Genomic DNA, 60,667 nt, shown 5'->3' on the forward strand with positions numbered 1-60,667 from the left:
CAGGGCAGCGTAATGGTTGTGGTTCAAATTCCAGCCCACTCTTTTAGGGTGAGTTGTTGACTACCTTTGGTTAATAGTACAGTGGGCTTTTTTTTTTCTCTCTGCAAAACATTATTTCATGCTTTGTTAGACACCTCAGCTTAACAGGAAACCTGCTGCTGCCGCCCGCGTCCACCAGGGGGCAGCACGCCTTCCCTGCGACTGTTACTCCCCCGCAGCCGCCGCCCGACCTCAGCTATTTCCGCCCCCCCCGCCCGCATCCAGCCGCTACGAGGCGGTGCCGCGAGGTTTTTCTCTTCGATGGGCGAGTTTGAGTCTATCTGGGCAAAACCAGTCTTAGGAGCAAAGTCTGCTTCTCTTTTCAAGCATTTCTTCACCCTTCTGAGGGTTCTCTTGTGTAACTCGACCCTGCGGTCCCAAGAGTTTTCTCTGTTTGCAAGCGACCTCATTACAGTGAGCTGAATGAAACAAGTCCAGTCGGTGGCTTGAGCACTGTTCCGAAGTGCAGTGCGCCAGCAGTTCTGTCTGAGCTCAGTTACGTGGCCCGAGGAACTTTACTGCTTTCTGAGGAAAACAAAAAGTAATTATCTTCGTATGTGGAAGATGTCAAGCAAATTATGCATCTGTTCTTTGGTTTGAATGTTTATGCTATCATTTATTATTTTAGAAAGTAAACAAGAAAGAGCTATACGTAAACAATAACAACGTGCCTGAATTTTCATCTAATTTCTCAGTAGGAACTAGAAATAGGGTCATGAATATGTCCTGAGAATGTGAGGGCTGCCAAAATACACTGGAGAAGCTTTTCAGAGAAAAACAGTAGATATCAAATAACTGTTGAGTCATAAAACCCAGATGTTGGTTACAGCTCACATTGGTGAGAAGTATATAATCACCAGCACTATAGCTGCCCAATGCCCATTTCTGCTTCGAGAACTTCCCCGAAAGCCTGTTTCTAATTTTGTGGAAACCCTTCGAAATTTGGCTCAGTTTGCTAAAGTATGTAGGAAAAAAAAAAAAAGTCTGCCAGAGGTTTGGCCTCTAACTGTGAAAACAGACACTGCCTTTTCCAACTCCTCTGCTAGATCCGCTGACCGGCTCACAGAAAAAAAGAGTTTGTGTTCTTTAGGAAGACTGCAGAAAAATGAAGGTCTGTATGTTGCTGAATTCAGCTTTCAATAATATTTGCATCTGTTGTTTTAAGCTGTCTGTTGTTGTACAAGGCTGGGCTCTGTTGCGAGCATATTTGCTTTAAAGAAAAAGGAAAGGGAAGTCTTTTCAAATACACTGTGGGGATATTTTTTGCTTTTTGTTTTTGGGTTTGTATTTTTTTTTTTCTAGATGGTTTCAGCAGTTAAAAGGGATGAGAGGATTTAATTAGATACCAGCCATAACAGTTCACCTCAGAAAATAATAGAAGTGTAATTATTGTTTGTTTCTGTTCTGCAGACCCGGCTAAAAGTACTATTTGGCGTGGTTGTATGTGTTTTACTTTCCTTATTACTTATGTGTATTTTACTGCTTCCATCCAAAGGTAAGGCATTTTTATCTAATGTAGCAGAAAACACAATGTTTCTAGCTTCTATGGCTTCTAAAGTTCATAAAAGTTTGTCAGATCATCTCTAGGATTGTCGTGCCTGTACTGTTATGGCTTTATCACTTCACAGAAATGTACTGACAGCTGAAATGTCCTGGAGGTATGATCGAAATGCCAGCAGATGCTGAAACAATGAACTCTTTGAAGTGAAAAGCACCTCAGTTAACTTTATTCATGACGTATAACGTTCTCAGACAAGACTGCAAAAGTAATTCTCAGATCTCAAGTTATATATATATTAGGAGCTATAACAATCTCACAATCTGTTAATAGTTTCTTTCAGCTTTGTGGACCTGTATTTTAATCATTATTAAATATCTCTAGGCAATTGCAAGTTAAATATTTCTCTGGTGGAAGGATGTGGTGAATTGTTTGTGAACATGTTTAAGATTTCATTTGAAAATTAAGGCCAGCATTGGATAAAATAGGAGTGCATAGTTTCTTCTAGTTTCATGCTATCTGTGAGTAAGTGCTGATGCACAGAGTGATCTGCTGAGTCCACTGGTAAAGCTTGACGTTTGTGTGATTTGATACATAGAGTTTGAGTGGCATGGGCTTTAATGGGCATTTTTTTATACGAGAAATCCAGTAAGAGAGATATAAGTATTTATATATCTCTTTCACTGCAGTGGATTAATTGAATGCCTCTGAAATATTTAAATCAGTAAGAATTGTGTATATTCCAGTAGCATCAGTAACTTTTTTCACCCCTATAATTATTCTTCGCCACTATGTTGTCAAATCAGCTTTAGCTTTACCTTTACTCTTGTTGCTAATATGCAACTTTAGTGAAAGATCAAATCTCCCTTTTTTACCTGATATTTCTCTGTAATATATTTAGCATGAGTACCTCTGATTGGGGAGGAGTTGGAGGTTTATGAGGTAGGGTTAATTCTGTTGTGCATCATGTGAATATGAGGATATATTACATCACAGCTGGAGGTAGAGCTGCAAAGAGATACCAACCATATAGAATAGAAATGTAGAACCATTAAGGTTGGAAAAGGCCTCTAAGGTCCAACAGTCTACCTAACACCAATATTACCCTCTAAACCATGTCCCAGAGTACTATATCTGCATGTTTCTTGAAGACCTTCAGGGATGATGACTCCACCACCTCACTGGGCAGACTGTTCCAGTGTCTGACCACTGTTTTGAAGAACTTTTTCCTAATATCCAATCGGAACCTCCCCTGGTGCAACTTGAGGCTATTTCCTCTTGTCATATCACAGTTACCCAGGAGAAGAAGCCAGCACCTGCCTTATAATAACCTCTTTTCAGGGAGATAAGGTCCCCCTTCAATCTCCTCTAGACGAAATAATCCCAGTTCCACTAGCCACTCCTCATAAGACTTGTGCTCCAGACCCATCACAGCTTCATTGTCCTTTTTTTCTCTGGACACACCCCAGTGCCTCAGTGCATGGCCTTGTACCAAATTAACCACAAGATTTTCAAAAGCACTCAGGGGATATTGGGCTGTATCTCTTAAAGGGTCATAGAAACCAAATTTGTTGTCTAAAATAAGTTCAAAAATTTTTCCCTAAATATGTAACTAGAATGTAATTGTTTTCTTGAGTTGCAATATGTTACAAGGTAGAAGGAAGGAAGGAAGGAAGGAAGGAAGGAAGGAAGGAAGGAAGGAAGGAAGGAAGGAAGGAAGGAAGGAAGGAAGGAAGGAAGGAAGGAAGGAAGGAAGGAAGGAAGGAAGGAAGGAAGGAAGGAAGGAAGGAAGGAAGGAAGGAAGGAAGGAAGGAAGGAAGGAAGGAAGGAAGGAAGGAAGGAAGGAAGGAAGGAAGGAAGGAAGGAAGGAAGGAAGGAAGGAAGGAAGGAAGGAGGGAAGGAGGGAAGGAGGGAAGGAGGGAGGGAGGGAGGGGAGGGAGGGAGGGAAGGAGGGAAGGAGGGAAGGAGGGAAGGAGGGAAGGAGGGAAGGAGGGAAGGAGGGAAGGAGGGAAGGAGGGAAGGAGGGAAGGAGGGAAGGAAGGAAGGAAGGAAGGAAGGAAGGAAGGAAGGAAGGAAGGAAGGAAGGAAGGAAGGAAGGAAGGAAGGAAGGAAGGAAGGAAGGAAGGAAGGAAGGAAGGAAGGAAGGAAGGAAGGAAGGAAGGAAGGAAGGAAGGAAGGAGGAAGGAGGGAAGGAGGAGGGGAAGGAGGGAAGGAGGGAGGAGGAGGGAAGGAGGGAAGGAGGGAAGGAGGGAAGGAGGGAAGGAGGGAAGGAGGGAAGGAGGGAAGGAGGGAAGGAGGGAAGGAGGGAAGGAGGGAAGGAGGGAAGGAAGGAAGGGAGGGAAGGAAGGAAGGAAGGAAGGAAGGAAGGAAGGAAGAAGGAAGGAAGGAAGGAAGGAAGGAAGGAAGGAAGGAAGGAAGGAAGGAAGGAAGGAAGGAAGGAAGGAAGGAAGGAAGGAGGGAAGGAGGAAGGAAGGAAGGAAGGAGGGAAGGAGGGAAGGAGGGAAGGAGGGAAGGAGGGAAGGAGGGAAGGAGGGAAGGAGGGAAGGAGGAGGAGGGAAGGAGGGAAGGAGGAGGAGGGAAGGAGGGAAGGAGGGAAGGAGGGAAGGAGGGAAGGAGGGAAGGAGGAAGGAGGGAAGGAGGGAAGGAGGGAAGGAGGAAGGAGGAAGGAAGGAAGGAAGGAAGGAAGGAAGGAAGGGAAGGAAGGAAGGAAGGAAGGAAGGAAGGAAGGAAGGAGGAAGGAAGGAAGGAAGGAAGGAAGGAAGGAAGGAAGGAAGGAAGGAAGGAAGGAAGGAAGGAAGGAAGGAAGGAGGGAAGGAGGGAAGGAGGGAAGGAGGGAAGGAGGGAAGGAGGGAAGGAGGAGGGAGGGAAGGAGGGAGGGAAGGAGGGAGGGAAGGAGGGAGAGGAAGGAGGAGGGAAGGAGGGAAGGAGGAAGGAGGGAAGGGAAGGAGAGGAAGGAGGGAAGGAGGGAAGGAGGGAAGGAAGGAAGGAGGGAAGGAAGGAAGGAAGGAAGGAAGGAAGGAAGGAAGGAAGGAAGGAAGGAAGGAAGGAAGGAAGGAAGGAAGGAAGGAAGGAAGGAAGGAAGGAAGGAAGGAAGGAAGGAAGGAAGGAAGGAAGGAAGGAAGGAAGGAAGGAAGGAAGGAAGGAAGGAAGGAAGGAAGGAAGGAAGGAAGGAAGGAAGGAGGAAGGAGGAGGGAAGGAGGGAAGGAGGGAAGGAGGGAAGGAGGGAAGGAGGGAAGGAGGGAAAGGAGGAGGAAGGAAGGAAAGGGAAGGAGGGAAGGAGGGAAGGAGGGAAGGAGGGAAGGAGGGAAGGAGGGAAGGAAGGAAAATGAAATATAATCAACCCTAGCTGTTTTTCTGGAATACCCTAAACTTTTCAAACAGCCTTTCTTTGTGTCCCAGGATCCAATCATGCCTTAAAATGGAGTTCTTCACTAAGCTCTTCCCCATTTGGCCTTTGTTTACATCAGGCTTCTGGTTACCAGAATCTCTACAGAAAGGTCCTGCAGTAATCGCGGCTGTTGGGTTGTGAAAGAGAACTTTGCGACTACCTTAAACTGATACCAAATATATCTTGAATTTATCTCCTTATATGAACTAGATTTTATAGTGAAAATTTGCTTGTGTATTCAGTGAAAGAATTCAAATACAATTAGATACACAACTAGATTTCCCACTTTCTCAGCTCCTACTTCCATTTGGAGTTCAAGAGAATATCAAAACAAAAATTTCTTAGAAAAAAAAAAAGGTGAAAATTAAAATTTGATATAACTATTTATTCTCTATCAGTCCTCACGGTCATAAGTTTAGTTGTGACTTTCATAGTCCATGATAGGGTACCAGCCTTTTAGCTGGATTAAGTATGGTCAAATCTGAGCTTTCATAGTTAGATAAAGGTAGTTTCAATGCTAAGAAAGGACAAAATATTTGGATGAAATTTCAGTTTAAAAAGCTGTGAGGAAACAAAGAAAGTGGAGCATGAGGATTGGATTAGCAGCCTGAAGAAGATGCTAAATATCCTGGAAGGTACTGTAGGAGGAAATGAGTGTATTTTTCCGTTCTGGAGTTACCACATGCCAGCTGACTGGTCTCAGTCTGAGCTTCTTCAGCCATTACTACAAAGCATTAATGTAATCAGTAGTCTCTTTTAAGAGTGACTTAATAACTAATCACATCAAACATCACATTTATATCCAGGGGGATGAAATAGAATTTGTCTTCTTTACAGAATACTCCTGAAAGAGGATTTCAGATAACTGTAGAATACACAGTTAGGTCAAACATGTCTGACTGTTGCTTCCTATTCTCTGGTGGAACTGCAAATACTGCAGTCATCTGTTTAAATACATAAATATTTCTGGATTCCTAATAGTCTGGAGGAACTATAAATTTATTTTGTGGTTATAAATTTTGCAAGTGAAACAGGAAGTAACTACAGGGATGGAATTTTGTTTGTACATTCCACCTTGACTACGGCTTAACTGAAAGGATGTGGTGATCTGGAAAGATTAATTGTTAAATGTTATATAGACACAGACTAAATCTCTGCATAAGAATTCAGCAAAGGAAAATGTCATTTATAATACTGAGGAAACCGGAAGATATAATTTAGTTCTGACTTTTCCACATTTCTAGTAATTTTATGTTCATGAAACTTTGAAAAAGATGGTGTCTGGTTTTGTTTTACACATGGAAGCATACAGAAGTGTGAAAACCTCTCAAAAGTTATACTGGATTTTTGTTTGTTTATTTATTTGGTCTTGTAGGGGACAGTATGGGGGAAGTACTTAGCTGTAGTGATTGCACAATTTCTGTGAGTCTGAGAAGAGCAATATGGGCAATGTCAGTATTAGAAATTGCAGATGACTGCAAAAGTGGTGACATATTTTTTGACGTTTCTCCGAGTTGGGAACATGCTTTGTGACTTACCTTGATGTGATAACCCAACTCAAAACTATTCAGAAACGTTCTTTTCACTTATAGATGGGTGTAACTGGTCCTGTTCTTTAGCAGCTTTAGCAAGGAATAAAATACTTCTTTGTGCCTGAAAAGCAGTAACACAACCACAAGAAGCATTATTTTTTTTCTTGTGTTGTTATTCTAAATGAACATCCAGAACTCTGACTCATCAATGTTCCTGTTCCTGTTATACTCTCAGAACACCAAGCATTAAAATGAGATGGTGAGGCAATGAAGGGAAGACAGTAAAGTTAAAATTTGGTCATTTTCAAAACCTGCCATTTCTGTGGTTGGCTTCCTTGTTGTCTCTGGCTATCTTTTGTCATCTTTGCGAATTCACAGAGAAAAGAAGCACAGCAGGAGCATACCGACAAGGATCCAAATGGCTGTTTATATACTGCTGCAAATGTGTGAAGTACTTTTCTAGTCGGGATCTACTCTGTGAATAGAGATTTCAAGTACTATTATTGAACTAGTCTTTAGTTACAGAGAGAATCGGTGACAATTACAGCAAACAATTAAAGCTGCTGCGCCCAATTAAAGCAGTGAAATGTATCTTCAGTTGCTTAGAAACAAGCATTCAAAACCAAAGTTAAGCAAATGAAAGTCCTGTTCGTTTTTAGTGTTTTATTGTTTTGGTTTGGTTTTTGGGGTGTTTTTCTTTTTTGATTTGTTTTGGTTTTTTTTCTTTCAGTCCATTGGTAGGAATTCAGATAGGAGTGTACATATTTTGAAAATCATTAACAGTCATAATAAATTATCACAGAATATTAAGTAAGCAAGGGTGAGATGGTGAGCAGAGTAAAGGTTTAAATTAGAGCTGTAAAAATTAGAGCACAGATGAGATATTTGTGATATTGCTTTTCTAGAAATTCTTCAAATTTCATCTGGTAAAATTTCCTTGTTCCTTCTCTCATCTTAATAAATTTTACCAGATGAAGCTATCAAACACGATTGTAAATTTAAGCCTCATTTACACACAGCTTCAGAAATACATTTTTATCAAGGATTTCTTTAGCTGATAGACATTCATTTAGAGAATTTAAGCTGGGAGCTGATAATAAGTAGTCATCACTTGGTAAAAATGTAAGTAGATTTGTATCCTCTTAAATTTGCTGGGCACTTTTAAAGGTTTTGCCATCCTGTGTGCTTGTCATTGACGTATCAAGGATCTGTAACATACTGTCATAGAACTAACAGGACGAATTAACTTCTTATTGAACTTTTGGGGATATTTTCTGGACACATTGCTACCTCAGACTTTATACTGATAGGATTTTACACACAGACTGGCATTTGGTTTTATTTCTCATGACAGTTTTCTTCTGCATTAGTGCAGACAAGGCTAGTGTTAGAAGTCAACCTGACATGTGTATTCTACGGTAAATAATAGTCACATATCTGAAAAAAAAAAGAATAAAAAAAAAAAAAAAAGAAAGAAAAAGAAAAAAAGGAATTCTCATTAGAAAGTACCAAAGGAGAGAATATGAAGAAACATTTCCCAGGAAGTGAGTGTAATCTTAGCTGAGAGGGTGGCTGTAATGAGGAAGTGATGGAGCATATGAAACCTGAGGGCAGTGAGTCATTTTGATTATCTGGTTGTGTTCTGAGAGCTCTGAAGGAACAAACAGGAGAAGTGGCAGAAATCTAGGAGGCAACTTGTGACATCTCCTTTACCTCTCATAACCAGGGCAAAATTTGCCTTAACTTCAAAGGAGATAAATTATCAAGCCTTGAAAGCAGCTGCCAAATTTTAAAAATGCCTTTCTTTTTCTGTGTCTTTTGGAGATTAAATGTCTTGAATAATCTTGACTTGAGAGGTTTGTGCTATTTATTCTTGTTGTCATTGCATAAATTTTATTACATTTTTATAATGCTTTTTTTTTTTTTTTTTTTTTTTTTTTCCCTTCCACATTTCTGTGCATTTAGGAAGCTAGCAATTCAGCATTACCCTCTTCTTTTCAGGGGTGATTGCCCTTTTTGTTTGGAACCCTTGCTCTAGTTTAAGGTGCTTGCATTTTTAAAAGAAACAGTCAAAGAAAAGTCACAAAACCAGCTGCATTTTTGTTCATTTTTAAGTAGCTGTCTGATGGAAATTAAATATGAGAGCACCTGTTTTCTCTGGGGAATCGTTGCCAATTTGCCTTTAAAGCACTGAATAAGAAGATGAAGCTTGGGCTCAGTCATTCAATACTTTTCAACACTGTTTGTACCTTTGTAGCCTTGTCTGTTTATTTCATATCTACTAAGAATTATATATGGATGATGATCCTTTTGCAAATCTCATATCCATCTTCTACCATGAACTGATGAAGCTTTTTTTGGAATTTGGCAGTAAAGATTTGTATGCACACACTGTTTGAATTTCTGCTGAATAGACATAGATCTTTATTAAAATAGTTTTCTCTGTTCACAAGTTCCAACAAGTTCAAACAAGTCCAAGAATCCTATGCTTTAAGAAAACTTCGATTTAAACTTTGTAGGTAAGAAGCTTTCCTTGTAGTCACAAGGTATACAAGTAAATATATATCTCTCAGCAAATAAATTTCTGTGTGAAATTAATTAGTCCAACTAGTTCCTAATTTTGTCCTTCTAAAGGTGAATCCTTCGGATGGTGAAGAATCTTACTAGAGCAGTAACACAGTTTTTCTCTCTTATGTGCTGTTTGCATGGTTCCAGGACTATGCTATTCTCACTCATCTTTGGTACTTAAATATACTCAGTTGTCTTTGTTTCAGCTGGGATGGAACTGTTTTCTTCAGAGCATCTGGTATGATGTTGTTTTGGGTTTGGGAGAAAAACAAAGTTGATAACACACTAATGTTCATAGTAGCCTTCAAAGCAGTGTTGTGTAGAGCCAAAGTCATTCTTAGCAAAGGTCCCTAGGAGCTGGGAGGGAACGGGATGAGGACAGTAGACTTTAACACACTAAAGGGATATCCCAAACCATATGACATCATGTGGAAAGAGTTCTGAAGGAGATGGGAGTGCTGTCTGCTGCTGCTTAATGGGCTAGCTGGACATTGGCTGGAGGCTGATGAGCAATTCCTTGTGCATCAAATGTTGTATATGTGTATATATATGTCTTATGCATACATATATTTTCATGACTATTTTCCTTTTATCTATCTCAGCAACTAATTTTCTCTAAATATGTGAGTTCTGCTATGGTTTGGTTTTTTTTGTTTGCTTGTTTTTTGTTTTTTTTTCATTCTCTCCCTCATCTCACAGAGAAGAGGGGGGAGTGAGCAAACGAATCCATGGTGCTGAGCGACCTATTGGGTTAAACCACAATGGTACGTTGGTCAAAAAGTAATGCCTCCTATTTATTTCCATGGAAACTACAACAGATAAAAAAAAGAGCATAATACCACTATCTGACAAAGCAAATTCTCAGCTACAAAAGACTATTTTCCAATATAGTCACCGCCATTAGCTGTGCATTTTCACAACTGATGAACCAGGGCATGTATTATGACTTGTAAAAATCTGCACCAGCAGAAATGAACCATTGTTACTGTCAACTACCACTGCTGTAATACATCACCCACCTCTCACTGTGCTCATGTCCACTGTGGGGTCTCTATAAGTGTTCAGTGAGTGTTGATGAATGTCAGTGGGTACTATTTTTTCTGCATGGAGAAATGCGGTTCCACCCCTTTGCTTCATCCACACTTCCATGTTAGCACCATTGTGTCAGATTGCTCCTAAAACCATCTGTTGCACTGCAACAACATGCAATTGAATACTGGTGTGAAGGTTCAATCTCTTCTGCCATCCCACCAACATTCCCTTCTGACACCAACATAATAAAAGAGGAGGTATTGCTTTCAGAGGAAATATTTAACTAAGTAATGATGATTTTTTTTTCTCTAAATTTCACTTATCAGCATTGCTTTAACAGAAGGTTTTTATCTTATTCTAAGTTGTCACCACAGCTGATGGTCCTAGAGCTCTTACACTGGACGATTACTTGAATGGAAATTTTCAATATAAAACATATTTTCCATACTGGGTGTCAGGTAGGTAATTTTTTTTCTCCGAGGTACATAAGCATTTTTAATATGCTTCTTCTGATGCATACTAAGAATTATACTTTTCTTCCAGCTTTTCTCTGAATAAATGCTAACTATAAAATTAAACAATTTGCTAGTCAAAACTCAAGATGAAATTTATACTTCTGTCAGGGATTCTAGAAATTCCTGGTATTCAATACTGCAACAAAAATGTTTGAGTGAAGCATAAACTATCACTTTACAGAGGCTTTTGTTACTGTATTTCTTTTACTGTCATGCCTAATACAGCATGGTAAAGAAATCCTTCAATGTGTCAGTTACGTTTTAAGGGATCTCACTTTTTTGTGTTTATCATGGTATTTCTTAACTTACCATTAATTATGATTGAGGTTACTTGTACTACAGGCCCTGTTTTTGGTGCTGCAGTAAGCCAACCTGTTCTTATCTCTTATATACGGAAACACAAACACTGATAAAATTTTAAGTTCCAAGGCAGTGCATAGGAAGTAAGGATGAGTTTCTTAGCAAGTTCCTTAACACAGGAGATAGGTTATTAAATAACAAAGTTAATTGCTGCTGATGTATGTGTCAATGTGTGTCCAAAATACTACTCTTGTTATCACTGAACTGCAGCAGCACCAGAAGGTTTAAGCTACATTGGATTATATTCTAGTACTTGCAGTACTACCACTCATATCTGCATTGCCTCAAGCAGTTATTATTTTATCAGTAGAGGCAAAAAACAAAATTCCCATTCACATGGAGTCTTATCAAGTTAGTTTAAACCCACAATTTTAGAACTGAACTGAAGCCCTCCAGGACGTTGCTAGCAGCAGCTCTAGTTTCACAGTTAGCAATTTCAAGTATGTAGACATGACTTATGTGATTTAAAAATTAGGTCACCATTTGTTAAATTTCCGTATGAACGTCTGTAGTATGTAGGCAGCATATCACCTAAACCTGATATTCGCATTCTCTCTTTATAACTTCCTAACTTTGACTTATCTTTCGTCTTAACAGTCACAAAACTCACACAAAAGTCATGCCATAGATTCCATAGATAGTCATGCCTACAGCATTCCATATGCCTACTTTTCTTCTGAAGCAGGAAGCTGAGATTGAATAACTTTTTATAAGAGGGCCTGAGATCAATGCAAATGCTTTTACACAAATCGTGTAACAGTTTTCTAAATGTCCTAGAGTCGTCTAGTTTCCTCTCTAATGAAAACCTTATACAATGTTTCAGGCTGCTTTTAAACTGTTAAAGTCTCTCCCTCCTCTCTCTACACCAAGCAAGCAGTTCCTTATCACTATTTATAGCAATGAAAATTATGACGTGAAACTAAAATTCTTATCTTCATATCCTACCAAACTTTGTCTCATGCCTTGAACACAGGCAGGATTAAATTCAGTTCTCATTGGAGGCCACTCACGTTCATTTTGTAGGATCATTGCATGTGAATAAGGGCAGAGTTATTTACATGCTGACAGTTACATGGTACTACTGTTACATCTACAGTCTGTAAAAATGATAATATTCTGGTTAAATTATAAGCAAGGGTGTTGGATGTTTTCATAATAGCTTTTATATTGTGGTACTGGTAAATAATGGGTCTGTCCCACTTATTCTTGATCATGTACTATTGAGATATTAAATCTGACTTTTAATAATGAAGCTAACTGGCTGATTCTGCATGCACAATATGATCCTGAGAATATAATTAAGAAACCTTCTGACTGTTACAGCTTGTCATCATTAGAAGAAAAACTTTCTGTGTGTGTGTGTTTGTAGATGCTTAAAGAGACTTGCTCAAAATCTGTTTACTGACAAAGGTAATGAACACTTTGGTAAACAGATCTCTGTTATCTTCTTTGCAAGGTAACAGCCCATTTATCTTGTTTTTTAAGATAACGAATATCTTCACCGGAATCCAGAAGATGATATTATTCTTTTCAATGTTGAGTTGAACTACCTAACTACCATCATGACCAACAGCACAATGGTATGTATCTTTTCAACCAATAAAGAGGCAGCAAAATGCAGTTGTGCTTCAAGTATCTCTTTAGAAGTAATCAAATTAAAATTTGACTAATTAATTCCTTATAGTGTTTATTTGAATCTAATATATATCTTAACCTTTCAGAAACAAGTTAATGCTTCGAATTATGTGATGTCATCAGACAAATACTTCATAGCTCTAGAGAGCAATTATTCAAAGGTAATTTTTTTATATGTTGCTCAATGAAATGTTTGTTTTCAGTCAGTATTTGTTGTTACTATGCATAATTTTTTTTTCAGTCTTTTCTTGGGAAAAGTGAAAGGCTATGAATCCTTCTGATGATTTTTACTTGCATCATTTTTTATTTTTTTTCAATTTAGTATTTTTTCTTGCTTAATTTTTGCAGCTGTGGAGATATTCTTATACTGCATCATACCACATTTATGATCTCATATATGGGTAAGGCCTCTTATTTTTTACAAAGAGCAATGGTGATAGTCTGTAGAAATGTGCTTGCGAGCATTTCACTGAAAAATTCCCTATCAGTGTGACCGTCTGCTGTTTGGCTTTTACTTCAAACTGTCACTTGTTTACTTGATAATTGTTATCTATTATTTCTGAAAAAAACAAAAGATTTCTTGCCTCTGAGAAAATTTTACAATCCTTTCATCTACTCACCCAAATATCTGGATTGCTCTACACCTCATACCCTAAAACTTTGACTGTTCAAGATTCTTGCCTTCTTTTCTCTTCATTGCATAATTTCCTCCCACCCTTTTTGGCTGCTTTATCCCACTTCAGTCTCACACCAAATATATCCTTTCTTTTCTTTTTTCTAATTCATCAATTTTCTGATTAATTTAATCTTCAGCTTTCCTAAAAATCTCACATGCCCTTCAGTGATCTTGTAAAAGTCCATCTTGGGTTCCCCAAAAACTTACAGCTCCTCCCATGGCATTTGGTCTCTTTCCCAAGATCTTCCCCACACCATTCCTCTTTTGCTTTCCACTGAAATCTGTCTTCCCAGAACAACTAAAGGCTTCTTAGTTCTGAGCAGGGGCTGCTGCACTAAGCTACATTCTTGGAAAACTCTAGGCTCAAGGTGACAGGATTACTACTAGCCTAAGTAAGTAGAGAGGTACTGCATATGGCAGTGTGGATGCTTAACAGATGTTCTAACTGCTGCTGTTAAACTTGCTTCCGCATATTATAACCTGGGAAATACAATGTGATCACTGAGTTCTTGTTTCCTTGATTTTTTTGAGGCTTGCTGAGAATACAATGCAAATAGCAGATTGAGGAAGTGCCTGCAGATTCTCATGCAGTAGAAATAGATAAGACTGCCTTCTTAGTATGCTGAATATATTTTCAAAGGCTTGAGCAGCAAGCCTTTATCAGCATTGGTGCACACAATTTCATTGTTGCATGCCTCACTAATTTTGCATGCCTGCATTAATTTTGTTTTGTTTATGAAACAAAAATATAGTCCTTCAAGAGTTTTATGAGTGTACAGTATAATGATACATTTGTACTGTCAACATAAAGCCATTTCAACCTCTTTCCTTTTTTTAGTGGTTTTGTAACAGAAAATCAGCTTCCACATAAAATTCAATATATATCCTGGTCACCCGTTGGACACAAATTGGTCAGTAAAGATAATAAGGCTAAGAAGACTTTTATTTGCCTTTGATTATTGTTTCATTAGGCCATATTTCTGACAAGCCTGTTTGTATCAACCTTGGTTATGAGCAAGAATGATTAAAAAAAAAAACAACAAACAAGCATGCTTTAATTTGTCAGATTTTACATCCACTTTTTTCAATGTATGAATCTGCATTCTTAACTGTAGTATGTATCTCACTTAGCTAGTCAGTCCTGTATAAGCATTGACCAAGTAACTGTATACAGGACTAAATAACAGGACTAAATACGGTTTTCAGGGCCTGAAAAACAGTGAGTTTCTCTTTGACACTATATAACATATGAGTTTAATATGGAGATTTAAAGATCCCATATTTAAAATCTGGTCTCAAATTTTATTAAAAAATCTTTTTTTTTTTTTTTAATTAATATATCAAATTGTTTTATTTCTCACTAATTCTTTTGAACCTATTGACTATAGTAAGAAGATTATAAATGTCAGTTCTTGGAATATTCATGCAAGAAAATATACTTTAAGCATCATACTAATTTTAGAAAACACAAGAAATGAAAATTAAATGGAAAAAAAAATATTTTTTATGTTGGATAGTCCTATATTTCATTGGAGAGGCATAGTTGAGTATAGAATTTGTTCTATAAGATAAATTTTATTTACAGAAGTACTTGTTATTACAGAATTTGCTAAGGTTCTAATACAGAGTTATTAAAATAATATTTCTTGTTTTGTATTCATTGACTGCAACAAATCTGACAGTCCCTCTTTTTGATGTGCATACTTATAAATATATTTCCTTATCTTTAGGCATATGTTTACCAAAATAATATCTATTTGAAACAAAGCCCAAGAGAGGCACCAATTAAACTAACTAGTGATGGAAAAGAAAATGAAATATTTAATGGGATACCAGATTGGGTCTATGAAGGTAAGTAAATCTTGAAGGGCAACAACATGTGAAACCTATACTACGGAGTTCTCATAATCCATTCTAAAGCATCTGTGATAATGAAATGGTTTTAGAGCCCTAAGAACTATGTTATTTAATTTGTTTTCTGCCATATTAGGATCTTTTGGAACCACCAAGTACTTCTTATTCTGGGGAGAGAGAGGATGAAAAAGGAGACACAGTTATTGAATCTGTTTTAAATAGATGTGTACTAATAAGTACATACTTTTTAATGTCTCTTAGAAAGGAGCAAGGGGGGATTCAAATGTGAGGGTGACAAATTCAAATTGGAATATTTTTTTCTTTCACATCATATAGCCAGCCCCTTTCTGTATCTCGTTTTGTTGTTTACTGTGCCCTCTTTGTATGTCTGAGCACTGCTTATGGGCTCCCAAGGCAAATCTGAAATTTGAAAATTTGAAACGTATAGCAATATGTTTGGTGCATATCTTATTTATCTAATATAACTCTTTTAATTTCTAGGTGGTAAGAGTAAAATGATAAAATAGATTAGAAGATAGATTAATTACAGTAAGAAAGTATTGTGAATTATTTCTTTTTCTCAGAGGAAATGCTAGCAACAAAATATGCATTGTGGTGGTCTCCAAGTGGAAAATACTTAGCATATGTACAATTTAATGATTCTGACATACCAGTAATTGAATATTCGTATTTTGGTGAGGACCAGTACCCAAGAAAAATAATTATCCCATACCCCAAGGTATGTTTATCATTTTTTTTACTTACTTTCTCTTGTGAAATATGTTAACTATAAAATTAGTTGAGCTTAAAAAATGTTTGTATTACAGTGCTAAAATCCATTGTAGCCTAAATTAATCAATGAAAGCAAATGTAGGCCAAGTCTGAAAAATATATAGACCCACTCAAAACTGTAGATATAGAATAGTACTAGTGAAATAAATGGAATTCCTCATGTAAGTAAAAAGTGTGTGCAAAAGTGCACATTTTCATGGTCAAGCCTTCCTGTTTTTGCAATTCAGTTTACTTTCTGTGATGTATCAACTGTGCAGTTGTTATTTTCCAATACTGTATGTCAATTATGAGACCTTTTTAAAATGTTGTTGTGAAATAAAAGCTATGACAGCTTCAGATTATTTGCATGCTTCATAGTGTGCTTTGTTTTCAAGGAGTTTTGGATTCCACCAGTTTTCTAGTGCCATACTTAAGGCAAGAACCTCTTAGTTTTGCCTTTTTCAGCATGTACAAACTCTATGACTCATCCTCTTTGTATGAATACAAGTGATGGTGCTAATGTGTCTTAACGAGGTCTTATTTGTCAGCTAAGTTTGGTTGCAAAGTATAGGATGTAGTGCAGAGCTCCACACTGCAAATACAACTCTGGTTCACATCAAGCATTACATTTTCAGTATAGAAAGGCAGAGAATTGGACTGTTCAAAAGGTTTTCTTCTTTATTTGTAAAATGAGGCAAAGTTAAACAACAAACTACTTCTGTAGGGTCACTTACATGATCTTATAAGATCACATTTGCAGTGTTGTAGTCAACTGAATAAATATTTTGTATCCTATTTCCTATCCCACATAAAGTAAACATTTTCCTAGATCTGGATTTTTTTATCTACATTTGAATAAACTCAAGCCCTTTTTTTTTTTTTTTTTTTAAGGCAGGTGCTAAAAATCCTACAGTTAAAGTGTTTATTGTAGACACTACTAACACTGAAGCATTTGGTCCCAAAGAGGTGCCTGTACCTGCAGTGATCGCATCAAGGTACTGTACTGTCAAAATATGGCATCAGAGTTCTTGAAAAAAACACAACTTTTTGCTTGTTTTAAATGCTTGAAACTCTAAATTGTATTGTTAACAGTGGAGTGCCATATTAATCTCACAGATGCATCAGAAGATAAATAGAAAAATACATTAATTATGTGTGTCTATACAATATATTGTTACAAAAAGACAAAAAAAAATATTCCTAATATAATAGAAGATGTATTGTTCTGTTCCTCAGAACAAAATGAGGTTATATTCTGCAGCATTTTTTTGTATTTCTTCTCTTTAATAGCCATTCTTTCTCTTTCATTTATTTTCTAGTGATCATTATTTTACTTGGCTTACTTGGGTAACAGATAATCGAGTTGGTGTGCAATGGCTAAAGAGAATCCAGAATTTTTCAGTCTTAGCTATTTGTGACTTCAATGAAAATTCAAATACTTGGGACTGTCCAGAGGTAAATATATGAAATATACATTGCTGGAATTAGCATGTGCTACTTTCTGTTGAATCATCCTATTTTAACACCTACTCATCGTGCATAAGTTGCTCTGATTTACTCAGAAAGTGTATTTAATGTTTCCATGATTTTCAGAAAGTAATTTTGGTTTTAAGTGTTTGATCAATAACAATCAATAAGCTAACAATAACTTCTTCAGTATTTTAAGAGCTGATTGAAAGAGGATGAAAAATTCTAATGGCAATAGCACAAAAATAAAATATAATTTTAGGGAGGATCAAGTAATAATCAAAGCAATAAAAATAATGAGTGCTATTGACTAGCTTTCAAAATTGTTGCTGAGTTCCTTCTTGCTTCTTCATTTTCAAAAGTGGAATCGTATAGCATACTTATTATAATCTACTGTATAACTTGTATGTTAAAAACTTATGGTTTATTGAAATAGCCTTTAGAAGTTGAAAATACTTATGCCTCTGTAGTAAGACAATTTTTGAAAATTTGAAAGGAAGCTGAGCTCCTGTTTTTTCAAAAGTTTCATCGATTCCACAGACAGATAACTAGAGTTTATTAGGACAAAACATATATTTATGGCAGTATTTGATGTCTTTCCTAAGTCATTGCTCCTGTGTACAAGTACGTTAACACTGAATCTGTATCTCACCTCAAAATCATGTGCATTTTAATAATTGTTAAAACATATACTAAAATTATAAATAATAAATAAAGGAATCTAGAGTACTACCACAATTCACCAAACAACTTAAAGCAAGTAAGCAGTTTAATTTATGTCAGTAGGATTATCTGTGTGTTTAAAATTTAGCATGTGCTTAATTGCTTTGCTGGAACCAGACCAGGACAATTAATATCTTGCAGGACTGTGTTCATGATCCTTGTTTAATTGCATTTCTCCATGAAACCTTATTTATGGAATCACTACCGACGTTTCTATAATTCTATATTTATACAGTGATACAATGCTTTTATCACATTAAAGTTTGCACAAATGGCCAATTGGAGGAGTGTGAACAGATGGGAGTGCTGCATTAGCTCTATTTGCTGTTAGGAAGTGTATCTCTGTGCGTTTATGTCAGCAAAAGTAGCTTTCTTGTTGATTTCAGATTAAATTGAGTCTTATGTACAATAAATGTACTAGGCTTTATGTACTTGAAATTAATAACAAAATATAATCCACAAGATGATACTAAAGTGTTGATTCATCAAAAATGTTCATGTGTTCAAGTCTTTCTCTTGTGAATAAACCAGAGAAGCCACCATGACATTGGTGGAATTATTTCTGTGAGTTAAATCTAGGCATGTAAATGTGTGATTGTAAAACTAGGGTTTACTATAAATATGCCAAGTCTCTAAATTCTGCAGATGCCTTAATAAAAGAAAAATCCCACAGAGGTCACAGAACTACTCATATGAGGGAAGTTAAATATATTCTTAACGTATTATGTAATCAGGATGTGAACCTTAATTTGAAGATAAATAACTCTATAGTACAGGTATAAAACAGTATTTCTCTTAGTCCATCTACTAAACTAATGGCTTATTGGAGCCCTTGCAAAGTGCTAAACAGAATTCTAAGGGGCAAGCAACTTTAGCTTGAATAAGTGAGTTTGCAGGTTGTAGAGCTGGAAGGGAAAAAGCATAATTCTGAATGTTAATAAGGTTTCATTGTGAATAACACATAAAACATATTCTTTAGAAAGCAAAGTTGCTGAACTTTATTTGGCCTATGAAGAAATATTTTATTAAATGAAAACAATATAAAAAAACTTGCAAGAACAAGAAAGAAATGCATTTATAGAATGCAAGCATTAAATTACTTGCTCCATCCAACAAGGACTCTTAAATGAAAAAATCATAAGAAATCACTGAATATGTTTTTTGTAACTTTGTAACTAAAACATATATATATATATATATAAAAGCACCTCTAAGAAGGAGGGACTGATCCATTTATGCACAGCATAACACATTATAAAAATCATATTCAAGAATGTTACAGGGAGTTAAAACCAGCTTAATTTATATTCATCATCTCAGAATGTTATAATATGGGTGGTTTTTGCTAACTGTGTTATTTTTGTCAGTCTTCAGTTCTTCTTCAGTTCATCTTTTTGTGAGATTTTAAGAAGTGATGAAAAATGGGCATTTCAATGCCTGTTAGACAGAGTAACAAAAGTGGAGAGCCTCAGATTTCTCTGTACCCATACTAGTTCAAGTTATCTTACACTATGTAGATATGAAATAGCTTCAAATATAAATACTTGTGTTATCTGACTTCAGTGGGAATGCTGATGCAGCTGTAAGAGTAAGAGAAGAACTTCTGGTAGTTAAAACCAGAATTCTCTTGCGAGATTGCATCAAATTCTAGTATCTTTTATTTTGATACAAAATCAGAATTACTTATTAGATAAAAGAAATATCATGGATCAATAAAGGTGTTAAAACAATTGAATTCATAACTTGGTCCAAAATAGTAACCTGTTTTCAGAGGATGAGAAATGTTTTTTAATTGTTTACCAGAATGCTCAGCTGGCCAAAAGAAATGGTAATAACCAAGCTTTTCAACATTCCAGTTCACCAACTAAAAGTGTTTTTGCACTATTGTGTGAATTTTAAATCTTGCATACCAAAATATTTACCTTCTAGTTTTAAAGTTTTTAATGTTTAATTTAGAAGATAGGCCTTAAAACCTAGTAGTTATTATCATCTGGTATAAATCAACATGATTACTAAAAAATGGAAGGAACTATATCAAGCCAACTGAAAATCTAACCTGGATTTCTATTCCCGAAATGATTTCAGCTGTTTTCAATCAAAAATTCTTGAGACCAAGTGGTTGTTACTTCTTGCTTTTAGTATGAATGTCTCATGGGGTTGAAACAATTGCCTTATATTTTACTGAGCTCTGATGTGAGGATTAGTGTAGTAACTTAACAAGCATTATAAAATTAAGACAGTAATATAGTTTACCTCAGACATTTTTCAAGTTCCTGAATCATCAGAGCAAGTATTCTAAAATACTTTTTTAGAGGAGGTGGTAGAATTTTTAGGTGAAGCTTTTAAACCTAATTTAAGTTAATCTATGATTGTTTTTCAATGTACAGACTTCTGTAAGAGTGTACATTTGATTTTGTTTTTCAGAGTCAACAGCACATAGAGGAAAGTCAAACAGGATGGGCAGGCGGAGTAGGTTTCCTTGTACTCTGTTTTCATTTAATGGGAACTTAGAGCTTTCTGCATCTTCATGGTGATGTTTTGAATGACAAAGCACTATTTGGAGTCACACAATGCTACTGCATTCAGAAACCTTTTTCTTAATCACCTCTAAATATTCTGAAATAACTGCGGATCATTTGGAGTTTGGAAATTATTCCATTCTACAAGTAAAGATCCTGTATTTGTGGGCAACGTTAAGTATTTACATTACGACTTTAAAAAGCTGATGTGACGTAAATTGTAATTCACTCTGAATAAGTGCATATCTTGGGTGAACATTTCTCTGATGTTAATTGTTCCACCTGAACTTTTAAAATAAAGTCCTATTATTTTTAGTTTTTAGGCTATAACCTGTTAAACAGCTTGTACATTCTCTCTTTCATCTCATCTACCATGTTCTTTTGTTTCAGTTCTTTGTTTCTGCACCATATTTTACCTCAGACGGCAGTTCGTACTACAAAATTTTTAGTGACAAAAATGGTTATAAGCATATACATTACATCAATGGTTCTGTGGTAAGTCAGTCAAAGTTTTCTTCCTTAATGTACTGTGAATTTATGAAATAATTTTACTATTTTCAGTAACTTATATATTTTGTCCCTCAGGAGAATGCGATCCAAATTACAAGTGGAGAATGGGAGGCAATATATATTTTTAGAGTAACAAATGATGCAATGTAAGTAACACTCAGAAGAGAATAGGTTTTAGTATTTTGTCAATAGAACCAATACTTAATCATTTGACACATATCAGCTATTTGTCAGCTCATCAAGTTATAACTACCTATAAGTGTACGGCATCCAACTGAATGCATTCACAACAAATTCATAGGCAAAGGCACAATACATGTTTGTAAACATGATTTATTTTTGGCAGATTCTTTGCAAATTGCCCTCAAACTTTCACCCATTTTAGAGAGTCCTATCTAGAAATACTTAATTTTAATTATTCTTTTAACCTTCCTACAAATAGAAATTATTTCAGTTTTATTTCACTGAATTTGAACTGTGGTCTCTCATTCATTTTACAAATACAGTTAGATGTATCTTACATAATTAAGGTGATTAGCTCTTGAGAATTAAGACAGAACTCTTATTTATATGGTGTATTAATTACCTAATGAGAGTTTGAGCAAAGATTTACTAAGATGAAGGGCATGTAAACTTAGTCTAATCTTCCATCAAGAGCAGCAATCTGAAAAAGTTTAAGTTGACTTCCAAGACATCTTTTTGTCTTGATGCTGGTTCACAGGTCATCAGTTTATGGATTAATTATTAACATTTAAATTAATTCACAGTTTCTACTCAAGCAATGAATTTGAAGGCTATCCAGGAAGAAGAAATATTTACAAGTAAGTGTAATCAGTGTTGAATTAATGGTACTAGGTGATGTGTGCAGATTTTTCAATAACAGAATTTTGTTTCAAAATATTTAAAGTGCAGTTTCTCAAGGTATTTTAATTAAATCATGACCTCATTATATTTGAGTATCAAGAAATACCATCTAAAGTTTAAACATGCTATTAGGAAAAAAAAAGTAGTGAAAAGGGAAAACATTTATTTTTAAAAGGAACTGTTTTTCCAAGTTTGCTATGTTCCAGCACATGAGGCAGACACATACAAAATTAGTTGAAACAAAATTAATAATTGTTGATTTTTATTTTTCTCCTAGAATTAGTATTGGAAGTAAGCCTATCAGAAAACTATGCATTACTTGCAGTTTACGGAAAGAGAGATGTCAATATTATACAGCAAGGTTCAGTGAACGCTCTAAGTATTATGCCCTGATCTGTTATGGTATGTATAGCATGGGAACAAACATATAACCAATTATTCTGTCAGATGTATCAATGCCATAGTGAGTAACTGTTAATACAAATAATGACCTGAGGAATCATAGAAATTTTACTGTGAACAAAAAAAAAATCTACAAATTTTTCCACATTCAAATACCTTGATTTTATTTTATTTTTACAGAAAACACAAATTATTTCACTTTTATAAATTTTTCCTCAAGAGATTGGGTTTTTTAGAATTAAAAACAAATATTTGTGAGTACTCTATGGCACGAAACAGATTTGAAGTTGAGTCATCAAAGTTGTTCTTGCAGTAGCAAGAGCAGGATTTTGAAAAAGAATGATATCAAAGGTAGCTCTGGGAAACCATTACAGTGTGTTACCTAATTGACATGATCAAAATCTGTCAGCCACAAAAAATGCTCGATATTTGCCACTTGAAAATATTTTTTTAATAATAGTAAGTATAAAAATTAAATTCATCAAAATATGTGAATATTGAAACCACTTGTAATACAAAAGCATGAGTAATGAGTTAATGCATCTTAATCAAAGTACAGTGAAGTTGCGGTCTAAAAAAAAACAGGGGAGAAACTGTTCAAGATTTTCCTTCTGCATTCTTCTTGTAATCTTTACTGTTCTTCTGTACTTAGTGTTTAGCTGAACAGATTTTAGGACCTGTGTTAAGCAGAAGTCCAAATGTGGCTAATAACAATACCTTTCAATCATTCTTGCGCAAAATAGTCTGTAAGGTCATCACCATATGAAAGTCAGTCACCTTCACAAATATAATGTGACATGTTCTCAGAAGGAAGTTTCACAATGTTAATTCCACAGTCATCTTATGTAATCGCATCTCAGGTATTAACTAGATGTCACTTCATCTCTATGAAGGAAGAGTTTGCCAATAGATTTGAAGTTACTTCTATTATGTTTGCAAAGCAGTACAGGTATATTATGTAAGTCTACGCACACACACACACACACACACAGTACCTTCTGTAGTTTTGCAGTGAAGACTGGAATGCAATTCAATAGATAAGATTTAAAATGGTACAAGATTCTATTAAGCTCTTTAATTCCTGACAATTGTCAACATTAATGTTATCTATACTTTATCACCAAATTCTGGCTTCAAACTATAAATGACCTTCCTTTCATTATTATGACAGGTCCTGGGATTCCTATTTCTACTCTTTTTGAGAATGAAAGTGATAGAGGTACTGAAAATACTCTGTCTGTTTCTCAACATTCGTATTTCTTATTGATATTCACTATAGAGATCTCTAATGTAGCATTTAGGATTGTGACCAAAAAGCCTCTCATATTATATAAGTGTTATAAAAATATCTACCATCTTTCTAATTTTGTTAATTAGCAAAATCCAAACCTTCATTAATAGGGATGTATTTATTTTAATTTCTGAGCCTAAGAAATTTGTGACATTCTTTTATCTGTTCATATGTTACAGATGCAATCAATATTGGCAACTTCGTCTACCAAATTTTAAGTTGAACTTTGTAGAATACATTATTCTGACTTCAAAGCTACCCCTTTTCACAGCTAAATATTTTCTGGTTTTTTTTTGTTTGTTTGTTTTTGTTGGGTTTGTTTTGTTTTGTTTTGTTTCATGAAGCAGTCCTAGCCTATGCAGTAGGGTTCAGTTACTTACAGTTCATACTTTGGGATACTGTACTATACCAATTAGAATCTGGTTGGTCTTCAGACATCTTCTATCATCTAAACTCCAGCAAGAAACACTCTGACCTCCCCAACTACCAGGCCCCTCCATTCTCTTCCTCTCCACTCTCCTCCCCTGCTCAACCTTCTGTATCAAAAGCCCATTAATATCTATCTTCCTTATCAAAATAGGAATTGGATGAAATGCAGCAAAGTGCCTAAACATAGATATACATGTTCTCTCCAAGTATTGCGAAATATGTATCCAATAAAAAACTAAGGAATATTTATACACTGTAACCCCAGTACCTTGCTTTTATTAAGCTATTTGATCAAACCCAAACTGAACTAAGCTAATTTAATTATTCTGCTTGTAAACTTTCACAGATTTTCTTACTTATCAAATAACACAAAACGTATTTCATTTAACAAAGAGAAATTAACAAATCAACTAATTAATAATTTGGACATTAATTTTCCTTAGAGCTCAGAATATTAGAAGACAATCAGGAATTGCAGTCTGCTTTGCAAGAGATCTTACTGCCTAAAGAAGAAATTAATAAACTTGAAGTGGATGGTATAAGTAAGAATCATACCTTTTATATATATATGTATATTGTTCCTAACTTTTTTTATTTTGGTTTCATTTAGTTATAGTAAGTACAATCTTTTTGTAGATCAAACTTGAAAGCATGTTTGATTGAAATCAGCCCCTCATTGTGCCTTTTCTGACAGTGACTACTGTACCTGTACTTCAGCATACCCATAAATAAAATAAAAGTTAAAACACATTTCTTCTTCATGATGCAATAAAAATAAACACATAAATAAAAATAGGAAAAAAAAAACAAAACAAAACATCGGTATCTCTGTAGTATTTAAATGTAACATAAAAACATTATAGTATGGTGGTAATAAAAAGTGAAACATAAACTGCCCCTTATGTGTTACATTGACTTGCATACACTGTTGCTTTTCTTAGTAACTTTACAAATAATATTGCATAGTAGTGAATCAGTGTAATATTTCCAAAACTCGCTTCTCAAAATCTTAATAATTCTGCTTCTAGGTGAAGTCATAACTTTATACTTAACATAATTTAAATAATAAGAATGAGCACTTTTTTTTTTTTTTTTGCAAAATTATTTCTAAACAGTTAACACAAGCAATTACTTGCATGAGTTTTGTGGTTTACTGTTTATGCACTCTGTAGTTTGTGCTGATTCATTTTCTGTTACTGTTTCATTACTGTTGCATCAAACTGGATTGTGCTTGGAGAAATCATTGTAAGCTTTAATAATACAACTTTGATATGTCTCTTCTAGCTTTGTGGTACAAAATGCTTGTACCTCCACAATTTGACAGATCTAAGAAGTACCCACTGCTTATTCAAGTGTATGTAACAGTTTTTTACTTTCAATTTTGCTGTTTTGTCCTGTTTATTACTCTTTATAATTTAAGGAAACCTAAGATGTTCACAGCATTTTATCATTCAAAAGAAAAACTATTTTGTTTTTATTTTGTTCGGTTGTTTAATATCTTTCTGGAGTAGAAATACAACCTAATGGAAATCAATGAGGTTTTCAATATGTGTCTTATCATGGCAGTGGTTAGTTCCTTAGAGAAAGAAAAAGAATAAAGGCATATCTTTTATTGCTTGGATTTCCTAGCTCTGTTGCTGCTTCTGTTTATCCTGAAGCAATTTGAATGTATTGATTTCAGATTTGTTGATATGGAAAATAAAAGAGCTTGCCTCATTTTCTTACAAGTGGGGGAAAAAAACTCTAGTCCTTTGATGATCCAAAGGTCCAACAAAGCTAAGTATGTTTGACTGAAATTTAGAGCAGAAGCTGAAGTCAGCTAGAAGTAATATGATTATTTGTATTAGACCATTGTTGTAAATAGTGTCTCCATATTGCTCAGCTATGTGGAGTGTGTTCAGCCAATTGTTCCCACAGTATATGGTATTCACTGCTGAAACAGATGCCTAGTAATGACCAAAAATTTTAAAGGTTTCTATTGTTGTTTTCTCTGTTAATGTGTAATACATGTCAAGATCAAATTTGTGATAGGTGGACAGTTCAACTGGATGATCTTGTAGGTGGTTTCCAACCTTGGTGATTCTATGAAATTATAGGGGGCTTGGGGGAGGAGGCATCAAAAAGTGCTGCCACACCTAATTCCAATACCCTATGAATTAGGAAGTAAATAAAAATTGAAACATAGCTTTTCAAAAGATTCAGATGGATATTTGATATCATGCCCCTTAGTCTCAGATAAAACAAATGGGACTTGCCTTATGCATAAGACATTAAGGATTTTAATGAATTTTAGAAAGTAAAATTTCATGAATATTTGAAAATGGTGGTAGTACTGTTTCTGTCTACTGAACTCTCTGAACCACAGTCATTTAGCAAAACACTAGAGATGTATGTGTAGAGACCAAATGTAGAGAAAATATACATTATACTTATCTATAGTCCAGTATCTGGTATTTATTTATACATCTGAGTGGAAAATGTTCTATCTTCTGCTTTAAGGTATGGAGGACCATGCAGTCAGAATGTAAAACACACATTTAGCATTAGCTGGATAACCTATCTAGCAAGCAAAGAGGGAATTATTGTTGCTCTAGTAGATGGCAGAGGAACAGCCTATCAAGGTGACAAGATTTTGCATGCAGTTTATCGAAGACTAGGAGTCTATGAAGTTGAGGATCAAATCTCAGCAGTGAAGTAAGTAGAATATCTCCCAATAAAATTGTTGCACTTACACAACTATAAAAATTGTCAAAAAAAAAAGAAAAAAGAGAGATTAAATGTACTCCTGAACCTTTCTTCTGGAGAGCTGAAGTCTTCAGGAAATAAGGTGTAAAACTTGTAGAAATAAAGTATTAATGAGGTATTTGGTGTCAATTTGGATTTGTGTGGCGTACTACATCTGTATACTACTAAATGCATATTGGGATCTCAGCACTTTTATTTTGTAAGAGCATTATCAGGGGCCTATGGAAGTATGAGCATCAGTGGTGAGAGGTAAGCTAATGCATTTTCCACTACTCTGAAGTCTTACCTGTAGGAGAAACCTACCTCAACCACCATAGAAATTAGCTAGAGATCTTGTGATCTTAGCCAGTGGTGGACCATATCTATTAGCTAAAATTCGTAAAAAACGTAAAAGACCTGAATCTTGATTCTGTCTTTTTCATAAAATTATTTTCCATGCCATCTTAAAACACTTACAAAAATCAGAAATTGTCTGAGAACCTCTGGTAGTTGTTTCCCACAAACTACACACCAGTACAGAACACTTAAGAAGTTCAAGTCCTTAAGCAGAGATTTTGGATGGGAAAGCTGAGATTTTGTAAAACTAGTCTGACTGTTAACTTCGCAGATGCAGTAGCAGAGTTAAAGTGTGCACTGAAAGAACTGTTTAGTTTGAACCACACAAGAATAGGAGAGTAAGAATTTTAGTATCTGAATAAGAAATGTACTCTTTGTTTTGATCTTGACTTTGCCCTATCACAACGCCTGCATTCATAAGTGTATGGGAAGAGAATATCTGTTCCTGCCTTGTGATAATTCATTTTCCACCTCAATGATATAAACACATCATTATCATTTTCAGTGATAAATGAAACAGAATATCTGCTTATCATGCTAAGTTTTTCAATGTAATGCATAGTTTTATTGTATTTCTTGAATCTTTTAGCAGCAACAAAATGTTTAAAGAGAGAGAAATTAGTCCAAATTGTCACTTGGACAAAAAACACCAGAGACAGAGGGAATCTGATTCTGCAGTTGCTGAATTTGCTGAGACAAGCTGTGAAAAAATGACCTCAGACTTCACACTTCCCAATTTTCTGTCAGCACCTAGGCTAAATTTTTATTCGGTTAAATACATTGCATTCCATCTTTCTGATCTAACACATGGTTTAAGATGTAAGCTTTTTAGAGAAAATCAGTCATATACTCTAGTGGGAAGATCTCAGAGGGGCTTTCACTATAGGAGGAACCCCATGGCTTAAGACAGCAATATAACAAAGCTGAATCACTTTTTGGCTCATCTAACTTTGTTCCGCCCAGACTGTATTGGATATTTTAGGTATTGCCTGTCATTTGTGCTTGCCCTAGTAAAATAAGGCTAACAGCTGCTGATAAACCTCCTGGGATGTATCTGAACCTAGTTGTATTTTTCTCTGTCTTGACCCCATATTTTAATGTATGAAGCTTAATTTGGAGAGTCAGGACAGCATATCCAGATAGATATTAGGTGTTAAAAAAATAATTTTTTTTACAAGATGGCACTTGTGTAGAGTCCTCATTTTAACCTCTAGAGCAAAAAAAATTATGCAAATAAACTATTAATTTTGGCTATTTTTATTCATTTAAGGAAAAATCTCCCTTTCTCTGAAATGTCTGTTAGTTGAATGCTTTATAGAAATCAAATATGCTATGCTGATTGTCAATTTGCTGTAATTGGCATGATGTTTGAAATAAGTGAGAAAAATATTTTTTGCTAATTGGGTATAGTATTGACATTCTTTTTTGCAATAATACATTTATTTCTATCTTTTTTTCCACAGGAAATTTATAGAAATGGGCTTTATTGATGAGAAACGAATAGCAATATGGGGCTGGGTAAGTGGTTTATCTTTTTACTTTTAGCTATCTTGAAATAATCCTGTACTGTAATTGCATATAATTTTTCCTTATTCCTCTCTAGAAAAGAGTTTACTTAAGATAACCATAGGGGCAGAATATATGCCACACAGCCCCCTAATAGAAATTTTAAAGTTTTTCAGGCCATGTGGCTCAATTGTTCATCATTAATGTCTAGTTAAAGAATGTGTAAACATTACTGGAACCCTGCTTCCTAGCCTGCTTATCATCTTCAGTGTAACAGAGAATTGCAGGTGAGTAAGCTGATAAACAGTGCCTAAGGGTCTTGTGGATTAGGGACAGTACTGTAAGGAATGCTGAAAAAGATTGGAGGTCAGACACGTTAGCTACCTCTTCTCACTGTCCAGGTAAATCAATATTGGTTAACCAGCAGTAACAGGCAAGTTTACAAAATAAACTGTTATGATAGCCACTCATTAACACTTCCCAATACTTTCCTCTTTATACATGTTCATTTTTCTCTGATTATCATTTAGAAAGATCTTGTATTACTTTTTTTTTTTTTTTTGCTATTTGGCTTTTCCAGGAGAACTACATCCGATCCATTCAAAATCAAAATATGTATTAAAAAAAAAAACTTTGTCCTCTGTGTATTTAAAGCAAAATACTTAGCTTGAAATTAATTTATGAGAGTTTGATCTCGAGTACAAAACAGTACTTCACAATAGTTTTAAATTGTCTCTGATTTCTTTCTAGTCCTATGGTGGATATGTAAGTTCTCTGGCACTTGGATCTGGCAGTGGAGTATTTAAATGCGGAATAGCTGTGGCTCCTGTTTCCAGCTGGGAATATTACGGTATGGAAACTTGTCATAAAAACTGACTTGGAAAGAGATGTAGCTTTTAATGACTTTCTAAATGAATTCATTGCAAGAGAATGGCAATATGAAACCAAAAGGCAGTTCAATTACCTAAACATAAAACTCTTAAGAACTTAAGTTTAACATTTTCCTTACTGAAAATAACAGACTGCAACTGACAGTTTGAAACAGATTTTGTCACAATTCCAAATGCACATCTGTAACTGTAAGGGTGTAAAGCCTTCACGATAAAGCTCTGGAGTGATCTCCCTGGAAAAAATTCCTGTTAAAATTGTATCACTGAGTTCAGAAACAGCTGAACTGTTTTTCTACCTGTGATGTAGTCACAGCATGCTCCAACTTTATCTGCAAAGGAACTCTGTCAGGAATGACTACCACTGATGATTGCAAAGCTATTTCCAAAACGCAGAGAAAAAGAAAGGGATGCATTTATATCTGAATTCCTATTTTTAATTTTTAGGAATTTACCCTTTAGATTTTTCTCAGCCACACTGTTGTTGTGTTATAAGCCATATTTTCCTTAATGTTTACTGACTAAGACTCCAAACTGTTTTGAAGGATCTCTGGGAGTATAATCTCAGGGCCGTACTGTGCAAATAAAGCAGATGCATACTCATACTTGCAGACCTGCTAGCTTTTGGCATGGCATAAAGGAACCTTAGTGTAAAAAAGAATCATGCCATGCATGTTTGCAGTGAGCAAAATGTAGCACTTTGAACACATTTACTTAGCATATGGTCGTTTGCTAAGAAGTCTTGGTTATGAGAAAAAATTTTGGTTAAATGGAAAGGATTGCTTCCCTGACTGCTAGAACAGACATTCCTTGTATTTATGGTGTTTTGCAAACAAAGGGGAAAACATTTGTATGACACAGGAAGCATAGTCTTCATGTTTTCACTGGCATGAACACTTTCTGAAGACATCTTCGCTCATGATCACAAAATTATTTCTAGAATGTAGGCATTAAGCACTATTTTTGCAAGTCTCGCTTTAGTTGAGTTTTCAAGGGTGTGCTAAAGAATCTTTCTAAAAGCACATTGAAAAATCTAGGCAGGCACAGGTACTCCCAAAGGAAGGAAGGAAGGAAGCAGAATGAAGTCATTAGTCATGAGTTTTGGCAAACAGGACATGTTAATATTATAATGAACTATGATAGGGGCAAAACTACTGGATGCTACATATCTGAGACTCCAAGCAGAGTCATAATGTCAGAGGATGTACTGGCTCCTAGAGCTTTTAAATTTAGTCCTGCTTTCTTTTAGATGCACAGATTAGAGTTTGGGGCGTAATTTTTTTATTTTTTTTTTTTTTTTCCTAAAACCTTCCTACTCACCTCCATTTTATGTCAGAGTTAATATAGCAGCTGAATAATTATAAGGCAAATTGCATTCACGGACAATGTATAGTTAAAAGCATTAAATACGTGACTGCTTTACTAAAATTCTCAGTCTTTCCTTTTTTCTTCAGTAATTGACAAGCTGAATCTTCCACTTAGTCATTGTAACACTATTCTTGCTGACCTCAGTGGACTTGTTGTAGCTATACTGGTAGAAAAGAGTGGAGAATTTGGCTCAAAATGCTGTAGAAATGCCAGCTATTCAAAAGGAGTTTATTTTATTGAAAACTCAAGCCCAATATGGTTGTTTGACACTGTGTTGACAACAGATATTGCACATTTTCTGTTTTCATTGAATGATAAAAGGTTTTGATAAAAGATAAGCTACTTAGGTTTTCCTGCACTTAGTTTATTAGAAAATGTCTATGGAAGACATACTTCTCTGTTTAGAAAGGACCAAGGAGACTTGGAATGTTATCTATGTGTATAAATTTGTGAAGGGAGGGTGCAAAGAGGATAGAGACAGACTCTTTCCAGCGATGTACAAACAGGAGGCAATCGGCACAAAGTCAAACACAGGAGGTTCATCTGGAAATATATATTTACGGTGTGGGTAAGACACTGACACAGGTTGCACAGTTTGCTTGTGGAGTTTCCCACCTTAACGATAATCAGAAGCCTTCTAGATATGGTTAACATATCTATTGTGAACAACCAGCTCTATAAGACCCTGCATGTGCAGGAGGATAGGACCAAATGAGCTCCAGAAGTCCTTTCTAACCTAAATTTCTTAATAATTACAGTGGCCAACACTTCTATTATGTGAAAGAAAGATGACAGCTTTTCATCATCAGAAAGCCCCGACTGCATAAAATAAATAAAATTCTCATAATACTTCAGCTTGACAACTCAATATTTGCCAGTTACTCTTTCAATGATAGTCATAAATAATCTTCTTGTAGTGACAGCTGTTACATCAGTTTTACACAGATTTTCATAACTGCTTTCAGTTAAATTACAAACATACAGGCAGCTCAAAGGAAGCTGTTCCTAGTGGTTTCTTGGTGTTACACACTGTTCAGTTATTTGTGCTTGTTTTTATTTTCAAACCCATTAACAAACTTCACTGTAGTCAGACAAAGGAAATGGACAGAGACTGAAAAGCAATTGTAATATTTTTTCAATGCATGTCTTTATCTTTTCCCATTCCCCCATAAATATTTCTCATTTCTGATCATTAAGAAAAAGAAAAAAGAACGTTTTTTCCATATTAGGTGTTAATACTCATGTGCATCCCAGGCTGGAATTCTGCTCTGTGTTTTCTTTTTTTTTTTTTTTTTTTCATCTTTCCACCACACTTTTATTCAACAACATGACTTTTCAACTGACTTCAGGAGCTCAAACCAGCAGCATAAAGTAGCATCAGTTAATTATATTTATCCACAAAATCTTGTTTCTGCAGACTAGTATCAAACCACTATTTCTGCAAGGACTGTTGGGAGGAGATGTATTAACTATCCTTCATATTTTTTAATATGTTTAGATTTGTTGTGTTATGAGGAAATCGAGCAGAACAGATACAGTTAACATAAATATTCAATTCTTTGTGCGTCACTGGAGGCACAATCTGCATTCTTTATAGCTTTTTTCTTCTTTAATATCACAGCATCTATCTACACAGAACGATTTATGGGTCTTCCTGTAGAGTCGGATAATCTTGAGCACTATAAGGTGAGAATTCTCTCTTTTTCATTCACATTTCCATAGACAAGTAGAATAGTGAAAATATGAAATAAAAGACCTGCCAGCTCACATAATGGAACCCCTGTAGCAGCTAAAGCTGCTTCTCTGAAATTCATATCTCTGTAGTTACTCACAGTTTTATATTTATCAATCCTAGGTATGATAAATTGTAGGATTCTTATTTTCTCATTGGACAAAACTGTCAGGTTTGATGCTGCAAATCCTCAGTTTAGGAAAGAACTCATGATAGATGTTAAAATGCTGATGTTTACTAGGTTTTGGTTGGTAATATTTGCTATGGTATGCAAGCTACTTCATGCCAGTTTAGCTGTCTGATAATAATGTCCTCAGACTAAAAAGTCGAAACAAATTCCCCTGCAGGAACAGATTGTATTCTTGCTTTTCTTCAAATTGATAGGAAATTGATGGCTTCCTCTAGCAGCACACATACCAACTCTCAATACAGACAAGCCTGAAACTCAGAGAAATTAGAGAAAGCATTCTATTAAGGATTTTGTACCGTGATCAGAGGGCTGGATCAGCTCTTTTATGAAGAAGGGCTGAGGCAGCTGGGCTTGTTCCAACTGGAGAAGAAAATGCTTCTTTGGCGACTTCATTGTGACCTTCTAGGACTTCAAAGGGAGCTTACAAGCAGGAAGGGGAAACTGACTTTTTATGTGGTCTGATAGTGATAGGACAAGAGAGAATAGCTTTAAACTAAAAAGAGAGGATATTTAGGTTAGATGTTAGAAAGAAATTCATTACTCAGAAGGAGGTGAGGCCCTGCCACAGATTGATCAGGGAAGCTGTGAATAGCCCATCCATGGAAATGCCCAAGGCCAGGTTGGATGGGGCCCTAGGCAGCCTGATCTAGTGAGTGGCAATTTTGCCCACTGCAGAGGATTTGGAACTTGATGATTTTTGAGGTCCTTTCCAACCTAAGCCATTCTATGTTTCTATATTCCCAGTGTCTATTCTCCATCCTAATCCAAATAGCAGCAACGCTCAATGCCAAACTGCCTTCATAAAGCTGCCCAGTGTAGCCAGGAATTACAGTGTTCAGAAAATGACACATGGTGGGTACTGTGCTTTTTGTGAGGTGCCTATAAATGTATTTAGTTTCTATTAATCTCACATTGAGATGAAATCACTGCTGTCTTTATTATGCCAGTCCAATTGTTTGATTGCTGTTACACTGGGTAATTTAAGCCTTTCATCTCTGTGACCTATTAGTTTAAATTGAAGCTGCTGAACTGTTCACTTTTCATCTCAACAGAATTCAACTGTGATGGCAAGAGCAAAGAATTTCCAAAACGTTGAGTATCTTCTCATTCATGGAACAGCAGATGGTGAGGTTTGCAAATGGCAGTACAAATACAGAACCAGAATCACTTTGTTTGAAAAACATTAAGCATCTTTCTGTGCCTTTGATTAGGATCAGTACTTAGATCTTTGATAGATTTCCATACAACATATTTTTAGATGCTTGCTCATTCTTAGTTATGTCAACTGTACTGCTTGATAATCAGTGGACGCAACTTAATGCACTAGAATTTTATGCTTTGTGGTATTTACACATTTAAACAGCCAATCTTTTTTTCTTTCTTCCCTTTTCAGATAACGTACATTTTCAGAACTCAGCACAAATTGCAAAAGCTCTGGTTAATGCACAGGTGGATTTCCAAGCAATGGTAAATAGCAGACTATTTTTCATTTTGAACAGTGGTTTTACAGCTTTATCAATAAGCTTATCTGATATTTGTTCATGTTTTTAAGAACCCAGTTCAACAAGATCTGGCAATTTTACTGCACTTTTTACTGTTTACAAATCATTGATTCTTCAAAGGATTTGCTTGCTCTTCCCCTCAAACCTCTCTCTGGATTTTAACAGCACATCTCTTTTAGTATAATGCTTTTAAAATGATCCAGGGAGAATGAGAGCTGTCTACAAAATTTGCCTGGGGAAGATGATGCAGGCAAACAGAGAAACACATAGTTGAGAGGTTAGAGGATATAAATGAGGAATGAACAGAGGAAAAGTAGCACTGAATTTGGTGTTAATCTATACTTTTGAATGTGCTTTCTCCATACTAGTGACAAAAGTATCTGTGTGCTATCAAACATTGGCCTTCTGCGTCCAACCACTTTCCAAGGTCTATGAGCACCTTGAACATGGATCAGACATGGGTCCCCCTGTACCTGGTCTTTCTACAAGTGAATTCCCCATTTCCTGACTTCACTGATATTTAGAAAGCCTGGGCCATTTCTCAAGTATCTAAAAAAGTAAATGGAATACTAAGTGTGGTTTCAGTGATTATTGTTCAGCTGCAGAGGAGTTTCAGTAGTGTTGAGACAATCTGGGGAACATCTTTGATTTACTTTATGAAAGCAGAACATTTTTAGCCTAGTAAATAAAGTCTAGAAAACAATATGATTGCTGCCTATGAATATAGTGGAGGACAAATACAGGGGAGAGAAAAAGCTATTGAAGCAAAAAGACAGCATGAGATCAAGCGGAAGTACTCATAAACACACTGAGGTTGAAAATTAGAAAAAAACTGTTAAAAAAGTTGGGCTTTGGAACAGGCAGAATTCAGGGAAGCATGGCAAAATTGACAATAACCAAGAAACCAAACCAGTCTGCTTTTAAAATTCTGGATAATACAACCAGTATAAAGGGATCAGATTTTACATTCCAAAGGTGTCTCTTACAGTTCAGACAGAACAGTTCTGCTTTTCACAGAATCATTGAATGAGCTGGGTTGGAAGGGATCTTAGAGCCTACCTAGTTCCAACCCCTGCAGTGGGCAGGATTGCCACCCACTCGATCAGGCTGCCTACTGCCCCATCCAACCTGGCCTTGAACACATTTGAGGATGGGACAACTACTGCTTTTCTAGACAAACAGTTCCAGTGCCTCACCTCCAAGTAAAGAATTTCTTCCTAACATCTAACCTTCCTAAATCACCCTTATTTCAATTCAAAACCATTCCCTTCTATCCTATCCTATCCTATCCTATCCTATCCTATCCTATCCTATCCTATCCTATCCTATCCTATCCTATCCTATCCTATCCTATCCATCAGAGCAAGTGAGAAGTGCATTTTCTTCTATATGGTAATACAATAAAGTTCTGGTATTTTTTAATTAATACAGAATTGAAGAGAGCATGTGTGTTTTATGACTTTCTTTCTTTTTTTTTTTTTTTTTTTCCAGTGGTACACTGACCAGAACCATGGAATTCCAGGACTTTCCAGCAAACATCTCTACACACATATGACCCACTTCCTCAAACAGTGTTTTTCTATGTCAGAATAGGTAGGCTACTCAGAGAATGCTAAGTCATCTGATGTATCTCTGAGGGAATACCATGATAGTAGTGCCCAAGTTGTATCATATTCAGGTAAATTGATATCAGGATCTTTTTAAGTTTATAATTTGATATTTACATCCATTTTTGAGATTAGCAGATGTTATGCTAATACATGTTTTGGCACATTTAACACCTGTTTGATAGCAAAAAATAAAATCAGAATGTAACATGGCATGTGCATTTATTGCCATCTTGCTTAAATCACAATCTGCATTCCAAAGGTAGGTGGTCCACTGCAAAGGCATTCTGCCAAATGAATATGATTACATTTGTTAACTATAACTGTAAAATGGGCAGGGACAAGGAAAGCAGTACAAGTAACTAATTAACATCCTAGCAAGAACTAGTTTTTCAAAATTTATGTATTTCCAGTTTCTTGGAAACAATCCAAGCAGAGACGGGAACATAATATTTGAAGCTGTTGCATGGATAATTATTGAATGTTCTATTCAAATTATGTTCAGCTTTTTTTAAAGCCCTTGTTCTGCAAAACCATGTATTCAGGTTTAATTGTGGAAGCAGGAAATTTACAATATCTATTTTATCTCAGTGGTTGTTTTTTTTTGTCTGATTTGAGAAGATGTTAGACATTTCAACCTGTTCTTACTCATTACCGCAATGTTCACATTTATTTTAATGTCATTCATCCCAGACTGGTGGGGAAAGAATCAAAGGAATATGCAGGCCTTCTTTGTTTAGTTTCCATTTAAACTGTTTTAGAGCATTGTGTAAAAACTCTGGAAGTAAATAGTAACTGTATCACATATATTCTTTTAATTGGTAATTAAATGAGTCCAGTCATAATATAAGAATATGAGCAAGAAAATTGGCAGGAGATCCATTGTAGATGTCCGTATGTTTAAAAAATTCTGAATTAGCCCACTGTCTAAGAACTGTTGTCTGTCTAACGTAGTATCTCAGTTCTGCTATTAACAAGTAAGTTCAAAATAACCTGAAAAAACTGTGGAGTAGAATTCCCACAACAACAAAGAAAAGAAAAAGAAAAATAAGCTCTTCCCAACTCCTAGAGTCTGGCTGTTGCTTGTGGAACAAGCACAAATAGAGTTGTGCCTTTTAATTTGACTCTTGACAAAACATGGGGTTTAGTCAAAATCTTTGAGATGTAGAAGTGATTTGCTATGCAATGTCTTCCTTCATTTTGTTAATGGCAATATCAAATCTGATTTTCTGCACATGAGAACATTTCTCAGACATCTTTATGTAAATGTAGTTGCCAAGCTGTTTGTAATAGTTAAATCATACTTTGATAGGAACTCTTCAGAAAATACTCAATTAGTTCAGGTTTTGTTGGAAACACTGCCAATTACACGATGTTAATGAGCTTTTTGTTAGTAATGTAATTAAAATGTGACTGCTATAATGGTTAAAGGAAAAAATTACAGCTCTACAAAAGTTAATGTTAAGCAAATATAACATAAAGGAGGGCTAATTAGATGTTGATTATATGGTCCTATGTGCATTTGCTGTAAACAGCAATACTGTCAGTGATGTGATTGTTCTACAAATAAGGAATACAATTCAGTTGCAATTACTGAGATTTAACTATCATTTTTCTGTATTGATACAACCCCACAAAAACTACTGCAATTTTTTTTTTTTTGTGTGTGTGTGTGTGTGAAAGAGAATAAAATTAGAGTATTGCAACAGATGTTTAAAGGTTTTAGATACCTGAATAAGCCAATAGGAACCCAGATCAGTTTTCAAAATGCATGCTATCAAGCTCATATTAAACATTAATTTTTCTGATTCTGCAACTTCGTTTATATTTTTGAAAATCCTCCAGGCCTTAGAAATCTGACCAGACAAACTAACCCCTTGTGGACACTATGACACTACACACAATAATGTAATACAATGCACTGTTTACATCTTGACCACAGATCTGTAGTCCAAAGCTTCTGGATTTATTTAAGACAAGGGACATTTGTGGAAACTGTGTCAAATAAAATAACAGAAGGTGCCTTTTTTTCCCAAGGGATGTATTAGCTGTTTCAGCCTTTATTTGCCTGTATGTCTGTTTTATTTCACGAAAGGAATAGAGAACACATCTTCTAAACTATCCACCATTTACCTGGGTTAATGGGAAGTATTTGTGGGGATAAACCATGAAACCTTTTTTTTTTTTCTTTCAAAGTCACCATGCTGCTGTCACCTTTGCTTTATTGTTTTTCATATTGTTATTTTATTTACTCTTAAAGTAAAAACTTTAAGAGTAAAACTTTAAGAGTAAAATACTCTTAAAGTACTCTTGACAAAGAATGGAAATACGTCCTCAGCAGAGTATGACATTTACACTGAGTAGCTGGAATAACCTATAACCTGAAAGCTTTTATACTGAGCAGCCATGTGGTTTGATGACCTGGGGAAAATGTCTTAGAATGCTGTGAGTGGCAAAAAAAAAAATCCAAGCGTAAATAACATATTAAAGTAAGTTGCTTATACTAATAGCAGGTAGCAATGGAATCATTTATTAGAAATGATCCAGAGCACTTCTAACCAGCCATTGCAGAATCAAACAATGACTGAATTTGGAAGAGACTTTTTGTCCCACCAAGACAGTTTCAGTGGCTCAAGCACGGCCACCTAGAACATGTTGTTCAGGACCACCTCCAGATACCTTCTGAACATCTCTAAGGATGGAGACTCCACACAGTCTCTTAGAGCAACTTTGCCAGCACTCAGTCACCTGCACAGTAAAGTTGTTGTTCCAGACAGAACACCTATTTTCAGTTTGTGCCCACTGCCTCTCATCACAACCGAAAAGAGCCTGGCTTCATCTTCTTTACACCTCCCTTTCAGATGTTTTTATATATATACTGATTCTCAAGAAAAAATCCTTTTTCTTTCTGCATTGCTTTCTAAAATCACAATCCATGTAAAACCATCACCAAAGACCATTTCTAGGACAATTATTTGCCCCATTCTTTCTCCTTCTTAGCTGAGTCTACAATATTTAACTACAGTTCTATAACAGAACTTACTTCAATATAGTTCAAGGTGAAAGGGCTTGTCCTGTAGAATTAAGCTTAAGCTAAAAAAAAAACATGTTTCAGAGTTGGTCTTACGTATGAAAAATAAGTATGTGTCTACATTGCAAACATAGACTGTAGTCCTTAAAGTTTTACTTCTCACTTTAGACCATTTTAGAGGATCCAGTTTTCAGAAGATGTTGAGTAATTCCACATTTTCTTTTCCCTTTTGAATCTCACACTTGAGATACTAAAAAATGTCACTTCCAGTCATGATACTTAGTCTTCAACTCTGTCATATAAATGAAATATACTAAACAACAAAGTTGAGGCACTGATATTTGCTCTGAATGAAGAAATCACTACAAACAGAGTTGTTTGCAAGTCTGTTTCCCTTAGAAATCCTGTTTAACTTTTACAAAATACACAGCTGAAAAGCAAAAACTGCTTTGTTATAGGTGATGTTATAGGTACATAAATTATAGCAAACCCACTCCAAGTTATCTTTTCCTGATCTCCATTTTCATCATCTACCTCCTTACTGCCTCTCCATGGATGAATCAATGAGAAATATTATGCAGTATCTATCCATGAACATACGTCTCTTCATACTTAAACATGGGACTACATTCTTTCCTTCACATGAGATTACTACATCTGCAAAGAAGTCTGAAAATAAAGCACCATTAGTAGAAGACTAAGTGTAACTTCAGCCAGTCTCCAGAACGTGGTTAGTGTTATACTCTTTTTATTTAGCTAATAAGTAAAAAACAGAATACTTTCAATTTTTTTCTATTTTGCCTGTCAGTTCTGATGGCAAGGCACAGCTGTTTAGTTTAGTTTATAGAGTCATATGAATGGCCTATATTTAATCTGAGTAATTCATAGTATTTGCTATGAGCATTTGATATTACTTTCAATTATGAATATAGTCTTCTCAGAATGTAAAGTAACTAGTACATACTTGACTGGCTCTTATGCTTGCGCAAGCTGATGAAGCTCCATTGATTTCAAATGGAGCAATTCCAATTTATTGTCAGTAGATAGTGTGAGATATTTGCATAGTTACAATAACTCTTTCCTGTGGGCACGGAGACCCTAAACTAATCTTTCTTTTCAGAAAGCAGCTTCTACTCTCCAAAGTGTAGCCATAGATGTATGCACAAATATACACAAATATTTTGTTCATGTTCGTGTATGTGAGCAACATTTATGCTCCAATTGTTTTACATATGTCAGTTTCTACATACGTATGTTGCACCAGTTCCCAAAAGGAGAATGCAGGCCTCTTTTTGCCTCACTGTCACATAGCAAGGATAGGAAAGGACTACACATTTCAGAATCTGTAGTCATGACTGAGAAAATTAAGGAGAGAATGCTCCCTGTGCAGTGAAAGAAAAGGTATTGGTAGTTTAGTAAAACCCCAAGATTCAGCCTTCTCTCTACTATACTTTAGAAATATAAAGGTACTAATAGCAAAACACTTTAGAAAAAGCAGTATTTTGTTTACTTTAAAAAGTCAGCAACTTTCTCATTCAGTAAAATGTTTAAATATTGAATATTTATTTTTTTACAAAACATCTTTGAAAATGTCTGATATTCAAAGTGTGTGGTCCTATTCTATGAAATGACATGCCACTTGGATTTTTCAGTGCCAGATCTATAGGTCAATGTTCATCTGATTAAAATTTTTTTCTTATTTTACTTATGTAATTTAACCCTGGATTTCTGGTCCAGTGAGTACAATATGCAGTCCCTAACAGCAGACATTACCTGCTGCTGAGGTGATGTTGTAGGAAACTTTGATCATCTCCAACTTTAGTGAACCCAAAAATAAAGTTTTTAATATTTCCAAATGATACTTTAAAAATATTAAGATGTAACTTTCTTGAAAGCAGGTCCTTTTCAGGTTCTGTTTTACAGTCTGATTCTGAAGTACTGTTGCATGTGTGAACTATAATACAGAGGAGAGTGAGCCCTTGACTTGAGCCAAGAGGTGCCATCTAACTTTTACATCTATGATGTAAAAGGAAAAATCTTTGTTCAGGATGTGCACGAATGCACCCTTCACACATGCATGACAGCTTTCTATCTCTGTTTAGTGTAGTGAACTTGTCTGCTGAGCTCTATAAATGTGTATTACTCTAGATTCAGTTATGGCAACAGACAGGTGTATGGTTCTTGGTGGTAGTTCATTTCTTTCCTTTACTTTTTACTGTAAGTGTATCACTTGAAAAACATAATCAAGCAGTCATCTTTTAAATGCTAGCTGTCCTGCTAGATGATATAGCCCATGTAACAAACTGCTCAATGAGGTGTACTGGGCTGCTGTCTCATGTGTTTTTTTCCTGAAATCATCCTACTGTAAACAAGAAACTTTATCTGATACAAGAAAACATACAAACTCAAACAAAAAGAGACTGAATCCTGAAGAAAAAGGTATTGTCTTGCATTCTGTATTCTTTGTTTAGAAACCTTTGAAGCTTTTCGTCAAAATGCAATTATATTGTCTGTGACAATCCATTTCATCAAGTGTATAATCCTGGTGCAAAATAAAGGTCTAAACGACCCTTTTATCACCATCTGCTGTTGTATCAGCATACTGCAGAGCTAGGGAGCATGCCTGCCTGCAGGAGATGTAAAGTTAACCAACTTAATGGACAGAGTGCCTTCTATTTAGTTCTGGAATTACAGCACAATTTTGCAGTGTTTAATTGCAGGTAAAAATAATGTTGAGATATGAAGACAAAGTATCACAGTGAAAGTGCCATCTCAGGAAGACAATTAGATTTTTGAGCTTAAGATAGTTTCCAGGTTAATTTTGAATCCATGGGCATTATGTCTTCAATACTACACTGTTGCTTGCTTAGGGAAGGTTGGAGATGGTAATTCTGGGGCTGTCTTTTCATTTGAAACCAGGCTAAGTTATTTCAAACTAATACAGCTGAAAATCCAAATTTCGTAGATACATATGCAAGTTCATATATGCTTTGCTAGTCAATGACTGCAGTTCCATAACTTTGAGTGGCTTGGAGACAGGAAGAATACAGTAACAAGTTGAAAGTAAGAGGACATGGGGAAGAGAATGCGGAAATTAGGGAAAAGGAAGTAGTATTTAAAAAAGAAGACTGACAACAAGGGAAAGTAAGGCTTTCAGAAATAGCTGAAGGACCTGACTGACAGTAATGGTGAGAGGGTCTGAAACCATGGTCTTAACTTTTCAGTAGTGTCATTATTAGTCCCTAGCATTCTAGACAGAAATTTTAAAAAGGGACTATGAATTCCAGTACATGGATCCAAGAGCAGAGAAAAAATATATGTAAACACCCCCTAAAAAATCAACATTTATTTTGTGGACTGTATAGCGAGACTTAGTGTTTCCTTACAAATTTACTATGGTACCACAGCATGATATTCAGTGCATAACCTTAGGAAGCATCTTTTTAGTTTTGTTTGCTACTCTAAGTTTATTAAGTTTATACACAATCTCAGTTGTGTAATATTGGCTATGCCAATATGACTGTGGTCAACTAGTAGAAAACTGCCTTTCCTGGCTTCAAGAAGCAGTGGTAGAGGAAATAAGAGTGTCTTGTAATATGCATGATTTGTGCCAAAATTAAGTTATGGTCATTTTACACTGGAATATAGGCTGTCATTTATGTCCAGTGAGATGTCAGCTGTAAATCCAGACCGTTCTTCGTTCTGAGCAGAACTGAAACTGAAAGTGAAGTGAATAAGTTGTACATAACACGCACAGGTATTAAATTTATGCCTATATTTTTAATTATAATTATTTCCTTGAAGGGAACAGAGATGTGAGCAAAAGGCTTATCTTGTATAAACCTGTAGACCCTGGTGTGAAACTCAACTTACAATTGAAGTCTGGCATACAGACCTCCAGTGAGTATGAAGTATGATTCAGTAGAGTTGGCATAATTCATCTAGAGATAATCAAGTATTTTTTGTAGTTAAATTTGACCTAGGCTAGGCTTTGCATAGAGGGTAGCCATTGCTTTAGTGCTTCAAATTAAAAGTGCTTCTTTATAATATAATATTGGCATAAGGCTGCCTGAAAAATTAACCAAGCACTTTGGAGTAGTGCTGGTTTTTGTTAATAGTGTATTACATTTATAAATTTAAATTTAAAATTGATAGGTTTTGTTGATGCTACTAATGTCAATGGGTCCAGCCCTTTGCTTAATACTAAGTGCTTTGCTGAATGCTAGTGTGACAATTCAGAATTTGGATAAACTGCTGCCTTAATCCTAAGCACCTCTAGCCAACTATTTATCACCCTAATGCCCTTCTGTTTGATATTTACTTCTTTGAACATTGCTACCTTACTCTTTTTGCAAATCCATGTTTGCATTGATGTCATAAAGTAAGCAGAATGAATGTGTGAAATTGCTTGTAAAATTATCAAATGAAATGAATAGCAAATATGATGACTTTTTTTTAAAAGTTGGATTAGGAAACTGTCAGCAATGATGCACTCTGCTAATGCTTACTAGAGCTGAACAGTATATATATAAGTCTGCACAAAGGAGGCAGCTAGGCAGATCTCAGGATCCTCAAGGCTCCCCATAGTTCCAGAAGAAAGAGTAGCAGATCTTTCTCCAACTGCTACATATCACTTCAAAATATAAAAGGTAAGATTTATGTGAAGTACTTGTACAATTCATCTGAGAAAGCTGAATGCATTTTCTTAATTGTGTTGTCCAACGATTGCAACAGAGATGCAGGATCTTTCAATAAATTGTTGTTTTCTTCTGTGGTTATATTCCCAAATGTTTCAAATTAAGGACATCACCATTTAATTTTTTTTTAATCTATTGAGCTAGTTTAACAGAATAATCCCAAAATGGAACATCAACTACTAGGACTGCAGAAGAAATTGAAAGAAGGATGAAAAACAGGCACTGTATTAAGAATTTAAATGTGAAATACAAAACTACTGATATTTATGTTTTTAGCTACTTCAGGGATATTTAATGAACATTATTTTAAAAGTATTCATTCCTTACAGCTCCTTCCTAAATATGAAGCAGTATAGATTAACTTGGGAAAATGCAAACAAAATAAATGGCTCTATGTGGACGTTAACTGAAATCTGTTCAAAACAGCTTGTCACCCCATCACCCTACAGATTACCACTTCACTGCCCTACTTTCAGATTGGTGCATCTCAAAAAACTGTTGTTTTCATATCACTGTAAAATCACAATGGGAAATTTTATATCATTTAAAAAAATTAAAACCTTTAAATAGTTATTGGGCTTATTGTATAAAATTTAACTTAACTTTCTGGTCTGGACATCCTTAGGCTAGAATGATTGATTGTTTTTTTACAGAACTCTCCATATTGCTGCAGATAAAGAGATGTAAAGCATATCTATCCAAAACAGTAATACACTAATAATTAGGAATAATTGCTACCTGCATTTTTTGCTTCAATACAAATCTACTTTATTCACTTGCACATTTTCATATGTAATATTCCTTTTTTTTTTTTTTTTATTGATGTCATTCCATACTACTTATTTTTAAACTGGAAATGGATACAAATCTGACTTTTGAAAGAATGTTGTTTTTGGTTTTTTTTTGAAAACTCAATAACATTAAGTTAGTTTAACTTGCACACAGTGTGCAAAAGATAACTACAGCAAAATATAAGGAAAACTAGAAAAATCAGATTGATTGAGAAAATAAGATTCATTGTGTATTTTCTGACAGCTCAAAGTGAGATCTTTTTCATTAGAAATGTTTTTCTTGAGCACTTTCTATGTGAAATTAGCTTCAGTTTTCTTGTAGCCTAACAGTAGAATCACTGCTTTTTTCTTTTTATAATAGAAAATCGCTCTTTAAATACAATGCTTTCTTTAACTTGTAGAAAACTGCTTTTGCTGGTTTGGGTTAGAAATGACAAGTGCTAAACTCTGAACAAACTAAACAGATTTTAAAATTTTAGGAAAATATGTTTGACAGAGGTTTAACAGCTAGTCTGTACACTTTAAAATGTTTATTCTATTGATGGCTGAGTTTCCCTTACCTGAAAATAATTCCAGAACTGCATTTATATATCTTTCTTTGTATTAATCTTCTCAGAATCTGATTCTTAAAAATTTAGAAAGATGTTCAATACACATTTAAATTTAAACATATTTTTAATGCATAAAGTAGCTGAAAAGCTCTATAGGAATGAGACCCAGGATTCAGCTCAAGATATGACTAAATCACTGAACATCTGTTTGTCAGTTACAATGGGCTTTAAATATTTATTTTCTAGTTTTATGTCTTTTCTGTCTGATATTATTATAAATGGACTGGATTAATGGTGAGACTTTTTCTTTCACTCAATTTCAGCGACTTAGGTTTATGTCTAAACTGTATCATAATTTAAGAGTGGTACAGGCAGTAGTAAAGTATATATTCTGTTCTAGTTTTTCAAGTTAAGTAAAAGTATACTAGTTTGTTTGTATACCATCACAGATGGGAAATCTACTTATGTATAGTGCAATACCCAGACTCTTATTTGGTGTCAAGGCTAAGTCATTTATACCTATGTCAGCTAGCATGAGGGCCACTACACAGAAATCAAGCCTTTTTTTGTGACATACATATATATATATGTAATCTCCAAAAGAATAAGGCAGAGCTTTTATTGTGTCACTAAAAGCCTGTGAAATGTGAAATTATGCATTCTTTGGGACTAACATTGGATGTCAGTGTTGCACCACCAAATTACAGCTCCAAGTGAAATACAAAAAAGAGAGTTGGATATTATGGTTACGATTATAACAGAACTGAATGATTACATGGCCACTGCATTATTTGTTGTTACTACAGGTATGTTCTATAGAGATGTAGGAATCTAATCTCGTATATGAGATCATTGTAAAAAGCAGAAAACACGTTATACACACTGTGGAAAAAACAACCACAAAAGGAACAATGCTGTCAGTAGCTCCCAATAGAGACAAGGAAATTGACTCCATTGTTTAATATAATAAAATCCGCCAGTAAGTCTTATACTCATCAATTTATTTTACCATATTTTAATAAGATTTAATTAAGATTTTGAATGACTGAACGTTTTGTTACTGGCGTTGAGGTATTAAAGCAAAATAGCATTCATACGGATTCCTTAAGGCTGTTGTATATTTCAATCCAGAGTACTATAACAAGGCATAGAGAATATATATGTTTTCTTTCAAATTACTTTATTATATAAATAATTGGATTTATGTATCAAATTATTGGAGCTGGCGAAGTTTAGTGCAGATTACACTTAGAGGGAATGGTGTTTATAGTTGGATCCTATTATAACACCTATGACTTTACTTCAGTGCATTTATCTTTCCTATTTCACTTCGTTTTTCAGAATGTGACATAAAATTCTATAGGAAAATTTTATGGATGACGGAAGGGCTCCATCAAATAGTCAAGTATCAGTCCAAGTTCATCATAATGATGAAATTATTTCCAGTGACATTTTGAACATGTGAACTCAAGAACATTCTCTATTCATTATTCAATGATTTAACATTTACTCATTGAATGAATTGTGTATTTGATTTCTTTGTCAAGCTCAAAAGCACCAAGCAGCATTTTAAATCAGTTTCATTGACTGTACACTCATTCCACAAAGTGACCAAAACTTCAATGAACAATAAACAACACTGATGGATTTTGTAAGCAGATTTCCTATCTTTTCATGCTTACACATAAGACCTCAATGCTTTTCAGACTATTAGCAATCATAGTCCGTTTTGCACAGGGTTTTGTAAGTCCCAAATGAAAAGCATTCATTTTATCAACAGTTTGCCCTACACAGGATTATGTGTCAACAGAGGTATTAATACATTAAATAATGAAAATCATGGCACTCAATTAGAAAATTGGATTAAGCTTTTTTTGCATTGGTGATAATTTAATAAAAGTTGCAACTGAACTACATACATGAGTAAACCAGTCACTTACTCAAATAAGACACTCACAGCTTGGCTGTAAATCACCAGTACATAAAGAAGTACTATACATTACATTGTACAGTGTAATACAGTAAATTCAGCGAGTCTTAAAAAGATTAGAGTGCTTGTGATAATAATGTACCCTTTTTGTGATACCCTTGTGATAATAATGTACCTCTTTTGTGTAACTAAAAACAATAGAATGACCTAAAACAGTAAGAATTATACCTGGAAGACGGTATTTTCTTCTTTGGTTTGTTAACATTAAGACAAAGTTTATACACTATATCTTGTATATCGCATGAAACCCCATAGTGGAAGTGCTTAAGCAAAACAGAATATTGTGTTAAAAATGCAAGAAACAGATCTTCGAATATCCTGCCATAAATGTTAAGTCGCTGTAGGGCTTAATGTTTTTTCTAAGTAGTCACCTAATAATATGGCATTTATTCAAGAGGCCTACTGCTGCAATATGTGTTGTATCTAGAAAAGTAACAAAATTAAAGGAGTGTTACAGGTCAGAAAGAAAGAACGAGGAGCTGCTGATGTGATAGCCTTCCTGACAGAAGTTTGCTTTTCTTTGTCCCTAGTAAATGAAAAAGTAGAAGTCATACCACTGCCCTAGTTTTGCAGCAAAACAATGTTACACAAACAGATACAATACTTGCTGTCAGCAGAGCTTAGAGCAAAGGAAATAAGGACCTTTCACAAAGGAAAATGAAGATATTAGCTCACCTTGAAATTCTGAATTGAGAATAAAATCTAAAAACTAGAGCAGAAACTACATTTTTTGAATGTCTGTCCAAGGTACTGTACTGTACTCCTTTCATTACACAGAATCTTAGTTTCTTCAAGTTTAGATCAGCGCTGATGATGTTTCTTTCTGATGCAATTGATTCAGTATTATGTAAAGATGATTACATTTTTCTTTGTTGCCAAATCTCTCTTTTGACAGGCAATGAAAATGAAAAGTATTTATTTTATTGCTGGACTCCTTTTAATGATAGTTCAAGGCAGCTGGCAAAATCCTCTTCAGGAAACAGAGGAGAAATCAAGGTAAATTCTTTAGATCAACCTCGTAGAAACTCTTAGAATGAACTTTGCTTCCTTATTGTTCAAAGCAAAGCATACTGTGATTTATAGAAAGTATTTAATCTACCATTGAAACTGCTAAAATCTTTTAATGTTGCAAATTGTAGCATTATAGCTTTTGGTATTTTAAATAGTAAGTACTTTAGTTATCCAATAAACCTTGTAAATGTGCAGTATCCAAGCTACAATATTGATTCATTTTACTAGCCTCCTAACAACCAAAAAAACAAACAAACAAACCAAAAAAAAAACCCAAAAAAACCACTTTTTTTTTTTTTTTCACTTTATAAATGATATTATTAAAAGAAATATCAGTACACATGTAGGATGTCCTGTAGCCATTTCCAGTTAACAACTTCTGAACTTTTCTTAGATCATTCAAAGCCTCCCAGTCTGAACCATTAGATGAATCTAGACAGCTGAATGAAGTAAAGCGTCATTCACAAGGCACATTCACCAGTGACTACAGCAAGTACTTGGACAGCAGACGAGCTCAGGACTTTGTGCAATGGTTAATGAGCACTAAAAGAAATGGGTAAGCATTTCTGGTCACCTTTCTCTATCCATGCTGATAACACAGCCAAGAATCTGAATGAATTCAGTTTCTTTCTTTCAGCTCCCCATCACAAACCATATGTAATCCTCAGATTGATAATGTATTTAGCAAAAGTTTATGTAGAACTTTAATATGTTATTAGAAATGGGGAATATGTACACAAAAAAAATTAGTCAAAATTGATTGGATAAATTAGGTGTCTTGTCACTATATTATTTAATGTGTGATCTAAAATGATGCTGTATCTCAGCCTCTTTGGGACAAACAGCTCATTCACTGAAAGAAATTTCAATATGTACAAGGTACACAAATATAGGGTAAAAATGTAGCCACTGGGCCTTCATAGAACCTTATATCTGTGGTTTCTCTAATCCTGAAGTTTCATTTGTGAAAAGAGGACTGAGATTTAAGCTTAACTCACCAATGGTTTACAAGTATTCTATTAAGGCATGAGTTGGCATGGTTTTTTGAAGGTACAGTTTGCTTAAAAAAAAGACTAACAAGCTAAGAACGTGAAAAACAAAAAAGCAAGTAATTCTATGCTCTGTGTTCTGAAGAACATCTGCCCACAATCAATCAAAAAATCTGTTATATTAATCTTTTAAATCACTGTGGGAATATTTAAAGTAATCATTTCTCAATATATTATTAATTTAAATACATAAGCCTGAAAATATTTATAATGTTCATCCATCATTTGTGGTTGTTTATGATAATATAATATAATATATGATAATAACAATTAGAATTTTATCATCTCATACATGCTTTGCAATGTACCACTAATAATGTTCTAATGGTTGTGGAATTCCACTACAGCCAACAAGGACAAGAGGACAAAGAGAATGACAAATTCCCAGACCAGCTCTCAAGGTATTCTATTTGCAACAAACTTGTTACTCAAAAGCAAGTTGAGTTAATTTTCTGTTAAAAAATAAATAAATAAACTCTTACTCTTTACAATGTTAACATAATCAGAGAAACACTTATCAAAAGAAATTATGCTGCACCTGTTCTTTTTATGAAGAAAGAGAAAACATCTGTTTTTCATGCCTGTACATGGCTTAAATTTTGTTTCCTTTGATTCTAAGAGAGGGGTTGGAAATTTGGAAAAAACAACAGCCAATGCAAATCTCTGTTAGCCAGACAGATAGAAATACTTATATTATTTTTTTATTTGTCAGAAAATCCAGAGAGGGCATCTTGGATTACAAAAATCCTTCCTTTCTAAACACTGTCAATATAATGCTAAATCTTTCAGCATATCTTAACAAAATTAACATTTTATCAAGAATGTTTGAAACTCTAGTCAACAAGCTGATGGAAAGTGCAGATGGTACTAAATTCGGAGGAATGATGAAATCCCAGGAAGACAAAAAAAAATAATACAAAACGCTAACGGCCCTGAAAATTTGGCAGAAATCAACAAACTCGGAAATAGAAATTCAAGGGAACTTTTCATGGGAAAATATTCCAAAACATGTCTACTTTTCAATGCAGCTTGTCTTCCTAAGGGTCAGTGTGACATAATTTTGCTATAAATAACAGAAAGAAGCAGGGGTAGGATTGGGAAGCAATTCCTATTAAGCTAAAGTTTATCAAGTTTACAATTGTTCCAAGATTACTACTTTGTTGAAAACAATGGATATTCACAGAACGATTCAAAATGAATCAGAATATTACCAAAAAGATATGTCTGAGGAGTTTGGCTGAGAAATAATGAAGATGAGCACAAAAGGAGTAGCTCAATGGAGTTTTTAGTTAGTGTAGTTAGAGGTAAGAAATAGTATGTTTGTAGAATATGGTAGTTTGCTGTGCAGAGCTAATTCACCTAGCAGAAGACCATTCCAGTGCAGTTATACATGCTTTCAGTACCTTATTTGTTTAGAGCTAGTTCATTTTACACAAAACTGTACTGTGTAGCATATGTGTTGCTTTCAGAATTAAAAAAGGAAAATATCAGGAGTACTTTGAGAAATAAAGAAAAACTCTGTCTGATACAGATTGTGGGAAATTTAAATTATTAAATGCTTAAAAACAAATTGATAAATAATGTAGTCTGATCCTAGATTACTGCTCCTCTTTCAGCAATGCAATTTCCAAGCGTCATTCTGAATTTGAGAGACATGCTGAAGGCACCTATACCAGTGATATCACTTCTTATTTGGAAGGTCAAGCTGCCAAAGAATTCATTGCTTGGTTAGTGAATGGACGAGGAAGAAGAGAGTAAGAATCCATCCATTCTTATTATTAAATTTTGCTTTGCTTTCAAGGTTAGAAATCAAATCTGATGAAATCTTGATGTATTTTTGATCATTCCTACTGTACTTCACATTTTCCTTTTGTAATAGAAGATACTGTGTGGCTGTTAGATCACCATCATAAGTTATTAAGTTCAAGCATAGACTGAAACAAACATGTTCAGTATACTGTTACACTCTGAAAGGTCAAATTATATTTAAGATCAATATATCTAAAACTAAACCAGAGTTTCCTCTAATTATTACCTTTTCCTCATCCCAACATTGCTTACAGTCTTCTTAACTCTCAGAGTCAAGTCATGTTAGTGTCATCTTAAATTTCTTTCTATTTTTCTCTGCCTTCTTAGTCAGTCATTCCCTCTGCAGTATTTCCAAGAAGAAATTTGTACCGATGTCACTGCCACCACAGCCATTTTCTGTGCTCTGGTGATCATTCCCAGCAGTTGCTTTTGCTCTTCCTATTATCCACAAAGTCACATATTGTAGCATCAAAATTAACCATAATTTCCTACAACTATCCTTTATTTTCCTTTTAAGGCATCTCTACTTCTTTTGCTATAGTTCACAGTTTTCAAGATTCATATCCATAGTTTTGATTCAGGTACATCTCAGACTTTTTCATTATCTTGATCTCCATATATTCATTTAGATTTCTCAAACCTATTCACTTCATCTGTTCACTCATGACTTTGTATCTTTTTCACAACAAACTTACTCTTGGAACAGCCTTAATTTCAGGCACATTTTGTCTTACCACCATTCCAAGTCTGTGTGCTAAGGAGCTACATCATGCACATGCCACTCACTACTTTTTAACTGTTCTGTACTTTTTGTGCCTTTAGATTGTGAGCTCTTTGGGGCAGGGATTTCAGCTCATCCTATTATTATATGTTTTGCTAGCTGTAAAGTACTATGTAAATCTCTCATATTATCTCAAAATAATAAATAACAATAACAATAAAATATAATCTGTAAGACAAGATTGTGTGTTGTAGTTAAGAAAGACTAACTAGGTAAAAGTAAACTTGAAAATAATGATGAAAAAACAGTGCTAAGTAAATGAGGTCAAGCTATGCAGATAAGGGAAAAGCTGGAGCCACTTCCAGGTGATGTTCAGATCTGCAGCTGTTTTTCATGTCATTTTTATACAGAAAGAGATAACTTATTTTAGCATTTATAAGAAAGAGAGATTACAAGTGAGCTCTGATGACCGGAGCTTAAAAACCTAGACAAACAATTACACATAGAGCAGCCTCCTAATTCCTAATATTTAGTACTATTTGCAGCCAGACTTGAATGTAGCTTTTCCTAAAATTAGTACATAAAAAAGCCAGCCCACCTGTCGCTGATCCCAGAACATGGTGTGTCTCAATCAGCAAACCTCATTGGAACATAGAAAATTTTTCCTTTATTTCGTGGTTTGAAACAAGCTTTCTAAATAAACCCCTTGGTAAAATGGCTTTCCATGGTCAGAAATGGATGCATCAAGATTCATGAATGGATTCCAAATACAAAAATATGGTGTGCATCAAGAAGCACATAATTTTAATACAGATATTTTAATTCAGTTATTTTATCTCCCCCAAAAGCTGCTGCTTTTACTTTTAAAATAACTATGCAATATAATTGTAAATATACAACAAAGACATTAAGAGTCAAATGGAAAAATCCGTATGAAAATTTGACTGTAATGTTTCAGTAGTGATAGTTCTTTAAAAAATGATTCCTAGTACATCTACTGTGAGTTTTACTGATGCCTAGTTTACTTCACATAAATGTTGTTGACTTAGTTATATTTTTGCATCTATAGCTTTAGAAGTATATATGTATGAGAAAACACTAAAGAGGAATCTAGACTAGAGGAAGACTAAAGGAAGAGTCCCTTCTGGTGAAGGGAGACACAGAGGCTTTCTTCTGTTGTAAAAATAATGCTTCATAAGTTGTTCTGATGTGCTTCATGCTATGCAGTACCATAACATCTGGCTCAACCTTTAACCCTTTCAAATCAAAGGAAATTTTGAGTAATTAAGTACTTGTAAAAAGGCCCTTTTATCAGTTTGTTTCTTTGGACTTACAAATTGTTTCATAACTTATTTCCTTTGAAGTTTCCCAGAAAAAGCTTTAATGGCTGAAGAAATGGGCCGAAGACATGCAGATGGCACTTTCACAAGTGATATCAACAAAATCCTGGATGATATGGCTGCCAAAGAGTTCCTAAAATGGCTGATTAACACAAAAGTTACCCAAAGGTGACCGAATTTTGATCATATTTACCTTAATACATCGTTTTTTTAAATGTATTTGTCACACATAGGGAAAATACAGCTCCCTTTTCTCTTAAACACAGAAATACGTGTAACAGTGTTACAAACTGCGTGTTACACACAGTGCTGAACAAGGGTATGACGCTCTAAAGAGAAGTCATTCCAAACAGCTACTTAAATGTGAACTCTACAAACAGGTCAATATTCTGAGGATTATTAGTTGATACTGACAAAGCGTTTCAAAAGTCCCTTTAAGGCACATGTGAAGGCCAGATTTTCTAAAATGTTAGGTGTCCGCTGCAAAAGTTTGTTAACTATGCCTTTTGACTTCTAAAGGACCTCAAATCTCTACTTCATCTTGGAAGTATGAAACAGCAAAACAAACAAACAAACAAAAAATTAAAATTGAGTTTGTTGTTAAAACATGGATTTGAATAACAGTTTCATATTTTTATGTTTGTTTGTGGTTAAGCACTGAAATAATTAAGAAAGTCATCTATTTGAAGCTATTAAAAATCTTCTCCTTTAGGAATAGCTTTCAGACTTTTATTAGAGACAAGCATTAAGGGATTTGTTGAACTAATATCTGCTAATTTGTAACAAGAAAAAATATATTTCATGCATATGTAACAAACCTTGTGAAATTTATACTATGTCCTCATTGCCACTGCTTTTTTTCCTCCCTTCACAGAGACCTTTTGGGAGAATACCAGTAAGAATGCAGAATAAAAATGGGATAAATGGAGATCTTCACTGCCTCAATACCAGCTACGAAGAGATTCTGAAATCTATATTGTCATTTACATAGGCTATAACAAAGCTATGTCACTTTGCATGCCAGAAAATAATTGTAGTGTCATTTAATGTTGCCAAAGGATTATATATGGAATACCTACCGTCTAATGGATGGTTATCAGAATAGTTTTAAGATTATGAAAGTTCCAATTCTTTATATTTTCCACTTATTTGAACTGAAATAACACCATTTATATTTACCTATGAAATTATTTTTCTAAAAATTGACTTATGCACACAAATGATTCAATTACCAGTTATTATCTTGGGACTGGCATCTGCAAATGTCTGAAAAGTAAATATCCCTGTTGAAACCTTTGTTATAAAAAGGCTAAGCTTTAAGGATATTAAATAATAGCCTTAAATAAATTTTTTTCAAGCTTCTTTTCTGTTGACTTTTCGTCTGTATATCCCCTTTGTCTGTTTCCACTCCATTTTATTTTATTCTAATGTTACTGTCGCTGAGATATTGGAACTGGCCTGTTCAGAATGATAAAAAAGAATCAGCATTTTGTCAATTTTTCTCTATTACGACTTTATGAGAAGAGCTGTATAAAGTTTGATTATTCTTAATGATAAAGAATAATCTAAAATGAAGCTAGAGATGGAAGCAAGACTGAACAGTATTCATTAGCATAAATGACTGTTTCTGAGAAGCAGGAGGACAGATTTGAAAAATATTAACTGAAATTTACTTTATTAATAGTGGAAACTCTACCACCTAATACTGTCAAGGTTTATAAGACTTCTGAGTAAAGCCAACTCAAATCGCCCTGAGATCATTCTAATAATAATCTATGTTATATCATTTTCTTCCTTCTTCCTCTGAAATGCACTGTACCCATCAACTCCTGCAGTTCACAGCATTATACTCTAACTTGTAACAGTGATTTCAGTAACTTATGCCATTTCCATTATGTTCACAGTACACTTTGCCTGCAGACTTCAGTGCTTCTAGCATTTCCTTTTCAATTGGTCAGGATGTGTTTTTGTATGTATGGCTGTAACTGCAGCTTTCAAATTAATAGCTTACGGTGCTCTTATGCATCTCTTCCTGTGAGTCCTCAACCCCCCTTTTCTTCCTTTGCCATAATAGCAGTATTCCAGGTATACATACAAAAATGTACTAACAGGTAGTATTTTAAGAGAAAACCAAGGGTTTTGGCAAGTACCTAACAGAACTTGATGTGATACAGAACAGGTGTTGAATCAGAACTGGAACCTAAAATTTTGTTAGGAATAACTAGTTTTACGTCCCCTTTGTTTTTTAAAGACATCTACAACAGTGGTCTGGAATTTCTGGATAGACTGTCTTCTGAATATGCTACATGAAGAAATATTGCACAGTTTCAGATCAGAACTGATCATACCCAAATTGGTACTTAAACAGATTTTTGACAGCAACATTAATCCAACCTAAAACAGTTAAAACTCAGTAGAACTTTGCTGTATTAAGTATTCAGTTATATACAGTTGGATCCATATGGTCTACATTGAAATGGTACAAAAATTTAAATCTTCTATTTCTATAAACTGAGCAAATGTCTTTAATATGTTTTATTCTGTTCTGCTGAAGACATTTATTGCTCTGAAGGACAAGGTTCCAGAGTTATGAACCCACTTACTTGTGGTGTCTATCACCAGCATATTTGAGCATATGTTAATAATATTCTTAGATGTTTTTAGGGACAGAAGGATATAAATTATTTTCTCAAAGTTATGCAGCTTGTTCGAAACACAGCAAAAATATTTACATTCTAATTTTCTGAGTCCCAATCTAGAGCATGAATCAGAAGTCAGATGAAGTTGAGCATGTTCCAGCAGTTCCAAATACGAGCTTAGCAACAGGACTAGGATTTACACTTATCCTGAAAGCACAGAACAAGTCCATTTGGGGGAACAAATGAGGTATGTGCTGAATATTTCCTGTACATGCTAGACGTAATCAAGTGGATGATATAAACCTAACCATGTAGCAGCCGCTTCCTCAAAGAGTCTGTACCAAACAACACCTATCCACGTCTTCAGGCTCAGAGGGGGCAGAATAGTTACAGCAGGCAAGTCTACAGAGTATTGCTATTTATATTTTTGTCTTGATTTTGTGCTTTATAGTAAGGGAGAGAGGTTCTAGGTATTAAATTCTATATATGTTGCATTTGTAAAGAGATATAGCAATTTTTGAGTGGCCCTGAAATTCCTTGCAAATAATAGATGTTCTTTGAAGTCTTCAGGCAATGAAATAACTAACAGCTGTCTGTTTTTATTTTGGTTGTGGTTCATGTGGTGTTACTGCATGTATGAGGGGGCTTCAATTTGCTGTCTGCAAATAAAGGAAGGCAAGTATGTCTGCCAAAGGGGATCTTGCTCAGTAGGATGTTTTAAAATTACCAACAGAGCTATACCCTCAAAAACATTAATCTTCCTTTTCAGCCTCTTCATTCAAGGACCAAACTGCATACACCTAACTAAAATCAAATGTTCTGGTGTGCACAAGAGGTCTTCATTGGTAAGCTATAAAAGATGATGCTGTTGTGATGCCTCCCTACACTTTATATGAGATTAAAGTATACTAGAAGAGTTAGGCTATGGGTTCCATTTTATGTGAAATACATTGTAAATGCATCATAAATGTAGATTACAATGCAAAAAAAAAAAAATTACTTATTTTGTTTTTACTGCCTTATACACTTCATACTGACTTCTTCACTCTACTAGAAAACCTTCTACCTTCTTTAAGTTGTATGAAAAGAGTACCAATGATGTTTTGGTATTCAATTGTTTTCACTCCATTGTGTAAGTGTGGATTCAGAAGTTGCATATTTTAATCATTTGTGTATGTACTTGGAGTCCTCTATGCCTCTACACATGTGCTACACACAACTTCCAAGTGGACTTATATTAAAAACTGTTCCCAGTTTTACCTTCTTCATTAACCGCATTTTAGATACTGAAATGTACAGCACCCTTCCTATTCCATTCCATTTCACAGAATCACAGAATCACAGAATTGTAGGGGTTGGAAGGGACCTCTAGAGATCATTGAGTCCAACCCCCCTGCCAAAGCAGGCTCCCTACACCATGTCACACAGGTAGGCGTCCAGGTGGGTCTTAAATATCTCCAGAGAAGGAGACTCCACCACCTCCCTGGGCAGCCTGTTCCAGTTCTCCGTCACCCTCACTGTAAAGAAGTTCTTCCGCACATTCGTGCGGAACTTCCTATGCTGTAGTTTCATCCCATTACCCCTTGTCCTATCCCCACACACTACTGAAAAGAGACCAGCCTCACCACTATGGCTCCCACACCTCAGGTATTTCTAAACCTGGATCAAGTCCCCTCTCAGCCTTCTTTTCTCAAGGCTAAACAGACACAGTTCCCTAAGTCTCTCCTCATAGGGGAGATGCTCCAGGCCCTTCACCATCTTAGTGGCCCTCCACTGGACTCTTTCCAAGAGATCCCTGTCTTTTTTGTACTGGGGAGCCCAGAACTGGACACAGTAACATTTGCTAAGTATCTGGAAATATAAGCACATTCAAGAACAACAAGAGAACTAATTGGAATTAAATATCATATTTCAATATATATATATTTTTTTAACTGAGATACAATAGCCATTTAGCTGTGCCCTGTAGACAAGTGGCAAGAATCTTCAGTTGCTAGGAAATTCATTTGATGTTATTTATATAAACATATATAAATTTGAAAGAACTGAATGACAAGTTCTACTAGCCACACTGAAATGCTTGTCCTACTGATATAACCACAGAAAAGAAGATTTTTGGATTTTTTTCTCATTTCCTTTTCTGATTTATAGTTTCTCTCTCTTCAAAATCCTCTCAGTTGGAATCATTATAACAATGAATTACCAAACTGTCTTTGTGCCATTTCAGATTCAAAATGTAAAGAAACAAAAATAAATTCCTGGAAAAAAATCACACATTTGCTATCACCAGGCACACTTTACTCAAGTAGAGCTTGAACACTCTTTAGTGTAAGCAGCACCCATACCTTCTCTTCACCACAGCACATTTGTAAGGGAGCCCTGAAATTAGTGTAAAACTTTTTTCATTACTTCATTTGTGTCCTGTAGCCACACAATGAGACATGCAGAATACATTATTGTATCTGTAAAAGAGTCTTTATGCATTTTAAGTCCCAAACAATGTTTGTTTTGTTCTGCAGAACAGAATGTATTTTTTCCAATTTTCCCATTGGAGTTCTCCATATTTCTAAAGGGAAGACTAGAATAAATAAACAGAGTTAGAACAAAGCCTTGCACTGTACAAAGGCTGGAAATCTGAAGGAGATGTTCAATCTGGTGTATCAACCAAGTATTTAGGAAAGCTATCCCTCAGGAGAAAAGCTGTATTTTACTTCCTTCTAGTATGGTAGCTCTTCTTAATTATACAGCTTGCTTAACTGCATTCTTTATTATTGCAGCATGCTGAACAGCTATGGTTTCTCAGACTTTATTGCATAGCAGCCACTCCTGGATATTCATTTCCTAAATCTCTTGGCATCATAATAACATATCCCAGAATTCAGAAGAACCCCATGATATAAAGGAATTTTAATCTCTTGCCTGGAGACACTTTATGAGTCTCAGACTTCCACAAAAGTCCATCTGACAGGGCACCCAGAAGCACTATTACTAACATTGTAATGTTAGGGACCTCTGGTATTTTGATCAGACAAGAGGAACTTGAGATTCTTAAAAGATATGAAGAATCACTGCTTATTATTAATTTAACTAAGTCGAAAGCATATTCTTCTTTCTTTTTAGTTGATAATTCATGTGGTTCTTAGCAAAGAATCTGGTCCCGTAAACTCCCCTGGCATGACAGAGCCAGAGACACTGTAGATTATTAGGCATTTTGGTCTAGATACATATAGCCAGATTTCCAGTTCCTTTAAAATTGTGTGCCCACTGAAAATAGCAGAAGATAAGCATATGCTTGTCAGTGTAGGTCTTTCTTAAAATAACCATTGAGAAACACTAAGAGCTTGCAGATTACCTCCCAGTACATTGTTAAACTGCAACTTGCCAACAAAAAGTTTGGTAGCATTCAGATGCATTCTATCACAAGACTGAGATTCTACTTCGATTGCAGTATACTACAGTATTTATATGTTTTGAATATAGAAAACAAAGAACACTTTGTCTGAAATATATATGTTCTGACTCCTGTTCACTGTGAAAATGACAATTTGCCTCAGGGTTTTGGTTTATTTTTGTGGGGTATTTTTCTTTGTAAGATGAGTCAGATACTTAATAGCACCGCACACCAGGCAGGTACTGAATATTAAGATGGGCCTGTAAGCCTTCTGAAACTCTGATCATGCATCTCACAACATACATGTGGTACTAGGTTGAAATTTAAAGTGAAAAACTGTAAGTGTACTTTGTAACAGTCCACTGTGGGCTCGTTTATACACAGAAAATAGTGTTAAGCAAGCTGTGAATTTGCAGCATGTTAGATACAACATTGTAAACTTAAGCTGAGCAGCATGGAACCACTGACATATCACACTAATAGTATTCCTAAGGCAAACTGATATAGCTAGCACCAGCTTATCTCATAGCTAGTGCTAACCACTGCCTTCAAGTAGAGCAATATTTAAACTGCAAACTTACATCCAGCTAATGTCTATTACTTTCCATGCATACTAGCTGTATGTGAGTGTCTAACATTATAAGTTATTAGCTCAGTTCCAGATACAGATTATGAAACAGAGCAAAATGTTGAATGCTGTGCTCAGTGTACAGCTTTACTCTGACAAGTATTTTGCAGGCAAGACTATTTGTTTTCTTCTTCGGTTTCAAGCCTCTTCCTCTTTCTTTAGTGGATCACATATTTTTCTGTCATACTTTTGAAGCAGTAAGATACTTGCCCCTTTCTCTGGTAAGTGCTAGTGCTGTGCAAGTAGAAGGGGGAAAAGCTAAGATGAATTCAAACAAAGCCAGAAAGCTCACTCCTCAGTAGGTACTTTGAGGGGCTAAAATTCCCTTAAAGCATTTTCAGAAAATAATACATCTTTCTGACTATTTGGTGATGCTCTTTTTTTTTTGAACGAACAGATTCTTTATGCTTTTATTATCCCCAGGCCATTTCCGGTACTTTCCTGTAGTGAGTTGTACTACTCCAATACAGAGTCAAAATCCCTTAGAGGTCTGTTCCAAAAGTAATGCCTCCTACTTTATTATATTGTACTACAACAACAGAGGTGGATGTTGGCAGTATGGCAGAAGACACTGAACCTTCACAATGATACTCGATTACATGTTGTTGCTATGTGACAGGTGGCAGCAGAGGGTCTGACATGGAAGTACTTATGAAGCAAAGGTGTGGAACTGTATTCATCTATGTGATAAAAAATGGCCTCTGTTGATATTTACTTGTGCTTGCTGAATGTTTGTGGTCACTAAACAGAGGTCACTAAACACCCACTACAGTGAGGTGGTGGGCATTGTGTTTCAGCAGTGGAGTCAGCAATGACAGTGGGGCACCTTTGCTGGTGCAGATATTTATGAATATAAGTATGCTTCTGTTCACTGCTGGTAAAAATGCAGAACTAATGGTGATGACTGCGTTCAACAAAATAGTGTTTTGTAGCTGACAATTTGCGCTACCAAATAGTGTCATTATGCCTTTCATATCCATTGTGTTTTTTGTGGAATTAAATAAGAGGCATTACTTTCGGAGCAACCTATGCAGAATTGTCTGACATGATAAAGCAGGCTTTTCTTCAGAGCT

At 35.1% G+C, this 60,667-nt stretch overlaps 2 protein-coding genes across 4 annotated transcripts; both read left to right on the forward strand.

The window, feature by feature from the left end:
* Nucleotides 1–869: 869 nt before the first annotated feature.
* Nucleotides 870–37,982, forward strand: FAP (fibroblast activation protein alpha). 2 transcript variants are annotated; one of them, XM_015868996.3, is made up of 26 exons: nt 870–1,150; nt 1,450–1,534; nt 10,420–10,515; nt 12,418–12,512; nt 12,654–12,728; nt 12,916–12,968; nt 14,082–14,154; nt 14,974–15,094; nt 15,682–15,836; nt 16,760–16,863; nt 17,188–17,323; nt 20,483–20,527; nt 20,968–21,072; nt 21,163–21,233; nt 21,855–21,908; nt 22,229–22,353; nt 23,525–23,572; nt 24,517–24,615; nt 25,358–25,427; nt 26,573–26,767; nt 28,618–28,672; nt 29,411–29,510; nt 32,537–32,601; nt 33,890–33,962; nt 34,231–34,304; nt 35,831–37,982. In XM_015868996.3, the coding sequence occupies exons 1-26, from the start codon at nt 1,145–1,147 to the stop codon at nt 35,930–35,932; spliced, it is 2,280 nt and encodes a 759-aa protein (XP_015724482.1). In that variant the 5' UTR covers nt 870–1,144; the 3' UTR covers nt 35,933–37,982. The 2 variants fall into 2 exon arrangements, with proteins under 2 accessions (XP_015724482.1, XP_085409144.1); XM_085553018.1 differs by lacking the exon at nt 14,082–14,154 and having other exon boundaries at nt 1,113–1,150.
* Nucleotides 37,983–42,767: 4,785 nt separating this feature from the next.
* Nucleotides 42,768–54,298, forward strand: GCG (glucagon). 2 transcript variants are annotated; one of them, XM_085553019.1, is made up of 7 exons: nt 42,768–42,877; nt 47,902–48,002; nt 48,412–48,573; nt 49,414–49,467; nt 50,683–50,820; nt 52,961–53,104; nt 53,811–54,298. In XM_085553019.1, the coding sequence occupies exons 2-7, from the start codon at nt 47,905–47,907 to the stop codon at nt 53,833–53,835; spliced, it is 621 nt and encodes a 206-aa protein (XP_085409145.1). In that variant the 5' UTR covers nt 42,768–42,877; nt 47,902–47,904; the 3' UTR covers nt 53,836–54,298. The 2 variants fall into 2 exon arrangements, with proteins under 2 accessions (XP_085409145.1, XP_015724486.2); XM_015869000.3 differs by lacking the exon at nt 42,768–42,877 and adding an exon at nt 43,531–43,626.
* The last annotated feature ends 6,369 nt before the right edge of the window (nt 54,299–60,667 follow it).

The sequence above is a fragment of the Coturnix japonica genome, chromosome 7, assembly GCF_054131305.1.
Source record: "Coturnix japonica strain WE chromosome 7, WE-NBRP24, whole genome shotgun sequence".
NCBI classification, from domain to species: Eukaryota; Metazoa; Chordata; class Aves; order Galliformes; family Phasianidae; genus Coturnix; species Coturnix japonica.

Bases quoted from the DNA above. Each gene is read 5' to 3' on its own strand.
- FAP (XM_015868996.3), top strand. The intron at 21,909-22,228 runs GTAAGTGTAATC...TTTTTCTCCTAG, and splicing joins GGAAGAAGAAATATTTACAA to AATTAGTATTGGAAGTAAGC. The intron at 32,602-33,889 runs GTGAGAATTCTC...TCATCTCAACAG, and splicing joins ATAATCTTGAGCACTATAAG to AATTCAACTGTGATGGCAAG.
- GCG (XM_085553019.1), top strand. From the start codon at position 47,905: ATGAAAATGAAAAGTATTTATTTTATTGCTGGACTCCTTTTAATGATA. The intron at 49,468-50,682 runs GTATTCTATTTG...CTCCTCTTTCAG, and splicing joins TTCCCAGACCAGCTCTCAAG to CAATGCAATTTCCAAGCGTC. The intron at 53,105-53,810 runs GTGACCGAATTT...CTCCCTTCACAG, and splicing joins AACACAAAAGTTACCCAAAG to AGACCTTTTGGGAGAATACC.